We start from the raw sequence: 60,948 nt of genomic DNA, 5'->3' as shown, positions 1-60,948 counted from the left end.
CAGGAAGAAGTAATACATTGTTGGAAATAGATCTGCACAAGGAAGTCTTGAAAGCAAAGGAAAAATAGACATATATATTTGAGTTACAAAGTACATTTTAACTACCTAATCAGTGAATGAGAATCCTGAGAATAGCGTGACTTTCCTACTCCCGGGATAACCCTTCCCCACCTGCATGGCCTGGTGCTTCTTGATAGGCCATTTTTGGGGGAAGTTGAAAATCTGAGCTTTAGTTCTTTCAGTCTAACAGTCAAACAGATATATCCAGGTGCAAAACACAGCTGAGACCTCCCATATGGTTTATAAGGGTCAATAATCCCTTTTCAACTGATAACTATGGCAGATAAAATGGACATATCCCAGAGCAGATCACAGTCCACCCTGCCTTGTCCCTGAATTTAGCATGCCAAAGGCAGTGACTTGATTGTCTACTCAGTTCAAAATACACAACTCTGTGAATATGAATAGGAAGTTCCTGTGCACATTATGTCTAGAGCATTTCTAATTGTAATATAATTCTGAGTTTCAGGAAGGCTGGTCAGATGTGAAAATGTAAAGGGAACTGATCCTGATGATAACGATAAGGACAAAGGGGCGTTTGTTATTTAGCTCATGTTTTCTCAGAACAAGGCCTGTTAATAAAAGGGAACAAAAGAAATGTGATGAATGAGAGTGGGGCTCCTAAGAGGAAACAAAGCACAGTTGCAAAGAAAGATAGTGAAATATAAGGGATCCTTTAAAACAGTTGGTGCTTTCCCGCAGAACCTAAAAGACAAAAAATTCACATAGGCCAAAAAGGCTGCTTGCTAAATGTGTATGTGTTTGTAAACAAGGTGTAGTTTGGAGTCAGAAAGAGTTTGGGCAGGATGATGTGCTGACTGAATGGAGCATTAATTTGGTCAACAGAGCCTTCAGTGCTCCTAAAACTTCAAAGACTTGTTTAAATAATATAGCTATCCTGTATTTCAAATGAAAAATAACCTTGGACACGAGCATTTCCCTGTTTTCAGATTTTGCAAAATGAAGTTTGGCACTTAGCAGTAGAACACAAAATGGCAAGCATAAAAACTCATCAAGTGTATCTGCATTTTTTTGGCATCCAGTTTAGATGAAATAGAAATAATAAAAAGTATTGAGGCAAGTAATCAGGTCAAGGCCTGATGTCTTCCAGTGGAATCAAATGCAGGTGCTTTGGTTTCCTTTTACAGAAATACTGACAATATATAAACCCCTTCAGCTTTCTTTGTCTCCATTTTAGTCAAAGACACAAGAAACAACAACAGAAATCACATTACCATATGTGCACTGCTGAGTTTAAACATGGATTAATTCAAAAGCAAAAAATTCTTGCATTTCTGATGCATCACTGGGCCAGTGTGCAATACAGTCATCTCCACAGTGCTCCAAAGATGCCTGGCCTAAAATCCCTCAGTAAGAACCTCAGACACTCCAGCAGACCCCCAGGACCTCAGCTGTGCTGCCACTGGTCAGGCAACACTTTACCACATTGTATTTCCCAAATACTCTTCTCATGGATGAGTTCATGGCTGTGATGCTTTCCTCTCTGAGTTCAGCCTGAGCAGAGCCATTCTTCCCCAGGAGCTCCAAACATGTGAGATCATGGGGCACTTCCACAGTATGAGGATGGATAATTCCTGTACAGCTGCTCTGCACCCCCACTTCAAACACCAGTCAGCAGATAAAAGAACAACACAAATGAAGGGAATTCTGGAGGGAGGAGTGTTACACTGCCCCTCAGATGGAGAGGAAGGTCTGCTGGGGCAGACCGAGCAAGTGGCTGGTCTGGCACAGGGATGCAGTCAGTGCTCATGTGCCAGTGTTGGCCCCTATTGACCAATGAACAAACTCACATATAACCATGCACATCTGCATACGTGTGCCTTTTACTTCTCTGTGCAAGATGTAGATTGGGCTGATGCACACTTGGACAAAAGTAACTTTAGCCCCTCCAGACTGTGGTGATGGAGCTGTGAAAATCTGACCTTCTTCTTGAAGTGGGGAATAACTGCAGATATAATTCTAGTAATTTGAGGGTTTGGGATTTGTTGGTTTTTTGCAGGTTTTCTGTGTGTGGTTTTTTTGTTTGTTTGTTTGTTTTTTTTTTTTTTTTTTTTTTTAAGCTATGGGAGGACTACCTGGATTCTTAGCACAGATCCTCCCCTCCTGATCCCAAAGAAATAGTTTCACTTATTGACACAAAAGATTCTGCTCATAAGATACAGAATAACTTCTCCTAAGTGATAAGTGTGATCAACACATGCTTGAAAACATTTCAGGACCATTTGTAGAAATAGCTGTAGATGTGTTGTTTGCATTAGCACTCTGAACTATTCCCAAGCTGAGAGCAGATCTTTGTGTTTGCTCAGGCATAAGGGGAAGTGTTAATGTTTACTGAGACAGAATGCTGTTGCTTAAGGAGCTTAATTAAATTTATCTTTCTTAGCCCGTGGTGTCTCACACACAGAGCACTGGAGAAAGGCAGACAAGGACAATCCTATTTTCTGTGTTTTTCAAGTAACTGTGACAAGTGGAAACATCAGTCTGAAAATGATTCTATTAACAGTTTTTCTTACCAAATCCTCATTATGAAAGAAGAATGTGGAAGTGGAAATAAGCAAATTATGCATTGAAAGAGATATATTTCATATGAATTAAAGATACTTATCTTCATTTAAAAAACCTGACAGAGAGCTGCTGTGCTTCATTCGATTAGAAAGACTTGGAATTCATGTTTATTTTTCATTTACAAATGAGAACCCCTGGGATATGATAACTTAGCTGGAGCTGTTCATCTTGAAATTTTTATTTGGAATCCAGCCTGGTTTGCAAAAATCAAAGGTTATTATCTGATGGGTAGAAGCGGGGAAAATAATATCCGAGGGTTTTTTCCTTGGAATTTTTAAATTACTTTGGTTAGAATGTGAGAACAGCAAACATCAGATAGGCAGGGTGCTGGTCCAGCTCAGCCTCTGACACCAGATGCTGAGAAGGATGTGATGGATCTGCCTTATCTATGTCTGGTAGTTTTTTAAACTTCTCCGTGCTTTTGGTCTCTGTGACACCCTCTAGCAATGAGTTTGTAGATTTAATCACACGTTATAGAAAAAAGCATCTTCTGATAATTTTAAGACTACAATGCCCCACAGCTATGCAAAAATAACTATTTACATTCTATATCATTAATGATTTACAGATATCCAATAAAATTCTTTCAGCCACCTTTTTTTTCTATGCTGAAGAGTAACATAAGAGAAAATAGTCCGTAAAATTTTCTCCCCTTGCCTAGGTGGTGTTCCCATTCTCTGAAATTGATTGCTGCCTATCTGTACCTTTTTTTAGTTATACTGTATCAGTGGAGCCAAAGTCCATGCGATACTCAAGATACAGTTCCACCAGTGGTATAATCACGGTTTCTGTTTCATTTTTATACCTGCACTTAATGAGCTTTGATAAAAAATGTTTAGTTCTTGGTGAAGAGTGACTTCAACCTTTACAACTCATGCTTACACCCTCACTTATAAAGCCATATAAACTCACATTTAACCTTTTTTTAATGACTCTTGTAATTTATTTTTTACTAATTTCACCATTTGCAAGAAGCTCCTTTCTCGAACTTGAGATGTTGGTGCCTTTTCCATTTTTTGCAGGGATACTGTCTTTGAATACCTTAGATTGCTACAGTGTTATTCTTCCATAGTCATATGCAGAAATACTTCCTTTTAATTTCTTAGGATTAACTCTAGAATGGCTTTTCTTCTAGTGGATCATCTGACTAGGTGGGCCAAGAGCTGAAACTATCTAAACCGGTTGTCTCTGAGTAATAGCATGCTCTGAGCTCTTCCTAATCCCCCTGCAGACAGCTGCAGTCCCCCCTTGCACCTATGTGACCCTTGCAGCCTTTAATCTGAGGGTGCTTTGCAGCTGTTGTCACTCTCTGTGTGAGTCACCAGAAGCACAGCCTCGATCATCAGGTGGATTTATCATGCTGAACTTTACCCACTGAACAGGTAAATATTTTGTCAGAGTTTTCCAGGCAGACTCCCACGCTTGTCATCAACAGAGAGGGACAGGCACGCACAGAGTGTTGCTGGGTCTACCAGCTTTGGGATGGAGGAGCTGTCCTCTAGATTGTCCAGGCTGATTTCCCAGTATTTAAACAGAATAATTATTTTGTTTCTGACGAAAAATCAGATAATTGTAACTGGTTTTTAACTATTGCTCCTTCCTGGATAGGAAATTCCAACCCAAATTGATTTTACAACAAACACTACTGCTCCTCTAGTGGTGTAGGTTTCTCTGTTATTCAGATGTATTTGAACTCTGCTGTAGTAGAGTATCACACTGATTATTTTCTAGCAGATTCTTACTACTATAAACATCTAAAATTAAATATTTCTGTTCAGTAACCTCCATCCCAGCAGTCACACAGAGCAATTTCATGTGGAGTACTGATCTAACCCTTGTTTATATGCCTGACTTCTTTTGAGTGTTTGCACCAATCTTTGTTGTGTGCTGTTTGGATTTTGTCATCTTCTCTCAGGCATGCAGAGTGTTTGCAGTTTTGCCCTTTCAGTAATGAGTCACTCCAACTGGCATGCTCTCCTGCATCTGCCACCTTGTCATCAATCCTCCATTTTAAAGCACTTCTACATTCTCTTTTTTTCTTTTAATCCTGAATGCTAGCAGACCCTTTCCCTTCTACACTGGGGTTTTAACACATTTTGCATTTACCTCTATTATATTTACTGGAACGATGGTTTATGTAAATAAAGACTCTTAAACACAATACTTGAGATGTTCAGGGAATAGAAATCTTTAATGATAAATATGAATTTGTGTAATGTCCTCATGGGACACTCAATCATATCAGCCTAGTTCAACAAGACAGCAGAGAGACGTGGTGAGTCTGTCGATCTTGCTGACAGAGCTCCTTGGTACATGTCAGTTTGGTTAGAAGGAACAGTAAACACAGTTTGTGCATAATTTATCAAAAATGAAGATCTGTGTTTTTAAATAAGCAAACAAAATTCAACTATTTCTCCACCTGCGCACAGTTATGCGTTAGAAATAAAGGAATGGACACATTTGCACACAGATTAATCTTTTGAAGTAAATGATTTATTAAAAATTATATCCCTGGTTCAGATGCTCACTGAGGCATGCTATTCAGTTGGGCTAATTTCTTGTGTCTGCCTTGGAAAGCCATTACCCCAACTGTCACCATGGTTTGCATGTGCAGCACAGAGGAAGACACAAAATCTGTGTCTTCCCCCTCCAGGGAGAGCTCCCAGAAAGCTTTCCAGCCTTGAGTTCCATTACAGATTTGTCCTGCTACTTGGCCTGTAGGGAATCCCACGTCTGTGTAAAGCCCATGGAAATAACACAGCCTTGTGCTGCACATGCTTCTTCTCTGCAGTCAGCCTTACATGCATACTTAAAGGGTGTGCTGGGGAGGCTGAAGCTGATGCCATTCATAAATCCAAGCCTTTGCAGAACATTCACCATGCTTCGTCTCATTCCACTGTACCAAGGGACCTTGAATACAAAGAAGGATTAAGCTTGGTCAAGCCAGTAGTTTCAGGGGCATCCCACCCCTCACACCCCCCCTCAAACACCCTCACTCCCCATAAAATGGAATTCTACAGAAAATTAAAGGTATTTTTATTTATGACTAAGAGCACTGAAAACTGAAAACTCCATGTGGAACTTCCTGTATGTGTTGTGCATGCATAAACCCTTGGGTATTTTATACAGAAATGTTGATTATAATTATAGTACTGGAACATTTTTATCTGCCAAAGCGTCTGCCTCACACCTGCTCTCCTACCATGGAAAGAGAGCAATGAGAGAGAACAGAAGCTGCATCAGGAAAGGGAAGAAAAATAGTAACCTCTTTAGAAAAGCACCATCAGTTTCTATTCAAACAAATTTTTTCCTGGCTTCAGTGTGGGGAAAAAACAAGCATGGATCTTTCACTTTTTCCCTGCTCTTGTTATAAGCAAATTGATGAAGGCATCTCAGCTCTACAGTTCTTTGAAGAATTGAAATGAAAGGATGGATCCTCAGAAGCTGGTATTTTCTCTTTGTCTGATTGAACAGTAACAGGTCTTGCAGGTCAAAACAGATTTTCTATTCTTCCCTCTGAATGTTACGTGTTTATTGGCACTGTGGCATCGCCTGAGAATTCATACAGCTCCCTTGCAGGTCAAAGCAAAGTCACTGCAGGTTTCAGAGGCAGCCAGGGCAGGATTTAAAATTTCCTTTTGAGGCATTTCCTTTTGAGGCCATTGAATCCTTTCTATATTTCCAGTGTGCTGCCAATGAAAGGTTTTTCCTGATAAAAGCAAAATGAGCACCTGGAAATGAAGCTCTCAGCTACTCTGCAGTTAAACATAGCCCTGAGTTTCATATATAATGAAAATTATATGTTAATATACACACTAATATATGTTCAAATGCAAAAAAACCCCAAAACTTTCTCTCAAGGTGCTTAAGAATGCTTATGCATAAAAGTTGTTTTAACAGAGCATTCACTTAATATTTTTTAAAATTATGCCTATCACTCCATATTCATGTCCTCTTAATCCTTTCTATGTAACTCAGTAAATAAATCAATTAATAAACCCACAATTAAATATACATATTTCAAAGTATTTATTTTAAATAAAAAGGTGCTTGGTGTGCATGTGAAACCATATTTTATTATGGAGTATATGCCAACAATATGAGAGATCTCTTGCTGAGAGAATGAATACCCAAGGAAATAATTTCCAGGATTAGCTCTGCATTTCAAGTGGAAAATGCTCTTAAAATTTTTGGTGTTTTAAATTTCCTCTAGTAGCAGCACCATTTAAAAAATACATATTCTTCAAAATTTTTATTTAGAAAGATACATCTGACAAAGTTTAGATTTCCCATTTTTCAGTTTCCAACTAGGACATTTACATTTATGTGAAAATTAATTTAATATGTACTTCATACACCTGTAAAAATTCCATATTTATTTCATGGTATATATATATATATATAAAACATAAGTATTCTTGGATGCTAAGAATATATGTATATTCTCCTATATAATGCACATTTTATATACAATATATTTTAGAGTATAAATATAGCTATAGATAAATATAAATTCTGTAAAGGTGAAAAACAGAGAAACAGCAATAATTTACAATGTTTGTTATAGCTACAAAGTAGTTCAGTAACAGAAAAATCCCCAGATTTGATATGATATGAACTGCTATTTTGAAGAAAGAACCAGTATAGGAAGATGGAAGGTAAATGTAATGGAAAAATGTCAGACTCTTTTTTTATACTCATGCTGCAGTAATGCCTGGAGGCCAGAGAGATACTTGGCTGACTAACAAAATGCTAATTATCCAGAGACTTCTGTTTCAAGACTAAAGCCACATCAGGAACTTGGAAAGTGAGATCTGTGGAATTCTTAAAGCATACTAATGAAAAAAATGCCAGGAGAAAATTTAAAATATGAGACAGTAAAAATTTTTAATAATGTGATATCACACTTATTGCTGTCCTGTATTTCTTCTTGTGAATACCAGGATGTGCAGGAATGCAATGTCTCATAATGAGACTGTGGCTGTAGCTCAAACAGGAAAGAAATCAATAAAAATGTGAGCAGAGGAAGGTGATTAAAATATTGAGGACACAGCTTTAAAAACATTGTGATAATATTCTTCAAGGTCTTAAAAAATGACAAATTTATGACTATCAGAGAAAATTTTCAATTACCTATTTTGAAACTTTTACCTATATGATACCTGTACCTGAGTATCTACATTCATGTCAAAACCAAACATTGTAGCCCATAGTTTTCTGCTTGATATGAAATATATTGAATATTTTGATAAATTTGGTAGTGAATAATACCTTCAATATTATGTTTGGGCATATAAAGACATGCACAAAGGCTTTTGAGGGAAATTCAAAAGGGAAGGATCTTAGGCAAAACTTCCAGCTGGAATACACCACAGACCTGTCTTACACTCACAGGCAATTGTGTGTCAAAACAGCATTATAAAGACTGTGAGAGTGAGCATCAGAAAGTTAAAAAATGCCAGAATTATGGTTGTATACACAATTTAAATTCAGCTTGCATGTGTATATGCATTATGGCAGTCAATGGCACCACCACCTCCTGTTTTTCACAAGTCTCTTTCCTCTCTCAGTGCTCAGAATAGGTGATGAGAAGGTATTGATTGGCTTTTCAGCAAATAATTTGTTCTCTGCTCAGCCTGCACAACCTGATGGCTTCCTTTCTTAGAAAAACAAGACAAGATTTCAAAACGCTGCTCTGATGGCCAGGGGAATTGGACCTAGATGATTTTTAAGGTCCTTTCCATCCCAAACCATTCTGTGGTATTAAGATTCTCCCAGTAACCATGGTGGCTGCAGGAATTAAACAGGCTCCACAGAGCCTTTAGGGACTACTGCTGCCATTTTATACCAAGTGGCTAAAAAGGCTCTTTAAACCTGGCTGGCCAGTTTGAGATAATGAGGACTTCATTTTTCCATAGACTTGAATTATGTAGTACTGCATTAAAGGCATGATTCTCATTAACTTCAGATGCAGTCTTGAGCCTCAGATTCATAGTGTTCAAGCTATTTAGGACACAAAAATGCAAGAGGGAATTTGTACTTGCAAACCCTGTGAGGAACGGACTTAAGCACTTCTACAAATCTTACTGCAGTCTCTTGTATCAGACAAACAAACACAGAAACTTGTCATTTGGATTCACATTACCTTGCTTGAGACCTCTAAAAGCAATTGTCTAAAAGCTATTGTCAAGCTAAACTAGGCATTTCTAAGTTAAACTGGTCATCTTTCAGAGACAGTAGAGACACAGATTGTACCAGAGAGCTTGTCATCTTTCCTGCCCTGTTCATTTTTGACATTTTAGGACATTATTAGAAGACGTCCTCTTCTTCTAGGACACAATCAGTTGTCTGAAACTTTCTATTGAACAGCAGCCTGAATCCATCATGTTAGATTTAGATGAATAACTATTAAACACTTTTTTATGTGATGAGCCAACAGTCACATGTGAACCTCACAGAATTTTTTTTTTTAGGTTTCTGGTTTTCTGGAAGACTGCAGCATTAAAATTGTTCCACATTAAAGTCTAGAAGGGAATTGCTATGTTATACAAATACAAATGGAAAAAACAGTTGGGAAAAAATCATCAGGTATGCAATAATAGGACCTGGATAGAAAAATTCAGGCCTATGATGCAGGATTTTGTTCTTTGAGGTAAAAGAGTAACTGTTAGTGGTACTAACTTGGAGCCTCTCTAGAAGGCTTTGGGACCTTTGCAGAAAGTTTCTCAGGCTTTGCTGGAATAGGGTCTCCTGAGGTCCACACAGGCTTTGGAAAGGTGTACACTAGGGCTACAACTCCTACATCTATTTTATTCCCAACTCAATTCCCCTCTCCCTTCTCCTCAATGTACTAATATTTTAGCCATGTATCTTCCCAATTTTGACTTTTCATCTAACTTTTTATTAACCAGTCCCAGGTTCTAGCTTTCAGACTCTCTTTAGATCATGTCTGGGAAGAAAACATCCAGGCAAAATGTCCTTCACTAAGACTGTTTTCCCAGTATTTTCCCATTTGTAAGTACTTGAAGGTCTTCCTGTCCTCAGTCCTTCACCTCAATCTTCTTACCCTGTTCTGACAGGACCAAGTTATTATCTTCCAGTCCAAATTGTCCTTCCCATGCTAAATGCTTTCTTTTGCCAGCTCCTATTCTAGTCACTCTTGCTTTGCTTCTGCAACCTTGCTCTTTGGTGACTGTCCTGCCTCTTCTCTCTCCCTGCTCTCTGCTGCCTGTCTGGGACTTGGATCGAGTCTCCTTGCTCAAACATTTTCTGTGCTTCCCACATCCTCAAACTGCTCTTCCCCATATCTACTAAAGCCTAGTCCTCTTCAAAAAAAGGCACCAGAACTTTTTCATATTGCAAGATGATCTCCCAGTCCCCCAGAAGTGTTCAAGGCCAGATTGGATGGGGCCCTGAGCAACCTGATCTAATGAGTGACATTGCTGCCCCTGGCAGGGGGGTTGGAACTAAGTGATATTTAAGGTCCCTTTCAACACAAAACATTCTATGGTTCTTGAAAATGGCTCAGTGATTTGAGCTGTCTTATTTTGATCGCAGTCTCCTCCACTCCCACATTCCCTCCCCCACCCCCAACGAATTCCTCTACCACAGGAAAATTTAGCTCAAATAAAATTTGGAAAATTATAAACAATGGAAATTGTGATTTTAAGGGTACTGACAAGCAGCCCAAAAAACACACGATATCAGTTTTTACATTTGGTACCTTTGGCATTTATCTGCAACTTCCTTAATAACAGACAGGCTAGCAGCCTATCCCTTGTGCTCCGTGCTACCTCTAAGGATCCCTGGGATGTGAGCATGCTCAAAGAAGTGCTGAAATTCTGACACGATGGAATTGGAAGCCTCATAGCATCAGTCACAAGAAGCCAGTGAGAAGATGCAGGCTTAGAGGGTCTCTGTCAGCACCTATCTGCAGGCACCTGAGTAAGAGCTCTGACATCCCTGCAGTGCAGTACGAGATACCGAGTGTGCGCCTCCGGCTGGCACTGCTTATCTTTAGGACTCACATTGCCTTTCTCAGGTGCTTGTTTCTCAGAGGTACAGCTCTGTTTCTTGCAATTCATTCCCTCCTGACAGAGGTTAAATGCTCCATTATATACATCATTCTACATTATATACATCCTGCTTAGTGGCATTCATCTTTATGGAGAGTTGATGCTGTGCTGATAGTTTGGAGAGATAAGGGAAATTGAAAAACAACCACTCTGCCTCCATCACTATCTTTGTAGTCAGGAAAGCAATATATCTGAAGAAACAGTTAATTGAATGGAACATTGTGAGAGAGGAGATGACATTGCTAGGGATTGTATTATCAGAGGGGTCAGATCAGGACATTTCAATGATTATCTTAATTTCTTCATCTCTTTTGTCAATAGCTGTTGACTTCATTTCATTTGGCTGCCTCTCACTTATTTCCAGAGGAAAGAGGGCGAATCCTGCCAGTGCCACACTGCAGCACTCTGTACTCCAACTGCAGCAAACACTGTGACATTATGCTGCATTATGCTGAGCCAGCCAGACACTTCTGCTGAGCCCGGGCATCAATGATGTATCAGTGTTTCACTGACTCCTATTCTATTAAAAGAGGTTAACAAGATTGGTGTTCAGCACTGATGTCTCTGTTCCTTATCTGCATGGAATTTAAAGTGCTCATAACTCAATAGCAAGTGATACTCCTATTTTTTTAAAAGATCCCTGTAACTGGTGGCTGATTCCATTACACATTCTCAGTCCCTTAATGTGCTGCTTTCCCATGTGGATACACTATCCTTCACCATTTGCCAGCCTGGGCCTGGGAGCGGAGTGCAGAGGGGGAGGGAAACGAGGAAACCCAAGGTGCTGTGTGCAGTCACACTTTGTCACTTGTACGCACGGGGGTCTCACAGAGCTGCACGTGTGCCACGAACACAACACATTGCTCATCCCCCAGCAGATTTCAACCATCGCTCCACCACAAAGTTTGTAACAGCACCAGCTCTGGGATAAACCTAAGCAATCTGGAGGGTTTCAGACTCATTGACAGAGTGAAATGTAGAGCCGTGCCCCTTCAAGTCAGGCCATTCACTCCTGAATTACCAGGAGCTGGTTCCCAATAGCAAAAAGAGGGTGAAAAGAAATCCTTTCTTGGAATTGCATCCCTCCTTTTCACAAAGTTTTCTTTCTGGTGTTTCAGTAAATAGAGGAAGGGGAAGAATAATTTTCTCCATAAAATGAAAGATGATATTTAATACTACTACGGCCTAGTCAAAATCCAGTGAAATTAGGAGAAGTGGGATGGATATGTCCATGAAAAAGGATTCCATCTTTAGACGTCCAACATACACTTCCGTAGGAATCACCTGGCACTTTGGTTTGAGTGGAATGACTCTGTTTGATTATATACTGCATTTTTGTATATAAATAGGATGGAAAAAATACAAACCAGCAATAGGACAAGCACCACCTTTATTAGCCAAGCAATCATTTTATAGCCATTGGTAACACTGGTAATGGTAATAGACTGGTCTGACGACTTAGTTCTGTTCCTTTTTTTTTTTTTTTTTTAACAAAATAGTTAATTTGTATTTATTTTACTTCTTGGAATGTAGTTTGGAACTCATTTATTGACAAAAATACATCATTTTGTGGAAATGCTGAATGAAGTGCACTTTCAGGTACATTAGGTCTTTTGAAAATACTGTATCAAATCCAAACAGTGGTAAGGTAAAGGTCGGTGAACACATCTGTGGTGGTCTTTTTGCTTTGCAAATTGATAATTTATTTTCAAACTATAGCAGAAAAAATGCCCTTCGTGTCCTATCACAGCTAAAAAATGCTGAAGGCCTCCTAAGATACCACTGCAAAATTTTCAGTAAATTGTTATTGCACACAGATGAATATCTATCAAAGTTGTTCACAAATTTCCTGTGCGAACTTTGCTTTTAGTGGGAAAAAAAAAGATCCATTTATGAGCTAACACACCAAACATGTAAATAAATGACATACGCATGTACAGTCAATACCTATATGCAAATATCAGGCATAGACTTAATTTCAAAACCTGGTCCTAAAGTGCTGTTGAAAGTGGAAGCATCAAGATGAAGCTAGGCTATAAAATATAAAGATCAAATTTTGTCTGTTAATCAGTTTTCTCAGTTTAGTCTCAATAAGCAGATCAGTTTCACGTGTTTGACCTTGCTTTTGTCAGTAACACAAATTCCTGACAAGATCAAGCCAATTCTCTCCCTATATCAACTCATGCAATAATTTTAATGCAACGTCCCTGCTTTACTTATAAGTGAGTGGTATCTCTGCCTTAAGGGAGCTGAATATGAAGCCAGCTGACTGTCCTCTGTCCAGATATTCCCATGTCCCAGTGTGATTAGCACTGTCTTGTCAAATTTAGCTCTAAGCCATTTGTGAACACCTTTTTGTTTATAGTAGCACACTGAAATCTGCACAGATCTCTGTGTTTGCTTTTCTGTGCATCCTATTAACAGTGTACTACATTTCAAGATGTCACACTGCGGAAAGCCACAAAAGCATTTTTAATCAATTAGAACCAAATTTTTAAAAATTACTTTCATTCTGGAAAAATACTACTTGGTATAATTCTGATAAAATAAAATCAGAGTTTTGTTCCACTGTTGTAAAATCGGAGTAGAAGAATCACTGTACAAGAATTTTTGTACTGCATTTGTAATTCTTCAATTGCAATTCTGTACAGAAATTCCTATAAAAATCAACTTATGGCTAAGCAGGATTGAACCCTGTAAATGACTGGCTATGATCTGCTTGGAAAGTGGTATAAGGAAATTTTTCAAATCTATGACCTTGAGAGAAATTTTCAAAAAGCCCAGGTATTTTTTTTTATTGCACAAGAGTAAATAAAACCATAAACCACAATTTTTCATTCCAGTATAATAAAGCACAGTGTTTTTGATCCTGACCAGCAGCCTTCCTTTCCTAGAGGCAGTCTAGTTATACATGTACAAATGTACAACCAAGAACAACATTCAACACAGGACTAGTTTTTAAGAAGTAAAAATATAAAAAAGCAGGAACTAAGACACAGAATGGGGAATATTGCTGTAGTTAGATCAGTCAAGAATGCATGAAGGAACTGCCTCTTTTGGACTTCATGTTGAATTCAGAGCTATGTATTCCACTACCGTATTAAAAGAACCAGTTTAAAGTGTGTTCCATCACTCCCATCAGACCAACTATTTGTTCAGCAGTGGTATGTAGCTCCTCCCTGAAGAGATTTTAGTACGATGGAACAATGCACTGTTACTACACAGTGCACAAATTGCAGAAGAGACAAACATGACAAAGCATCTTCTATCCCCTGATTAACCAGTTTTCAGCCTGTATTTCAAGGTCAATGGGAAGATAGAAAAATGTTAAGGTTTTCTTGTTTTGATTTGGGTTTTTGTTGTTTTTTTGGTGTGGTTTTTTTTTTGTTTATTTGATTTTTTTGGGGTTTTTTTAAATGATGTCAATGATAAAAAGTTATTATTGCAAAGACAGTCTTCTGTATTTCTCTCAACAAACAGGACTGCATCACTGAACTGTAAAGCCAAGAAGACTCATACAGTGTGAAAATATGCAGGAGAACAACAGCTGTTAGTCATTATTTTCTCCTTATCCTTTCAACACCTCTCTTTCAATTTGCTCTCTAATGGGTAAATCACACTTTCTCCCTAGGACATTTTCTCATTTCAGGCAGGTACTAAAAAGAATTCTGAGACAATTAAGAGTCATTGGTCAAAGACAGCCCATCTTTTGTGGCTTTCACTGTAGACATTAAAACTAATTTTTATGCTTTACCAAACAGATAAAGCTGATTTTGTGTTCTCCTAGCCCTTTGTCACTACTAATGTGATGGAGGATGTTTCTGCTTTTCTTCTTTAGACAATGAACCTTGTCTCTTTTTTTTCCTCTTACATAGCCAGTGTTAAACTTTTCAAAAGAGGAAATGTGAAATATAAAAATTACTGCTTTCACTTCATTTAAGCCAAAGAAGAATCTACCACCAGACAGCTTTTAAATATTTCTTTTATGCTTTACCTCACCTGACCAGCTTCACAGTAGCTATTTGGAAAAAGAGAAAAGTAGAAACAGTTTTGCTTATGATCACATTTGGTTTGTTGCACAACTTACTATATTTTGCTCTCTTCTCTATTTCTTATCTGTGAGAGGAATATGTATTGTAGTTTGAGCCTTTTGTTCACTGATTTTAATTAATCTTATTCTAGGCCAGAGTGAAAATGAGGCAGGGAAAAACACAAAGCGCTATAAACATCACATCCTACTAATCTGGACTTTTCACTGGAAAATACATTTTCCTTTATTAACTCCTAAAGTCATAATTATAAATTTTTCCAAGCGGCCAAATGGCACAAATCTCCAAAATGACAAGAGTATGTCCACTGAAAAAGCTGGAATGTATCACAGCACACACAAGCTTGAATGTATGCATTCTTCCAACTATTTCTTGTTCAACATAAGTGGTTGCTTTCCTTCAGAAAGTCAAGCCAGTCTACATCTGGTTTTGACTGTAGGATGTGAAAGATTAACCTGATTACATTTCCCACACAGCTTCTAACACGTAACATTTTTTACAACTGGTACTGCTGGTACTATTTAGTGAAATGGATTGTGCTGAAGATGATGTGGAGACAGCACAAGTCTGTAGCTACTCTTTTTAGAGTAGCAACTAGCAGCTACTCTTGGGCAATGCTAAGATAGACACACTCCTTATACCTCAGACAAACTCAAGAATGCAAAATATTATTCCAAACAGTGCCTCAGTCATGTGGGTCTTTAACAGGACAATAAATTACCTGGGGTTTAAGCCCTCCTTCAGCATCTAGGGCAGCTCCATCCCACCAACCCTCCCAGTCCTTAAGGCTGATATTATTACTGTTTTCCAGCTCTTATGTACTTGTTTCTGCCCCTCTCCCATGCATCACTGATTGCAACCTGAGAAAGAAAAGGGGAAACAAGAATAATAAATAAAAATAGAAACAAAAGTAAACTCCCTTGGTACAGGGGAACATGGAAACGTCGGGAGCTCCATGTAAAACCTTGCACGTATAGTGACAGCATCCAGTGCTGGCAGCGGAACGAACTATTGGGACCACAATAAAGAAGAATTAAGGCAGGCACGGTAAAAATACCTTATTAAAAGAAGGTGTGTGTGTGTGCATATATATAGATATAAATATATATAAAAAGAACCACCGCCGTTGCCTGAGGGGGAACACGTCAGGGAGCGCACTGGGGCTGACGCGTTATTGAGTAAGGACCCCTCCAAAGGGCGTCCTGTCCTCCGCCACCCCGGGATGGGGTCCCTGTGGCTGTGCCTGCTCCCGCGGGAAGCTGCCATCCGCGGGCGGGTGGCGGTGCCCACACGCCGTGACTCGCCGCTCCGGGGCATAAACAAACATGGCTGGAACAACAAAAGGCCGCGGTCGCGGCGGTCGGACCCCGCCGCCGGGGCGCAGAGCGCCGGGCACATCCCCGGTGCCGCCGCCCCCCCGCTCCGTTCCCACAGGGCTGTCCCCGCCCGCCCCCCGGCAGCTGCCATGTGTCTGCTCGAGTGCGATTAACACCGACTCGCCAAATCCCCCCCACGCCCGCTTCCCCTCCCCGGGCCATTTGGGGCATGCACGCGCCCGCGCCCCATGTTTACACGGCGGCGCCTCCGCGCGGAGCCTTTCCGTGGATGGCGCTGGCAGATGAGCCGGGGGAGGTGGGGGCTCCGCGCCGCGCAGCGCCCGCCGCCGGCTATAAAAGCCTCCGGGCCCGCGGGCGGCAGCGATAAGCGAGCGGCCGCGGACCGACGGAGGATGGAAGGCGGCTGCCCCGGCCCGCTCTCGGCAGCGCTGCCCCCGCAGGGCTATTCGCCCCTCTCCTCCTCCCGGTGCGGGGGGCGGCCCGGTCCTGCACTGACGGGCCTGCCCTCGTCCCGCGGCCCTGCGCCCTTCTGGAGACCGTGGGTGCCCGCGCCGGGTGAGGCGGCCCGGCGGAGTCCCGGCCCCGCCGCGGTGAGTGGGGAGCGGCGTGGCGGAGCATCTGTCGCCGGCATCGCCGCGCACTCGGCGGGGCGGGGATGCTCGGGAAGGGCCCTGTGCCGTGCCGGCGGGCTGACCTCTGCTCTCTCCTCCGCAGCCTCACAGCCCCGGCGGGCTGGCGGAAGCCTCCCGAAAGCTGGCGCAGTACACGCACCCCGTCAGGTAAGTGGCAGTCCTCGGCCGCCGCCCGTTCCCGCGGGGGACCTCGGGGCACCGGGGGCCCGTGGCATTGCGCGGCCAGGAGGGAGTCTCTCCCTCGCTAGTGTAGTGTCTTAGCATTAGCTCTCCCGCCCCTTTTGTTTCCACCCATATATTTATGTAGATATTAAAGTGCCTTGGGAATGGATTGGCCGTCTACGTGCTTTTTTTAACTGACAGATCCTTGGGCAAATTATTTCCAGGACTTGTGTATTAAATATGTTTGAGTTGCTGATGTGCCTCTGTGGTGTGAGACTTAAGACCTATTACACAGTTATGTGGGTGTTTTTTGGTGGTAGTGGTGTTGGCTGAAGCACCCTGTTACTCATTCCCGTGCCCACGGGAATGAGCCTAGTCCCTAGGCTGTGTAGCTGCGCAAACATCCAGCGCCCTCCCACAGCAAAAAAGCAGGTGGAGGCGTGGGAGAGAGTGGCAGGAAGAGAAGGTATGCACTGGCTAAGCCACCATTGCCGAGGAAAATACTCGCTGCTTTAATGATAAAGGCAATGATAGTATCTGCACTGTCAGTAGTGAAAAGGAAATAAAGAAAATAACAGTTGAATCTGTTGGAGAGTCTGTATTCAGAAAAGCTGCTAGATGTTGCAAGATGCTTAAAATAATTGCACAGGTAGTTTTTCCAGACAAGAAGAGCCTTTCTTTCAAATCTACGCTCTCATCCTTCAAATAGTGATGCACTAACTAAGCAACTGCACAAGCAGACTTCACTGTGACTGCTCCAATGCTTTAGGATTGAGTGAATGCTGTTGCAGGGAACATTGGGAATGGAGACCTGTTACAAGCTGATGCCAGTGACTTTATGCTGCCAAGGAAGCAGTGTTCTGTTACACAGTAGCCTAAAAAGTATTTCTTGTAATTGCTAGAAAGCCGTCTACTTCTGTTCCTTCGTGCATTTCTATTTTATACAATCTGTAGTCAGCATTTCATTATGTTGTAGTGTGCTAGTCTCTTGGCTCTTGGGACTTCTGTAGCCTATCCCTTCTAGCTATTTCCAAACTGTAAGCAAAAGAGCAAAGTAGTTGAAAAGGAACAGGAACTTGGAGTACATTAATTACAATATATTGTAATATATTAACCACGCTAACTGTGGTCTTATCTGCATATTTTGTTATTTCTGGATACAACACAGACTGCTTTAAAATCTGCATCCATGGGACATCTTCCTTATGGAGTCTGTTGATTGATTGTTTTTGGAAAGACAGAAGAAATATCAAGGTCTGATCACCCCTAGACCTTTATCATTCCTCTGAATTTTACAATGGTGTGAAACAAGTATCAACAAGGCTGGGGACCTCCAGTAAGAAAACTACTAATTTGATTCAAATATGTTTTTGATCCTGTTTGATGCCCATTATAGATATTCCTTAGGAATGCTGCCCCAGTAGGGGCAGTACTACTTGGATCACATCCCCAGGTAGTACAGCTAATGAGGTACTGGAGTGGGAAGTTCCAGATGTAGAGTCTTGAGCTTTCGTAGCTTTGCTGCAAAACTCGCACTCTAGATCATTTTTATCTCTTCAGATGAAAATAGGAATCCAGAGAATTTTTCTTCTTAATTGAATGTAGAAAGCAACTTAGCATGTAAGGAAAAGCTCTGTAGGATGCTTGTTTTAATAGAATTTCACTTTGTTTTTTTGCATGTCCCTCTATGTAAAATACATAATAACAATAAGCAAATCTATTTTTTCAGACTATTTTGGCCCAAATCAAGGTGCTATGATTACTTGTATCAGGAAGCTGAAGCACTTCTGAAAAACTTCCCAGTTCAGGCTACAATTTCCTTTTATGAAGACTCGGATAGTGAAGATGATGAAGATCAACTGGAACAAGATTCAAGAACAGAATCAGATTGCTGACTGCAGGGAAGACTAATGCTACTTCTAAGACTTAATTTAAACTTAATATAAATATGTATTATAGTATTTTTAAAGATAATTTATTTCTATGTAAGTTATTCTTAATAAAACTGAGATGCCTTGTAATTTTATCCTTTTTCCTTTGTTCTTTTCCTGTCCTGGTTTAAGTGGGGAAGGTATTAATAAATATTTTTCTATCTGTGGTCCTATAGTTTGTAGATCATAAGTTGAACACCAATTTTTGAAGAAGAGAACGGATGCCTTACTTTGAAGGGCTCTATGGTTGTGATTTTCTCAAAGTCTGAGGACACAAGGAAAGCTTGCCATTGTGATTTAGCAGGCTCCATATGGAAGCGTGTCAAGGAATCATTGGATTAAGTGTTCCAATTGTATTGTGCCTGCTGTTACAACAGTTTCAAACGTGGAGAAGAGAAACAATATAGCTGTTTTTGAAACGGAGAAAAGAGTCCACATTGTAATCTAATTCTCGTTGTGCAGAAGAGTTTGCCTCACATCACTCGTGTTCTTATACATAAAAGTGATAGTTTCATACTCCATTTGTTTGTAAAATGGGCATCAAGAAATGAGAAAAAGGTCTGAGTTGTTATAGCAGCGAGCTTGGTTTTAATAATTGAAACAAAGTTGGGCATCAATCATCGTGAAGGCCAAAGCCCGTAGAAGAACAAAACAAATCCAAGGCTTTCAATTAAAGGCTGTGCCTCTGTCAGGCAGCGGCTGTCTACTTACCTGGATCTGCCCTTGCCTTGTGCGTGCTGCTGCAGGCCGCGCCGGCTCAGTGTGCCAGCGCCATCCAGGGCGTGCTTGCCCTGTGCCCCCAGGGCCCTGCAGCGGGATCGGAGCGGGCCCTCACCCAGAGCCTTCCCACACCTAATCTTCGGAGCCTGGGGTGCCCCAGCTGTGTCTGTCACAGCCTTCCGGCCTAAGCACCCGGCGCTGGGACAGCTGGACGGAAAACCAATCCTAGTGCAGGGGCATACACCCCCCTCGCCCCCGGGGGAGACAAGGCGGCGGGCGGGCTACGCGCTGCTCCGGGCCCACAGGGATGTCCGGTTCCGGCCGGTCTCCCCCGCGCCGCCCCCGAGCCGAAGCTGCCCGCCCCGCTCCCGGCCGGGCCGCGGCCCCGCCCGCCGCGGCGGAGCCTGCGCGCTGTGCCCCAGCGCTCCGCCCGCCCGCCCGCCCGGGCCCGGCTGCGGCCCGGCCCGGCACGATGCTGAACGTGACGCCGTCGGCCTTCCCCGCGCCGGGCTCCCAGCAGCGAGCGGCAGCGGGTGCCCGCAGCAAGGTACGGGCGGCTCTGCCGCTGTTGGTCGCTCGGGGGGAGGTGAAGGGGCCCGTGTTTTTCCCGCTGCGGCGGCTGCCTGGCCTAGCCCCGCCCGGCCGAGCTGCGGTGGTTGCCGGCCGGTTCCCGTCTGGTTTCCGGCTGCAGCTGGGGCAGGGCTGCCGCCGGCCGCCCCCTCCAGCGGCCGCGGCAGGGTCTCGGGCGAGGGCCCGGCCCGGCTGCGCCGCTGGGAAGCACTTGGTACTTGTCGTTCGAGAGGGTGGCGGTGATAACGCTTCCGGCGGTTCCTGCCCCGGCTGTGCCTCCTGTGCAGAGGTGGGGGCTTTCACCTTGGAATTACTGCGTGCAGTTCATGCGTTATGTGTTGGATCTTCATCTTTGGAGGGGTTTTGAGAAGACTTGTTATCTAGAGACCTTTCTTGGAAAGCAGACTTGGACTAAAGTAGCATTAAGAAATGTTAGGTAATGTACGCTTTAGTGTTTTTGCTTCTGTTTTTCCTGCGGTTTTGTAAGACCGCAGTTTTTTAACCCTGTTTCCTGTTGTTAAAGCTTGGATCAAAAGGGTTCCCAAACTGTGGTCTTACTCTTTTACTATTTCTTTAAATGCTTTGAAAATGCTCAGAAAATAAAGGTTCTGCAGCATGGGTCTGCTTTCTGCAAGCAATTGCAAACGTGTAAAATGTGATTCCCTGAGTTGGTATTTTTTAGAAACAGACATTCTGTGGGTTTCCATCACTCACTAGGTGCTATTGAAAAGGAAGGTCTTAAGTACCTTGAAGATCTTGTTCTGCCTTTCAGGACAGGCAGGACATGGCAATACTTCTCTGGAAAGCTACTAGACTTCTGTCCCAGACTTCTGTCCCAGCTTTCTCTGTGTCAGGTTTCCAGTTGCTGTAGGACTTGTGAAAAGTCTTAATGAATGCTGTGATGGCGAAACTTGTCTTACCTGACCATGATTTTTAAATTTCCTTTCTTTATTCCTCGTAGTTTTCCAGACCGTATCTCAAATGATTTGTCACCACAGGCAGACTTGGTGTCTTCAGCTTGCTTTGGGAAGAGTCACCTGAGTGTTTGTTGCTGTTCAGTAATTTCTGTGTCACTACCCAGAACACTCGCTTAAGCATCCTTACTACTGAGTAGGGTTCCCAAATATCAGTGAATAATATGAGTTGGGTTATTTCTCTTTTGTTTTTGTCTGAGCCTTCCTATGGAGCTTAGAATAGTGTATTCTTAGAATGGCTTTTTCTTCCTTTAGAGGTTGAAGTTGTTTGTATATTTGTTATTTTTCAGGTACCTTTAAAACCAGGAAGGAGTCTTATGGATTGGATTCGGCTAACTAAAAGTGGGAAGGATTTGACTGGTTTGAAAGGGAGGCTGATTGAAGTTACTGAAGATGAGCTCTCTAAACACAACAAAAAGGAGGACTGCTGGATATGTATAAGAGGTTGGTTGCTGTGACGTTTCTTCTGCATTTTTTACCCAGCTTCTCTTTTATGTACTTAAAGAAAAAGCAACAAAACTCAAAAAACAAGAACAAAAGCCACACTCCAAGAGAAATTGTGCACCTCCTGTTTTTAGGCCAGGTGTAATCTTGACATATTTTGGCATAACTTCAAATAAGAGATTTTGTGTTACAAAGATTTTCTTTGCTTTCAAGCCTTTCAAAATAAATCTTCCAAATTGGCATCCTCTATACCTATTTTATAGCTGCCTCTGAAAATAACAAAATACAAGATTTTAGGTAATGTATCAAATAAAAAGGACTTAGCAAGAAAATAGGGCTTTGAAAATGCTGACATGTACACTTTTCAGTCTTGGACAGTTTATTATTTTGAGCAGTTGACTATTTTTAAGGATTGCCTTAGAGCATCCAAAACCATATAAATATTAAAAATGCTACTTAAACCTGGAGAATGGTCTTTAGGAAATAATTGTGAAAGCACACATACTATTTCATAAAACTTATAATGCAAATGACAGTTGCCACACAGAGCAAATGTAATCTCTGACTACAATGACAGATGCCTGTGGTAACTGTGCAATTCTATTTCTGTTATTATTTTAATGACATTTTAGCTCAGACGTTGAATCGTGTGTTATACATTTAGCAGTGTATGAAGGTCTGGAGCAATACCTGCGGCTAGAAGAGTATTTTCAGAGTTGCAAATGAAGTTCCTGTTGTCGTACAGAAAGAAGTAAAACATTTGCTCTGTGGTTTAATCATTTAGAAGCTAAAATATGCTAATATCACTGTAAATTTGTTAGGAGATAACACCAATTTCTGTGAAGATAGAACCACTCTTTCTACAGAAATGTCGCATTAGCTTCTCTGATCTTCTTAATCTTTTAGTGATAACATTGGTCTGGTAAGGAGCAGCATTGATATTTAATAAAATGTCATGTCTGAACTTCAGCAAAAGAAAGTTAAGAATTTCTGTGTGGGGTTGATTGTATTATTGTTGGGTATTAAAGGGGATGAGAGTGAAAGTAAAGGTAAAATGTTATTCAGTACTGGCCTTTGAGCAAAATAATAGGATTGTTAATTCCTTTTGCTGCAGCTGCATGTGCTAGTAAAACTACAGTGGGAGGAGAGCTAAAGAAACCTTTGCTATGTTCATTTTTCACTTTGAAAAAGGAACATCTACTGCAGACAGAATTGCTGCCTAAAAATGCTTCTGTTTTCCTTTTAATCTCACCTTTACTGCATCTCTGAGGCTGGTTTTTACAAGAACTCCATCAAGTTGCCTCTGTATCTTAAATTTTTCCAGGTTTGCCTTTTCTGTGTTCTCAGATGACTAGTGAAAAAAGCATCGTAACTGAAAATCATGGTAGCCCTCATATGTGGACAGGTAGTAAAAGAATATAATTATGGAAAAGCTAAATTAGGTCTCTGCATTGGTGATTAGACTGTGTCTCTAAAAGAAAGAGCAGAAACCCATGAGAGCAGTGTAAAGTAAAAGAAGAACAGGAACTAACTTGGTTCAAAACCCCAGTGTGATCAAAAAAAGCTGTCTCATAGGGCACAAATTTGTACATGAAGGGAGGTTCAGGGGAGTTAAAAAATGCATGAAGGATCTATAAATTATATATTTCGTTTGCTCCAGCAAGTTTGATGGTAAATTATAGAAATATTCAGGAGGCCATGGCTAGGCAGAACCTTTTAATTTATTGTGTGCAGTAACCACTGCTGCACACACGATGGCACAGTGAATACAGTCATCAGAAGAGCAGATTGGTAAATGTGCAGAGATCTATCCTTTGTTATTGACTGGGTCTTTACTGTTGGCTGGGGTGGTTGTTTTTGCCAGCTAGGATTGCTCCAAGTATGTCTGCCCCAGGCTCAGTGCTGAATGTCTTTCTGTCCTTCTGAAGTGATTAATGTTCACTTCCTAATGCCTTCAAAGTTTTTTCTGCAAGTGCTAGCACAGTTCTGTTTTTGGTAGCTTCCTGATTTGATAATGTTAAATATTTTCAAATATTCAGGCAGGTAGGGATGCAATCATCACGTTAACAGCAATATGTCTGTAGTAATTTTTTTTTTAATAGCTGCCTTCTTCAGGCTCCAGTAACACAGTTGCCTAGCAACAATAATTAGCCGTCATCATTTCAGACCTGTGAAGAAACATCGTTTTATGTCGCTGAAAGTGTAGAAACAATGTTGAGGCCTTTTACTGGGACAGATACAAACAGAGTTGTAAGCCTTTAATGAGCACGAGCTGTGTTAAGTTTCTTATATTGTGAATCTGTAGAATGGAAGTTTTGTTGCTGATGGTGACAGTATTTCCTTGTGTGAGACAGTTCATTCCTGTAGGCATTTCATTCCATGATGGTGATGGGTGGTACTAGAAGAACTATAACACTTCAGGGATAACTTAATTGGAAAGGAAACTGAAAACTATTTTGTGCACTACCTGGTTCAATTTTGTCTCTTTTAAAACCTGCCTGTGGTACTTTTAATTTCTAGCTAGGATACATCATATTCAATTTCTAGATTGAAGTTTTAACCCAAGGCAAGTGGTGTGGCTCTGTAGGATTGGCATCTCCATGTAATAAGATACCTCTTGTGCTCTATACAATTGTGTCAGTTATGTTTCTGTTTTTGTGAAGTCCCACTGTCTGTTCCAATTATGCCTACTGTTTGCTAGTACACTCTTTAATTTGTGCTAACCTTTCCATTATTTTTGAAGACAGGAGTGGTTGTAGAAATGCTGCTCATATGCTTTTATATTCTGTTTTCTTCAGGATTTGTATATAATGTCACACCATACATGGAATACCATCCAGGTGGTGAGGATGAACTAATGAAAGCAGCAGGAACTGATGGTACAGATCTCTTTGACCAGGTGAGAACAACTCGCAGCAAATGACACTTGCTCACCATACTTGAAAAATGCATGTTTTGCGATTATTTTTAGGGCATTTCAGTTGAAATGGTGATTTGAACTTTTTCAGTCCTAAGGAAAAGCAGCAGGTCACTGCTCAGAGTGACACTTACATGTGCTGGAAGAGACATGTAGCTTAAACTTTGTATCAAAAGACAGTAGTGAAAAGGTCACTTTATGTTGCTAGGATTATACTTCAATTAGACTTCTTTTTATTTTAAGAGAAATAGCAATAAAGCTAGCAACAATTTGAGATACCACCTTCCTCATAAATTGCTTCAATGACTACTGTTGTTGGAGAGACCTATTTTTCTAAGAGCTTTCACTCTTTGAAAAAAGCTTGTAGAATTCTTTGTCTATTTACTTGGCAGCTGCATTATTAGAAAAAATGCTATAGCTTCTATTAAATTTAACTGGTGAACAACTCACAAGATGACAGTTGGTCTCTTATTTGTTTACTATTTCTTTAAATGCTTTGAAAATACTCAGGAAATAAAGGTTCTGCAGCATGGGTGTGCTTTCTGGAAGGAATTGCAAACATGGTGTTGTAAAATGTGATTCACTGAGTTGGTATTTTTTAGAAACAGACATTCTGTGGGTCTCCATTACTCACTAGGTTTATCTGTGAAACTGCGAAAGAGCAGAAAAGAAATATCCTCTGTTTTGGAAAGGAAGTATGTTACCTCTTTACGTGTCATGCATCAGAGTATGTTATGCCTTCATTTGCACATATTTTTAACATTGTAAATAAAGATGGATAATGTTTTAGCTTTGTTGAGTTTATCCTTGGTTAGTCCTTTCACAAATGAAGTGTTGGTTTTGGGCATAATTCTTTGATTTCAAGAAATCTGTAGTATCGAGTATCCAGTATCAAGCTGGGGCTTGGAATTATGTTGCTGGGTCATTATATGATGTCCTTGAAAACAGAAATCTTGACATCAGGAGTATTTGGAGAAGCCCCTGTAGTTGAGTTCAGATATATGCTTGCAACTTTTTAATTTTTTGTCATGGGAATGGAAACAGGATCCTGAAAATATGCTTTTCACTTTTATTGTTTCTGGCTGACAACTTTTCTGTTACTGGAGGCGTTTGTTTTCCCCTCTGCTTTAGCATTCTGTGTCTGTCATATAGTGGTTTTTTTTTAAGAGCTTGGTAGATTGCTAGTGTTCCCCAAATTTCTGGAAAAATTAAATGTCATTCATAATCCTTCATTTCTTTCTGTTACCTGTATATGAGGAAACTACAACTTATTGATGGGACTCTTTATCTCATCTCCTTAGCTAGTCCAGTTGAAAGTTTTTATTTTTAAATCTAGATACCATTCAAATTTGTCATGCAACACTTTGTTTCCTTTTCTCTTCTTGTGATGTTATCCTGGATGCCCTATCAGAATTCGCTTTTCTGCCATCCATTTCCTCTACAAGTTCTCCAGTTCTGGTCTGTAAAGCTACTGCTTTTTCTTCACTTTATTTTACTTTCTTAAATAGGGAATTTCCAAATGATTCAGTGATAGTAAGACAGAAGCAAACAGAAATACACCAGCTTGGTAGGAGGTGTTTGTTTGTCTTAACTATTATTCTTTATGTTTGTTTCCTTCATCCCTTTTCCCTTTACCTGTCTAAACAAGACTAATAAACATTGTGGCAATGACAGGGTCTTTGTTCTGTTAGTTGTGTAGCATGCATCATAAAAAATTGCTGTTCTGAAATATATTCTGTAGCTCAAGATTATGATGTGCAGATATTGCAAAGCATAAATGAGTAAATTAAACTATTGTTACTTTTTTCATAATCCTATTGTTTCACTTAATGCCATGATATCTGTAATAAAAGTAAAAATAAGTACTGACTGATGTAATAGTGAGTTCTAACGTGTTTAAAAAATAATCTGCTAAATTAGTCATTGTACAAAAATGAACTTTTCTATTTCAGTGCATAGAACAGCATAGTAAGAATTTCAAATTTTATGAAAAAAAAATTTTGTTAATGTAGGTTCATCGTTGGGTCAATTACGAATCAATGCTGAAGGAATGTCTTGTTGGGAGAATGGCTGTCAAGCCCGTTGCTGCTCCGAAAGGTGAGTTGTGACAATGAAATATAATATAATAATTCCAAAATTATCTGGAAATTATGAGAAATCCTAAATCACCTCATATTTATGAGGAGAATCTCTATTCTTGCTTAGAGTTGAAGGCTTTTGCATACATTATTTTTTTTTACACCAGATAGCTGAAGATGAAATTGTTGTATAGTTGAAGACTTTTAGGAATGTACTGCTATGTTTCTTCTTTTGTTTTTAGTCATTAGAAAACATCTGTGCGTTTGTGTTTATAGAAAAGACCTTTTACTGTCCTGCCATCTCTCTTTTTTCTTCTGATCCCAGAGGGCAAACTATCATTTTGGCAGCTATTGTATTGAAATAAAAGTCAATATTTTCAATCTGGTGATTTCAGCCCCTTACATACATCTGGCAAGTTGCGTATGTGTTGTTTGAATACACTTCGTGGGCAGTTATTTTTTCCAGGGGTCCTTTAGTTTGAATTTACCTTGAGAAAATTTTGCTGATACAATAGACTCCTCTGAGCCAGGAGAGCAAGAAATGTAGCATAGTCTTAGAATGCAGGTGATGGTTTCCAGAAACTTTAATCCTCAATCTGTTTTTCGGTTTGTAGGCCACAGCCAAAATTTCCTATACCTGGGAAGCAGACACTCTTACTCAGTATTGACCCTTTGCAAAACTGCAGTGAAAACATGAAAGGATTAATGATTACAACTATTTTTCTCCAATTCTGTGGCATACTTACTTCATGATTTCAGCTATCTTGTTGCTCTTCAGCTCCTGAAGAAGTGCACTGCATGCTTGCTTAATGCTTAGATAACATTGAGTTAACAGTTAGGTTGAGTTTAGTCTTTGTGTGAAGTGGAATAATATTTTACATGTCCATGACGCTAGGTAGTAATTCCAGTGTGGAACTTTTAAGTAAGTGCTGCAAAGTATGGAGAGACCTCAACAGCATAGCTGCCTCACTGAGTTGAGGCATTACAGAGACATTACTGCTACCCTGTCGACTGAATTAGAAATTTAAAAGTAAACATTTTGTTTACTTAAAAGTAAGCATTTTGTTGATTTTATTTATCAAACTTTTCTGCAACTGGAAGGAATTCTTGTCACAGCCAGTCAGTAAAACTTACACATCTTCACCCCTGGTGGCTCTGGCAGTCCATTTGTGGCATTGTGTGTTTTTAGAATCAGTTATTCCTTTTGTAACTCAATAATGGTTTGGTCCTTGGTTCCCCCCATGTACTTCCCTTACAATGGTTTCTCCCTATTTCTTCCTTTTTGGAGCTACCCCCCCCCCCCCCCCCGCCTGTCATGGTAAACCACCCCCCCTTATCTCTAGAATTCTCTGTGTCAGTCATCCCTTATTCGATGTATGATTTGCCCCTGTGGTTTTTCCCCTCCTCTGTGTGATCCTCAGTGGCTTAGCTGTAACCCACGCTCCTCCCTGGGTCCTCGCTATTGGTTAGCTTTGTGTCTCCTCCCATCACACCCACTTCCTTTATGAGCCCCCCCCCCAAGACCCCCTCTCGGTCTCCCGTCCCTGACCCCACCGGGGAAGATTAAAAGATCCTTGGTATTTATACAGGAGTCCACTCCTCCTTCCTTTGCTTCAGTATCTCGTGGCCGAGATCTCGCCTGCGCCATCCAGGCTGCAGACGGTAACCACTACCCGGGGTTCCGGAGGGAATCCGGGAGTGGCACTTTGTGTGGCCATCTTCGGCCAGGCCAGGGGCACCCAGCTGGGCTCCTGTACAGCTCCCATGGCCACAGGAGAGAGGCTACATCCATTTTCTGCTGTTCCCTTTTTCTGCTTTGTTTGTTAATAGGACTGTCTATTTTGCTGTAGTAAAATTTGCAGAATAAAGGTGGTCAACTTTATAAAACCAGTTCTATTGCCTGTGTTGCTTTTAGCCGTTTCAGCCTTGTAAAAACTTAATTTTGTTAATAAAGAAAGAATCAAACTGATAACAGAGCTACAGAGTCATTTAGGTTGGAGAAGACCTCCAAGATCGAGTCCATTTTTTGAACAGCCACCACTTTGTTAACTAGACCATGGCTAAGTGCCGTGTCCAGTTATTTCTTGAACACTTTGAGGGATGGTGACTCTACCACCTCCCTGGGCAGCCTGATACAATACTTGACAGCTCTTTGAGGGAAGTTCTTCCTGATCTCCAACCAGAACCTCTGCACGTGCAGCCAGGAGGTCAACCCCCACCTGGCTACACGTTCCTTTCAGGGAGCTGTAGAGAGCAGTAAGGTCCCCCCTCAACATCATCTTCTCCAAGCTAAACAACCCCAGCTCCCTCAGCCACTCCTTACAGGATTTACCCTCTTGACTGCTCACCAGCTTTCTGGCCCTTCTCTGGAACATTCCAGCACTGGACTTGCTGAAATCCTTTACTGTAAGATTCTCAAGGTTTACTTTGATTCCTGGGAGGTTATATATCCTCATCCTTTGAATTATCAAAAAGTGATTGACTTACTTCACTATTAGCTGGCAATAATTCTAGTCTTTTATCTTCCTAGAAGGCCATATTCTGCAAAGTATGTATTTCAAATAGAAGAATAAATTAGTTAAGGTGCATGTTTTTGAATCCAGGATTAAATGGGCCCCATAAATATAGAGGGAAGACAAGACTTCAAATTACGAATTACATTGCTTTCTTTTTGTGACAGAGAATGAGTGTTCAGCAGTAGGACGAGCATTGGTATTTGCTGTTTGGTGCAATCTCAGTACAGAGCAAGGAAGGCAGATGTAGGTTTGTTAGGGCATTGCTGGAAGATTTGTGGTTGTTTACCTTAGGGTATTTTTCCTGTGGTGTGGTGGTTTCTTGGGAGATGGTACAATGATTTGCTTACTGAACTGCTTAAGGAAGCTGAAGTTTGTCCTTGCACACTCTAGGCTGGGGATTTTTGAGGAAGAAGAGTCTTTTGAAAATGCTGGTAATAGTTAATGTTTTGTCAACTTGTATTTTAAGAATGCTGCTTCATGCTTTGGTAGTGACTAGAAGGAAATTCTGAAGTGTCCCTTCTGTAGTGGTACAGTGGATCTTTGCGCTGAAACGTGTAGTGTTTGTATTTGCTGAGAAGGCCAGTGCCATGCCTAAGTATGTAAAAGATGATTTCAGAATCTCCTTCGGCAAACCTGTACAGCATGAAACTGCTTGCTGTCCCTTTAAGGTGCTCAGATGTAAACATTAGCACAGTCTGAAATATTTTAATACTGCTGATGTTTCCAGAGACACTGATTAGTCTGTAGTAACATAATCCCTATGTTCTTTAGTGGTTACTTGGGGGTCAGGATGCGTGTTGTATTATTAATTCAACAAAACTAAACTGAGAACTGTGATGTCATCCAAGGAAGAGAGGTAGGGCTCTACCTTCGATGTATCTCATGTCATCCTTAAAATTGCAGTGCTGATTTTTGTGCAGTGTGTTAAAATGCAGTGAAATGAGAATAGGTTTCTAAATACAAAAAATTACCTTTCGTTAGAAAAGTTTTTTTGAACAACTTGCCCATCCTGGCAGAAACCAGGATGTATAGCAGAATATGCTGACAAATGTTACCTCAACCAAAAATTTATGGAGTATTTTCCTTTTACCTCAGCTAAAAATGTGTGGAGTGTTTTCTTTTTACATTAGAATGGAACAACATGAAAGCCTCTGATGAAGCTTTTTCTTGAAGAGCTCTCAAGTAATTTTGAAATACCATATGGTTGGTGGTTTGCTCTATGAGCCTCTCTTAACTTCTCTCTTGCATTTTTTTTGTCTAACACTAGCTGGTGTGATGCAGAGCACAGGGAAGGGTATGGAAGAACAGGGAAAAACCAGTCCCATTTTTGTTTTCATAAAAGGGAGCAGGAAGAAGAGATTTGTTTCTCCTACTTCCCAAACTTGGCTCCTGTAAGAGAGAATATAAATTGGGCCTCTCATATAAGGACATTCTGGGATGTGCAATGTAGAGAAGGGCAGAAAGGGGCCCAGGTATATCCAGAGGTCTAGTATCCCCACAGATTTACTGTGAATGGAAGGACATGTCGCTGAGAGGTGCAGTGCCTTTCCCATCAAGCTGAGCACCCTATAAATGGATGCTGTGTAATTCACCTGCTTGGTCTTTCCTTTTTTTATATTCTGCTAGAGTCGGTTGGTTTGGAATAGTTGTAGCATACTGTAGAATAAATGAAAAACTCAGATAATAACTTGAGAATAAAATAATTTGGCAGAAGAAGCTTATAGAAAAATTTCCTTTTTCCTATGTTCCTGCTAAGGATTGGGTTCATATTTCTAAGGATTGGATTGGTCAGATTTGCAGTCTACTATGTGATGTTGTGAGAGAGGTATCATTGGAATTCTTAACAGATTCAGTGAGCTCCTTATATATGAAGTTTATAATTGCACAAGATAATCTGTGATTTTTTTTGTTGAAGCATCAGAATTCCTGCATTTCCTATCCTTTAGAGCTGTGCAACTTTTGGTGCTTATAATGTAGCAAATTTTTAATTAGACATACTGTTTTGGAATGGTAATCAGTGCTGCATTTATTTGTTGCTTCTTGATGTCTGAAGCATCCTGGTCGTTCTGTTAAGAATTTTGGAAGGTTTACTTGGAGAGCCTTACTTTGGCTAATTTAGCATGATGTGGGGAAGTATTGTAGCTTCTTAACTGTTGTGTTTGTTTTTTATTAATGCTTGCAGAGATTTCTTCTGCTGTGTCTGAAGACAAGAAACAGCTTAATGGTAAGTTCTCACCTGGAGCAAAGTTGGGAGTGAGTCTCAAACTTAAGTGAATATCAATGAATGAGCAGTATTTATCCACACTTCTCTCTCTTTGCATTTGAATCCAGTAGTCAGGCTGTAGTGATCTGTGGAAATTTCAAAATGTAAAATCCTACCCCAAGTATTGTGAATGCAGTGTTTGAAAGTGTTATCGAAATGCAGTAGAATAGTGTAGATAAGGGAGGTATGAGATGGACAAGCTAGGTCATCTTGTCTGTGAAATGCCAGGAAGATTTTCTGCCCAAGTCTTTTCTATCCAATCAGGTCTTCCACTTGTTTTGCCAGATCTTTTTTTTTTTTCTTTCAAAGTGCAAATTTTTGCATTTCCTTCTGAGCTTCATGAAGTTTTCGTCAGCCCATTTCTCCAGACTCTCTGCATCCCTTAATAACCTAAACCTTCCATGTTTTACCTGTTTGCATGATTTGTTTTTGTTCTGACTGGGAGAATGTGTGCCCTGTAGGTTACTAGTGACTATGTGAATATCAGCATTCCCTGCTCCCTAGGGTGTGATAACAGTAACTAGGCTCCAGCTGGATTTGGTCTGCTGATCACACCTTTTGTGACTGGCAGTTCTACTCACTTTCTGTCTGTGATGCAATCCACGGACCAAACCCAGCTCTTTCCCATGTGTCTGTGAAGACGATGTGAGAACCTTTAGCACTAGTCTTGATATCCCATAGGATTGTGCAAAGCAGTCCTGTGATGTGCAGGGTTGTAATTCTGCTGTTTATCTGGTCTCTTCATTTCATGCCTGCCATCAGCCTTTGGCTTCATCCACAGCTTTCTTATTTGTGATCACCATGACTAATAGAAGACTTTGCTTAATTGGTTCACTGATCACCTGAATCATTGTCTTTTTATTGCAGCATGAATCACTGCTTTCATGTAGCATCTTACAGTATTTCAAAATAATTCATAAATAACTTGGTTTACCAGAATGTTCTTTTTTATTGTGGCTGTTCATATATTTCTCTGGACCTGCAAAAGCAAATAAGAGCATGTATGACCATGGATTCCTGTATCCCTGGAGACCAAGCAATTCATATGTGTGTCCTCAAGAAAGGCTTAGCTTTTGAGAAGGCTTTTATCATTAGGTGATTGGTTTTCTTTTGCAGTGATCTGACTGCTCTGACATTTAGCTTCCTTGGCAGCTGCAGATGTTGTGTACTTAGGAGTAATTAGGGTCAAAGAATGAGTAATTCGACTGAGTTTTAATTGCTTTGGGTTAATTCTGGATGATCAAATAGTTTTGACAGATTGGGTTAGACCATAGTGGCTCTTTGTGTTTTTATCTACTTCCCACATGTTGGAGACACTCAATTAGATGTTTAAGCTTTCAGTCATACTAGAAAACTTACTGGCATTTAGAAGATAGTAATCTGGGTAACTGAGAATTCATGTGCTAATTATTTTATGCATAGCCATTTCAGGTTTGCAAGTTTGCCTTTAAATGGGCTTGAAACCAGCACTCACCAGCTGTTCATTCTGCAGCTTCCTCCATCATCATTCTATTTAGCTTCTTTGTGTTAAAACTGATGCAGGATTGCAGTTGCTTTAACTATATCTGTCCTCAAGTTTTTGCTAAATATGTTCAATTTCTATTCTACCAGAGATTAGTACAACTGACATTTTGAAAGACTGACCAACTGTTGCTTCTCAGCAAAGGCTGTTTCAGACTGTTTCATGCAGTTGAATAGTTAAAAGTGAATGTCTGAATTCTGTGAAAGTTCCTAGCAAAGTGCTGTGTAGAAAGATTTGGGCTGCTCTCTTTGCTTAATTGACTGACATGAAATTTTACTTGCGAATTAGGTTAGATCAGATATCTCAAATTGAATTTATTCTTCTGAGTTGTATAAACAAATAGTTCTGTTAAAGAAAAGTCATTCAGATAACCTTTTTGTCTTTTTGTGCTTCACTATCACAAAGGGTAAAAACACAAGCTAATAACAGATGAAACCGAGTACAGCACAGGTACTGTGGTGTATGGAACTCTTGAGTTCTGAAGTAACCCTCCATGTTCTAGAACCCTGCTCTCCAAGAGAAAGTGCTGAATAAAAACTAAATACAAAATGTATATAGTCTAGCTACCTGTGGAAATAAAGCCACCAAATATTGTTGGAGAACACTTAGAACATTCAGTGAAAAAAACTGAAACCACAAACCCCAAACATACCTGAGTATTATTTATATTAAACAAGCATCGCAGCAAATATTTTAATGACTCTCTGCTCTTTTCAGGTGTGCTTCCTGAGAAGAAAGTACTGGCTTCTTCTGCTAAAGATTTAAGTCCCAGGTAAGCCTTTGTCTGCCATTGTCTGTTGAACATTTTATTTAAGAATTCTGTGCAATTCTTAGTAAATACAAGGCAAGTTCTTCCATGTGTAGCTCTTGAAATTTCAGTTAAATGAATATAATCATCATATATACATCCTTGTATAAGTAGGAAAGTTGAAGTTCAGGTTTTAAACAACTTGCCAGAGGTCATATGGGCAGATCATGGTTCTTTGCTTGTTTTGTTGATTCCTAAATCTTGTGCTGCCTTGATTGTATACAAATGTATGGCTTATATTTGCAGGCTCCTGACCTTTGTTTCTTAGGAAAACTCATGGAAAGTGATTCCAATTGAACTGATTATTTTCTTGACTTTAATGAATTTGTCCATAAACAATTGCTGTGCCTTGAAAAATGGCATCATTTCAAGCTGGAATATATTGAGATTGATAGCTGCATTCAGGTTTCTACAGTATGTAAAGCAAAGCAGGCCCAGAAAGCTCACTGTGTTATGCTTGCTGATGTCACTGATGCATCATTTTACTCCATGATACCTTTGGTCCTCAAGGTCCACTTTCTCACTTGGCATCAAAATCCCCTGGGAGTGTGTGTTCTCAGGGCTATTTACATGCAGTCATAAAATTCTGGGGCTTGTAAACAATTGGAATGAGGTTTATTTTCTGAAGTGCTCTCCAAACCTTGTTGCCTTTCTTCCTTGTGTGTCTGGCATATTCTGGCATGTGACTGAAAGGTGTGCAGCCTAAGATGTGTTGGCTGTCAGGAGTGTTTTCTCCTCCCTTTGTCCCTGTTTTTCTGGTCCAGGAGTAGATGGAAGTTACTTCCTGGCAAGTATAAGGCCATGCAAATAATTAGCCATTGAAGGCTTTCTTTTCTTTTTTTACTTTACACTGGATTTATTGCAAGGTTTGGACTTGGGAACATAGGAATGAATGCAAAAACTTCATTTGTGGAGGTGAAGGGAATTGTGGTTTTGTGGTATGTGCATCAAATCTTAAACTCTTGTAAGCCACCCTGCCTATTTAATGCTTTTGTCTGGACTTAAGATTTTAATCATCCATAAGCAAGGTACATATACTACAAAGAGAATACATGTGCTTTTAAAGTAAAACTAATGCCATACAATTCTTCCTACAGTGTACTGACTATAAGAATACGTAATTAGATAGTTATTTAGTAGTTTTGTCAGAATTACTGACTTTGAATTTAGTCTTCAAAAGTAGTAAGTAATATGTTTGGCTTGTAAATTTGTTAAACAAGCTCTGTTTGAAGGCTTGGGGTTAAATATGTTTTGATATGCTCAGAGAAAGTAAATATTTTTATTGTATTCTTTATTATGTTTTTTGTTTTATAGTTATGACTGGTTCCAAACAGATAGTTTGATCACAGTTGTCATATACACTAAGCAGAAGGTAAGTATATTTCATGAAGGGAGAATTCTAAGATCCATTTCTGATCTAGCTTGAATTCTGAGAGAATTTTATAAAAACTTTTGTTTTTTTTTTTCCCTTGGCTACAAAAGGACATGAATGCAGACTTGGTGATAGTTGACTGTCAAGACAAACAATTAAGGGGAGAAATCATCATGGATGACCACTCATATCTTGTAAACATTGGTAGGTACTGTAATTTTGCAGTTGAAAGTATTGAATTTTCATTCTACTGTATTAAAACCTTCTCATCACACCATTAGCATTTTGCATACACCAATTAATATTGTATTCTTTTTTCATTAGAAATGGTTAAAGTGCCTTCATGTAAAGGAATTACATTGTTTATCAGCTCACTTCTTCATTTTTTTAGTATGTACTAAATTTCTTACTGCATTTTAGTCCATATGTAAGAAATTGATTTTAAAGTTGTGTAAAATTTTTCTTCAAGTGAGTTTTTTATGATTATTAAAAAGCGCTCATTTACAAGGGCAAGTGCAGTAATTGCAGATTGTAGCTTTACATGAGCCATTGCTAAAAGTAATGGGAAAAATAATGCCTTTGTGCATGAGGCATGTAGAAGTCATGAGTAAAATTTCAAGGCCAAATAAACATGCATAACTTTTTAGTATTATTAATTCACTCAGTATTCCTAGACTTACTTATACTTTGTATATATATGATGGCTGGAATAGAATTTTCTTATTGCTTAACAGAGTTTGTTTGTGTTTATTTCAGACTTGGATCGTGCAGTATCAGAAGATGTGGCTGGTAATTTCTGTCTCCTTCAGCACTTCTGTATCTTCTAGGATAGTTCAGTCAGGAGCTGAATTTCCATGATCCTTGTGGGTCTCTTCCAACTCATGATATTCTATGATTCTGCTATCAGAATTTATTTTTCTGACTCATCAGATACTTCACAGTTTTACTTGCCACCAGGTCCTGACAGAGTCAGTCAAACCAAGCCATAATATTAAATATTTTTTCTTAATTGTGGCATTTGGGCCTGTGAAAGTAATAAGCTGATAGTGCTCTGATCCCTCTGAGTATGACTGAAGGCTAAAAGAGCTAGAAGTTAGTTCTGTTGTGTATTTGTAAACTGTTATTTGCTTAGACTGAGACTTCTCTTCGATTCAATTGTTAATTCAAATGGCCTTGAAAAGAAAGTAGTAAGTAGTGGTAACTAACAATTTCCAATACGTGAGGACTCTGGGTTCATGAGCACTTTTCATGACCAGATGGTCTGTGAAGCTGTCCTGGTTCCATGATCTGTTAAGCAAATTATGTGTATTAATTATGCATATCCAGTTAGTGCTTGTTTTAACTGCACTCTAAAACATTATAGAGAGATAACTGGAAGTACCTTTAATTTGATATTCTAATTTAAAGAATTACATGTGTCTTGAGAAATGAGTAGTTGTTCTGATTTTATTATAGTTTACGTGTGAAATATTTTTTTGTACAAAGTGTAACTAAAAGTAACAATATGAAATCTTTTCTCTTTTAGTAAATATTGCTGAAAAAGTAGGGAAAGTAGAGATTATCTTAAATAAAAAGGATAACGTTCATTGGAAAATGCTGGGACAGCCCTGTGAGGGTCATAATACTTTTATCAAACGCACAGACAGAGGTAAGAAATTTTATGGTCAGCTACCACCTGTTTTACAACTTCTTGGAGCTTGTCAGTTATGTTTGTTTTTTCCAGGTTTTTCTTTTACTGTTGTTGTACCTTTACTTCTTTCACAATTTGTCTGATCTTGAAAGCTATTCAGGAATTTTCCTAGAAAGGGTTTGACTTGGAGGAGGGTTTTTTGTTTTGCTTTAGTTTGTTTGTTTTATCCCACAGTGGAGTTGAAGGTGAACCTAATATTGGAAGGGGAATACTGCCGGAGTGTTGTTCCATCTCATGGTTACTTGTGTGCTTAGAGACCTCTCTGTCCATAGGAAAACCTCAGTAGACCCTGAGGAGAGCGTGCATGGACATGTCAATCATGGGAGTAACTGGAGTGAAGTATCAAAAACTTTTGCTTGCAGTTGTTACTGTAGATACAGTAACATCTGTCAGTGCTGCAAGGTTGTTCTAGCTCACTGCATCTTTGTAACTTGAGCTCAGATTAAATAAGAAATTAAAGTAATGTGTAGGTACTAAAGCCAGCTCTGAATAAACTGTTTGCAAGAAGAAGTAAATGTTACATATGGATTCATTTTGTGGTAACAGAATAGTATGAACTTGCTGCAGCACCAAAGTATGTTACAGTGATCAGTGTGGGTTTGGGTTTTTTTCAGCTAGATTAAAAATTTCTGCACAATTTCATTGTGTAATATAACCACATTCCTGATGTTATTGCGGTCACCTAGTTTCTCAAAAGCCCTCTTGGTCTTCTATCTAATAATGCTCAAAAATTGACTGTTGGATTATAGTCTGCCTTATTCTGTGTGAAAGCAAAGCTGTGCATTTTTAAGAGCTAATGAAATGTTGCTCACCATGTTGTACACCTCTTACTGGCCCTCAGTTACGCTACGTGGGCCTTTAGAGTTCAGAGATTACTGTGGTACAAAAAGGAAGACTGCATAAAAGCTCATCTCTCTAGCTACCTTTAGCTGATGTGGAATGTAATTCTCCTTTAGAGAGTTTTAGAAACTGTTGAGTCATTCACTTTAAAATTAGATTTTTCAATATAATCCTCTGTATCTAAGGGGTTACATCCTGATCTAATGTGTTGTCCACTGTCTTGGTCATTTTCTCCCTCATCACTTTTTGTGATTATAGAAAACAGAAAGAAGATAATCTAAAAGAATAAGAGATATAGGATATAGTGGCTTTGTAGATCCTTCACAAATGAGGAATGTTAGATGCAATTGATAAAATACATATTGAGCATTAGTAAACAATGCTTTCTAGATAATGTTATCTTGTTACACTTTTTTTTTTGTAGTTTATTTTATTCAATTTTTGTGTATTACTAGTTCTTTTGGTAACTTGTGCTTTCTAATACAAATAATCATTTTACCTGAAATGATTGCAGTTTGGTGGCAAGGCTGTGAATAGTGAGTGCTTATGGGAGCAATGGTGTTTAATTAATTAGGATTTTCTTGTCTTTGAGTTTTTTAGTATTTCTGTGTGTATTGACCAGTTAAAACACTTCCATTGTATTCAGAGCACAGGAAGAAGGACTGAAAACCAGTCAAAATTGACACTTGAAAAGTTTACGTGATTTTTTTGTCTTTATTACTTTGTCTTTATTACTTGTTGATATGACATCATTCACGAATGAGTTTGTAAAGGATAGGTGTGTGACCACTACATGTGCAGAAGCATCTATACTTTATAAATTTATATAATATTTATTTTTGAAGCAGACATGTCTAAATTCTACAAAAAAGTGATAAAGGTCTTCTTCAGGAAAAACAATATCATGCTGAGATGGTACTGGAAGCCTATGATAGCTTTATTATATGAAGAAACAATTAACATAAGACCCTACTTTTTTCTCAATAGGCTGAGAAAGGTATATTCCCAGATAAGTTTCCTATGTACTTTCAAATTCCTGCTGAGTTTATGCTAACATTTTGGCCAGTGTATTTTAGTTAATTGGAAGGAATGAACAGAATTGTTAAAGTTCCTTAAAGTTGTAGGGGATTTTTTTTTTTTCCCCCAAAATTACTTCAATTTCAGTTAATTGCACTGTGCTTTAGGATGGTGCGGAGACACGGAAGAATATTCAATACTGTTTCTACTCTTTAAGAAGGATTAAATGCTCAGTTTTCTGGAGAAATAGTTATTTATAACCCACAGTATTGCACAGAAAACACAGTTCAGTATAATTAGATTGCCAGTGTAGGGGAGTTGGTGACATTATTTTTGGGTAGCTATTATGAAACTGGTCATTAAAAGTGTAAACAAAAGCTTGTGGTCATAGGGCTGGCATCCTGTGAAATTTAAATGCAGTATAAAAAGTAAGATAGAGCTTTCTCATTAAAACAAACAAAAAAAGCAAACCCCTAAAACCTGACCCCTTCCAACCAACCAAAATATCATACAGCACAGTGATAGAGTGCAGGTTTTCCTGTAGGTATTAAGATGTGATTTTCTTGTTGGTGCTTTTTCTGGGAAGTAAGATGTGATTTTCTTGTTGGTGCTTTTTCTGGGAAGTAAGATGTGGAAGCCCACTCATGAAGGAGCATGCACATAAATGCAGTAGCCACATGCAATTAAAAAATGACATGTTACTAGGGATGATTTGGGTGTGTGTATGTTTTTTCCTGTGAAGAATAAACTGCTTTTTCCTTCTGAAAATGATTCTGAACTTTTACTCAGACTCCTGTTTTGGAAAGTTATCTAATTACTAAGTTCTGCTGTTTTAAAGACTGTGCAGCTATTGGCAGATGTTCAGTAAAGAAACAAGCCTCTGAGGGCTGAAGTGGGATGCAATTTCCTTGTTTTGTGCAGTGGTTTTCATACAGATCAAGTGGAAGATTATAGAGGTTTTTTGGTTGGAAGTACCAGAAGGGAGCAGAGTGCTGCTGCAGCACTTACTGTGTATCACCGAGACTGATGCTGTGACCGGGTGCTGCATAACCAGGGAAAGTTTAGAAGGTGTTAATTCAGTGGGAACTTTATTTTGGGAGAGGAGAGAGGCCATCTAGGATGAGCATGGCTGGCCTTCTTGGAAAATATGAGATAGCTTGTGAAATATAGTAATTAACTGAAGCATTTGAAGGTACTGATGATTTGATGGTCAGCAGTGAGGGTTCGTGGTTGTCCTAACTCCTAAGACTGGTCTGCTGCAGGAAGTGGTAGGAAGCCACCTTCCTTTAGCTGTGGGGTCTAATCTCTATTATGTTGGCAGTACTAGTAGTACTTGAGGCTTCGTAACCAAGAAACCTGAACAAAATGAGGATTAACATTCAGCTGGTTGGTGGGCATGTTTGGGTGGTAAAGGCTTGCTGGGTGTAGGGTGGAATTCCTCTACCTGAGATGGAAAGGTAGTGGAGCTATTAATTTTTTTCCCCAAGCCAACAGGCTAATGTTGTCACTTGGATTATGACTAGTAACTAAGAAATAAGAATTGTCACTGAAGTTTTATCATTGAAGAAAAGTAAAAAACATCATTAAAGAAAAAAAATCTCAAACTCCCTTTCATGACAAGGAAGAACATGCAGTATGCAGAAGGATGATACTCTCCAAAAGCTCTTGTTATCTGTACAGCAGCTCTGTTACTAAAATGAATTTGTATGCCTATAAATCAAGGTACTGTAGTTCTCGATTCCAGTAAAGGTGGAAGCTGAGTTTAGAGAGTGATGTCTCTAGCCCATGATTGTATTGTTTTTTTGTGGCAAGCTTTTGGTAGTGAGGGGCTGCAGGGCTGCTTCTCCTAGATCAGGAGCTGCAGTTCTGCCACTTGATGTCTGCAACATGTTTAATCCAGCCTAACCTACTGACTAACTACTTTGGTCACTCTGAAAAATTAGGATTTGCTGCTAGACACTCTCATCATGATGAGAGACCAGTACCTTTTGCTTCCGTATCATTTTATCTTTGGCATCTGACAGTAACATGGCTTTGTGGGTTGACAAAACCAACTGTTTGGCTTCAGCTTGCTACTAAGGGTTAGCTCCTTTTTTTGAAAGGCTTTTCTTCTTTGAAAGTTGCTTTTGCTTGTGGCCTCAGATTTTATAGGAATGACTGATAATGAACTAATTTTAGTTAATGTAGTAAAGACTACAGTCTAAACTAGAAGTTTACTTAGAAAGTTTTCAAAAGTTATATTGAATGAATCATGATGGAAGATCTGTGTGGCAATATGGAGATAAAGGTTATTTATGAGGAAAAGGCTGGAATTAGTCTGGTTGGAAAGGTGAAAAAATTGTCAGGGAACAGTGAATCAGTTGATGAATCAGTTTTTTAACTTCTTTCTCCATGCCCAAATATGTGTAAGAGTATGAGCTGATGAGTGTTAAGGCTTACATTACCAACCTCACACATCCTTTTAAGCAATTCTTAAGTCTGCAGAATTGACAGCAATCTTGACATATCTGTTTGGCTACTGTACTTTGCAATCTTATTGTGTATTGTTTTTCAAAAGAAGGATAGAAAACAAATTTCCACAAACTTTTCATAATATTTATGTAGCTGGAGAGATGCGGATGTTTTGTTTTACTTCAAGATTGGTATGAAGTAGAATTACTGACTTCCATTTTTTCAGGGCTTCTGGCATTCTTTTGATTCATCTGAAATGCTTGTTCATTCAAAATACGGGATTTGTAGGATGTTAGATGAAAGATGTGAGAAGATCTTAATAAAGAAATATTTATTCCATGTCAGAAGCTTTACGTCATGTTTCTGAAGGCATTTGTAGGGGATAACTCACTGGTAGGTGTTTGAATAATTTAAGAAAACCAGTGTATGCAGAAAAATGCAGTTGTGGACTGACTTAGTTGAAGAGGAGTTGTGGAAATCATCTGATCTAACCTGCTCAAAGCTGTTCAGTCAAGGTTTGAATATTTCCAAGGTATTCAAAGTCTGTTCTCCAAGGACAGACTCCCTCTGGGCAGCTGCCCTAGTGCTAGACCAGACCATCCTCATGGTGATGGCTGGTTGGAATTTCCTTTGCATTTTATCCTGTTTCATGAGTAGCTCAGCTACTCATGTGAGCAACATGAGTATTTTTCAATACCATGGAAAAAAAGGGGAAAAAACCCGTTGCTTCATGAAATTGGTCCAATGTAGAAAGTGTTGTTAGAAGGGTGTCATGTTCAAGTATTCTCATGCATGAACCTGCCAAATTTTGAGAGGCTTTACATAAAAATATCCACTGGGACTAGTCACAAATTCTACATTGAAAATGGCAAATGACATGGTGGGATTATTGTAGGAAAGTGGCTTCTTCTCTCTGCCTTTTTTTTTTTTTTTTAATTATTTGGCTTGTTTTGGATGCATGATGTTCAGATAATGCTTCTCATGGGATTTTGTTGCTTGTTAGCTCTCTTTCCTTCTTTTTTTTTTTTTTTTTTTAATTTCTTTGCAGAGCTTCCTTATATAGTACCTAATAGCCCATGAAAGTTCCCTTGAGTTACAAACCTGTTTAGGCAGTGTGGTGCTGTGATCACACTGATATTGCAGGTTTGAGCTAAAATACTTCAGTGCTGAAACAGAGGCCTGGCTGAAAAATGCTCTCCTAAAGGTAAAGGAGAAAAAAATTACTCATGATCATCTTTTTTACTGGAGGCTCCTATAAGCTCCCTGGAGCTCTCCAGGTTGAGCAACCCCAACTCTCTCAGTGTGTCTTCACAGGAGAGATGCTCCAGCCCTCTGTTTATCTTTGTGACCCTTTTCTGGGCTTGCTCCAGCAGGTCCACATCCTTCTTATGTTGGGGACCCCAGAGCTGAACATGGTACCCCAGGTGAGGTCTCACAAAGGCAGAACAGAGGTGCAGAATCACCTCCCTCAGCCTGCTGGGTGGCTGTGGGCAGTCTGTTGCTGAGGGGTGTGGTGCTGTGCTGGATTCTGTTTCATTTGCATCCCACCAGCTGCTTTTGGTCTGCTTAGGTGTGTACCCATGCTGTACTTCTGTGGGGAATTCAGTGCAGGTGCAATGTGGTACAAATAGTTTTGATAGTTTTTGGTGCTTTTCTGCTTATTCCCAGTCAGTCACTCAGAGGCTCATATAATAATGTTATAAATGAGTCCTTAATTATAAAAATTATTAGTCCAAAATTATAAAAATTATTAGTCCAAAATTATAAAAATTATTAGTCCAAAATTATAAAAATTATTATAAGTAATCATAAAAGAAGCATCTATTTATTGTCTTTTTGTTAATGTGTAGTGAAATTCACACATTTGTCTCTCTTATTGAAAGATATATAATAACAGAATGACAGATTTAGATTTAACTAACAAATAAAATGTTTTTAGGACTGTTCTACAGAAAATGCAAGTTGGTTTCTAAGACAGAAGTTACCCATGACACCAAACTCTTCTGCCTAATGTTGCCTAAGGGAACACATCTCCGTGTTCCCACTGGACAACATGTTTACCTCAAACACATTATTGCAGGTAAGAAAAATTGAGAATGTAGTAATGGATATATTTGCATAAATCCTTTTCATAGTGTTGGGAAAATGCCAAGTCCATGGCCACTAACTCCCTGATTGTTGTTAGCAAGTCTCTGCTTCCAGGATCACAATCAGTACTTAATAATGAACTGACTGGATTAATATTAATGGAAAGCTAATTATTGAGATGACTGGCATTTACTGGTGACCTTATTGTCTCTACTGCCAACTCCCTTTAAAAAAAGCCAAAGCAGTGCTGTTCAATGCTATTCATAAATGTGGGAAGGTTATTGTATATGTATGTAGTGTATGTGTATGTATCATTAGTCATTTCCTTTTAGTTTGCAGCTTTTTTGAAATGGGGAGGGTACTGTTGCAATTTTTTTTTTTCTCCTGAGGTATTTATAGTAGTCATGGTAACACTGCTTTACACTCCAGTTGTGCAATATTAACAATAACGTGAGGTTATGAGAGGAATGTGTCTTGAAAATCACATGCTTTTCTTCAGTGTACAATTCTACAAAATTTTGCAAAAGCTTAGAAAACAAAAGGTCAAAGAAATAGAAAATTTACTATTTTAAAGGGTACTTCTAAAATTTGCATATTACCAGTTATACTGGTCACTGCACATAGATTGCAGTATACATGGTAGAGACTTCTCAGAAGAATTTTTAAACATCCATTAATTGAGAACTGTTTTGACCTTCTCTTTCTCCTCCCTTCCTAATTCTTTAGTAGTGTCCAGCTCTTGAGATATTACTGTCATTATACAACCGCTTTTTGAAATGATACTGCAAGAAAATATACTTGTGCAGTATTAAAAATCTGCTGTTTAACTTTAAAATAAATCAAGCTGTGGTACTTGAAAATTATTGAAAATGTTTAGATTTTTATATTCTTTGGGGATGACTCAAGATCTTTTCATCCTGTGTCCTGAATTGCTAAGTAGCATGGAAATAACATACTCAAGTTTTTAACTGTAAGTAGAAGGCTTCCAATTCTGTAATAAAAACTGGTGCAGTGGAAAGTAATAACTTGTATAAAAGCTTGGGATATTTTTATATTTTTATGGTATATGCAGGTTATTTATTTACTTTTCACTTATTTTGGTATTTGTTTGTAGTATCTGTATGTAGAGTACTCTTCATATTATTTGAGCTGTATTTCTCTCTGCTCTCTAGGGACAGAAGTAGTAAAACCATACACACCTGTGTTGCCTTTTTTGCCACTGGATTTCCAAGAACCACCTTGCCATGATGGTGTGCACATATACTTAATGATTAAAATTTATTCCCATGGACTGTTCACACAGGCACTTGACCACCTACAAATTGGTAAATATATGCTGGGGGGTTGTGTTTGGTTTTGCAACAATTGCATTATTTTTAAAGATTCACTTTCTGAGTATTGTGGTGTTCTGATTATTTACCTGCTTAATCAGGACTTAAAACTTTTAAATCTTACTCTCCATTCCCTGAGTGTAAAGGCTTGTCCTCACTGCAAACAGGAGTTGTCCGTTACAGAAAGCTCTCTCCTAAGTGATGTATGTGAGCTGTATCACACATCGTAGATGATGGCTTTGATGTCATATGATCTGAGAACATCTTCTTGTACTTTTGCATAAAGCGAGGAGATCTGTTTTAAGGGACTTAGGATGCACTTCCTTTTCCATTTCAGATACAGAGGTAGATTTTTAATACTGACTTTGCAAATGTTTGGGTTCTCATTGTGTAAAATTCATCAAGACAAAACATTTTATTTGTACATCTCTTCTTTTAACAAGAATGATCCTTATGTGAAATGTATAATACCTTTCTGAAAGAAACCCTAATATTACAAAGATGAAGGCAATATGAAATGGCCTTTAAAAAATCACAATGCTAATTAGCCTTTCATCAAATTAATGTTTACTTTTAAATTTTTTAAATAAAGGAGACTATATTTCTGTCAGCAATCCTGAAGGCAACTTCAAGAAGTCACAAGTTCAAACTTCAGAAGATCTCCTTTTATTGGCAGGAGGCACAGGTTTCACACCAATGGTTAAGCTGCTAAATTTTGCTCTGACTGAAGTTAGCTGTCTGAGGTATGTGGACTTCTTGACACACAAACTTCAGTGTTAATAAAACAGTTAACAAAATAAAATGGTATGAAAGCATTTTTCTTCAACTTTCACCAAAAACTGGCATGCTTTAGGGAAGAGTCTGTCAGAGGCTGAGGCAACTTCCACTTATTTGCTCATTGGCTACCATCAATGTAATGGACTGATTTGCATTTGCAATTTTAGTTATGGTACAAATGAGCTCACTGAGTAGAAACTTTGAGGAGTTTTTTTTTAATTAGCTTCACATTTGAGTGTCTTTTTTTAGTATGGAACTATTGCAATGTAGATACTGGTTTTTGGACTGAGGAGGGCTGCGACTGTTTACTTACGGCTTCTCTCTGATACAGTAGAATAGTTAGCTAATGGTTTTCACCTGCTAAGCAGCAGTAACACATTGTTCCCAGATGAGTTCCAATTTTCAAAGAAGATTTATATGTCACTTATGTAAGTACAGCATTAAGTATGTTGGAATTCATGAAAAGATGTGTATTGCATATGCATTCTGTACTCTGTAAAATCTACAGAAGAAAACATTACTTGTTCTTGGTCAAGGGAACAGGTTGTTTTATCTTGTAGATCTAGTGCTTCTGCTTTTGAAACACAGAGAGATTAATTGTACATTAATCTTCATACTAAAGCTACAAAGGATGACATAGACTGCAAAAGTTTGTTTCTAAAAAACAAACCCTAAATCCAGACACTATTCTTAGATTGTTATATTTCAGTAGTTACATATAATCCTGTTTTGTGAGCAGAGAGACTGTACTGTTTGGTTCTTCCAAAATGTCCTGTATTGTCAGGAGCAGATAAAAAGTGGCTGACTGGCTTTGTGAAGCCAAAGGATGAGTCCATCATCTGACAAAGTGCTTGGGAACACATTTTTAGCTCTTTTCAGCACGGTTTCATATGGAAACTCAGTTTAGGATGCAGCAGCATGTTTCCTTACTAGTCAAAGTAAATGGTTTTTTCATTCTTGCTGTGGAGGCTGGTTAGGTGCTGGAGTGACTTGAACTGAGACAGGTTCTATTTATACGTAGGCTCTTTAAGGCTTTGGTTTTCTGACTGTTCTAGGCAATTTGGTTCCTTGGCCTTATATTTACTTTGTAACCCTCAATTCATTTTTTGGGAAAGTACTACCAGACTGTCTTTAAAATATATATGTTTATCTGTATGAGATACATATGTATATGTGTGTATATATATATATATATATATATATATATATATGAGCAGTATAAATATGATTTCCATAGAATGATCTTACTTTGCAAAGTAACTAGCCATAAGCTTGGATTGTATATGCTAGGACACAAATTGCAGAAATCTGAGAAATAATCTGTACAGTGACAGACTTGTCTTCTGAGGGTGCCAAAGCAATCTCTGTCTGGAGTGTTAGGTTAGTGCTGCTGAACTTCTGGGGCTGCACTGTGAATGCTGGAGAATCTTCAGCTTTCCTGGGAAGCATTTGCTGTAATGGGCTTAGATAATTTTCATTCTTATTGTCTAGACAAAGTCTGCCTATTATCTTGTAAGTCTATTTCTTGCCTACTGTAAAAGGGCAAAACAATTTGTTCCCTTCATAGCTGCACTATCCTTTTGTGCATCAAGTCGTGATGCTTTTTCTGCAGCCTTGTTTCCTCTCTTACAGGCCAAATTATATTTGGCCAAAGTATGAACGATAAAAGAATATTAGTCCTCTACACCTCCTTTTTCAGACAAGGATGTTTTGCTCCTTTTACTGGTTGTGTATAACTGCAGTTACGTGGGTACATTTCTTAAAGAAGACTGAAGTGCAAAGGCACTAAACACTAGGTAGGGGGCTAATGCTCTTCCCAAGTATAGGATGCTGGTAATCTATTCTTGATTCTCCTTGATCATGGTATCTGTCTCCCCCTTTTCATTCCTAAATTACCCCTCTGTTCTCATATTAATTTTTAATATAGTGTCCCACTTTCATCATCAGTCTTGTTCAGTAGGTAATTTTTTAACTTTCTGTCTCTTCCATGTTAAAATCCTTTAAGGGTCTCCAACTCCTCTTTCTGAGCAGTTTTCCATATGACCTTTCATACCAGTGTTTTTAGTTCATTAAAATGTACTAAAATCATTTGACGTAATTTCCAGTATGTTAGATTGACTCTCTTTCCTTACAAAGGGCTGATGAAGTTTCTTATTTGTTATCTAAATTTTTGTCATCATTCTGTCAACCAGCTTATTTTACTGGTGGGCATCTTATCTAAATTTCCAGTTCTTCATTTTAGTTGTGTTCTCCCTTATTTCCAGCAAGACTGTGACCAGTTTATACCAAGTTTGTAACTTTCTGTTCTTTATAGTACTGAGTACTGGGCAGAACTGCAGCAGATAGCTTTGTCTACCCTGGGGAGTAGGGTGTCTCAAAACATCATTCTCCAAATAATCAGTTTCTACTTTTGTGCCCATAAATAAAACGCATGGCTTTCCTATGCACTTTTTATTGACTTTCCCCCCACCTGAGTTACACTCAATGCTGTGGTGCACCAGGCCACATTTAGAGCACTACTTTAGTGTAGTGGGCTTTATTTTCCATGTTTTCAGAAAAGTGGGCCCTGGGAAGCATGTAAAGGTTCTGGCGCTTTCTAGTTCTGAATAAGATGATTTTAGTGTTTAAAGATGGAGCATAGGTGATTTGTGGCTGTTTGAAAAACCAGGCAAGTTTTTCAAAGCTTGTTCAGTGTGCCTCATTTTGACTTACAATGCCTCTGGAGAAAACAAAAAAATTAAGTAAAAGGTTTCTGTATGATGCATTAAGTTCTGATTCTTTAAAAGAAACAATCTGCAGTTAATTTTAATTTCGGTTTTGTTTTTTTAAGGACAGTAAAGCTGATCTTCTTCAACAAAACTGAGAATGACATACTCTGGAGAAACCAGCTAGAGCAATTAGCTCTTAAAGATGAAAGGTAATTAAAAGTCTTGTGGAGAACGGCTTGTAACATCTCTGTGTACAGAACAAGTCCTGGTCTTAGACTGACTGTGCAGCTTTGGCACAAGGACAGATTCTGATTCTGTCAGCTGTTAGCTAAGAATATGATGAGACCTAGGGAATGGAAGGAGATCCATCGCTCACAGCTGCCTAGCAGAGGCAATGTTATGTTCTGTAGGTCCCATGGGAAGCCAGGGATTTGATTTACAGTGTTTAATAGATGGTTATTGGAGATGATATGTTAGATTAGATGATTTTTAAAACTGAGAAACTTTTTGATGCAGAAAAAAATTTGCTTTAGCCTTAACAATAGAAAACAGAGTTATACAAAAAAGAGCACAGAAGAGAGAACAAGAATGTACCCCAGGAGAAACATTCTGAATTTAGAAAAATCTTCTAAAAATCTTTTTGGTGTCACTGGTTATGAAAATGTTTATGTAGAAATTCAAAGTTTAAATAGGCTCATTACTTTAATTTTTTCTTAATAATTGTTACATTTTGCCCTCAATTACTATGTAATTGCAGATTAAAATGCAAGTAGTGCACATGTAATGTTAAATTAATTCAGCACACTATAGTTCTGTCAGGAGACGCAGGATTATCAAGTTATCCTTTAATTGCAGTTCTCTTGCTTTACCATAAGATAAATTGTCACTGCTTAGATTTTATGTGATAAAAATATATTTTGTTTATGGTTAATTCTTAGTTGAATTCTTCCTCAGTAGAAACCACTTGTTCCTTCACAACATTGAAGTGAAAAATCAATACTACTTCATACCCTAGTGATGTCTGGCACATTCAAAGCTTTGTAGTCTAAACACTGTGCAAATTTGCAGTAAAAGCCTGCTCTCCCTTTCCATAGAAGCCTTAAATACAGAAGTGCTTGGTTTTCACTCGGTTACTGTTGTGTTAGTGAGTTTTTGGAACCAATGTTCAGTAATGAGTATTTTCTCATTATTGAAATTGTACTGACATTTTCGTGAGTTTGGCCAAGCATTCTTATCTCAGTGCTTGTGTATTGAGCTACACTAACATTTGTGTAAAAGTGCTAATGGAGCAGTTAAATTTGTGCTTAAGTATCTTAATTGGTGCCCAGCTTCATAGTGGGGATTTTTTGTAAGGTGAAATAGAAAGCTGGACTTTTTAACATTGAAAGATTTGGTTAAATAAATACGCAATATTGGAGGTGATTTGACTGACTTGATCAGTAGGAATGACTAAATATCTATGAGATCTGATACTGCAGTGGGGAGCTGAGCAGAACAGGAAGATAATCATGGGAAACATCAGTGTCTTGGTCACTAGCATTTTGTGTAGCAGATTTCTAATCAGAGGTAATATTTATGAAATATTCTTCTGCTTACCAGGTTTGAGGTTCAGTTCATTCTTTCACAACCATCAAAAGACTGGGTAGGTAAACAGGGGAAGATTTCTTCATCTCTTCTCTCTGAGTTTGTGAAAAGAAGCAGAAGAGATTCCAAAGTGCTTATCTGCATCTGTGGTCCAGCACCTTTTACAGAACAAGGAGTACAGTGAGTATTTTAAATAATGAACTGGAAAATGACAAATTTTTTAGAATTTGATCACCTAATCCCCTGTAGTGTTTCTGATTTGGTAGTCTTTAAAAAATGGCCTTATCTTGTCTGCTTTGTAAGAAAATTTTCAAAATTAAAACAAACAAAAAAAAGGAATTAAAAAAACCACCTTTCACCATACTTGAGGAGTAAATTTATATTTATGTGTAGCTAAGTATCAGCAATATTTAAGTTTCATGAGTTTACTTAGTACATTGTCCAGAACTTTCTAAAAGCAACTCTTCAACAGTGACCTTTTTTCCCCAAGATTTTCAATGCTGCTTTTAATTTGACATTCATAGAAAAGTTGTAATAATAGGAAATAAGTTTTCTTTCTTGGTGTTAGCTTGATAAATTAAGTTACAGAAATTCAAGGCAGTTGTTCTATCAGAAGCATTTTTCTCAATTACTTTTAAATTAATGCATTTATTTGTATCTGTACCTAATATTTTCTTATTTTTATGCATGTTTTAAGATAAAAGGCCCTCTAAATTTCTCTTGAAATTTATTGAAGCCCAGCTACAAAATATTGAACCAATATGGTGTCATTTGCATTTCTGCAGTCCTACTGAAGTCAACATGCATTGGCCAATAATTATGCTGCATCTTGAGAAATCTGAGATCATTCAGATGATATCTGTATTTATTTTTAGAAATTGTTTTCATTGCCCAAAAAGTTTACGTAGTATATCTGAGCTCCTGGGCATTGATTGTTTCCTAAATGTATTTGCAGAGATGAAGTTGAATGTGCATGTCTGAATAAAAAACAAGGAAGTGGTGTTGAAGGTGTGCTTCATCTGTGTCTGTGGTGGGTTTTGAGTTCCAGATATTAATATTGCCAACTTGATTTCTGACTTTCAGATATCTGAAGGACCTTGGATACTCCCAAGAAGAGATACATGCTTTTACTGCATAAACCCATAGGAGGATATCAATGTTTGTTTGTATAATTCAATGTTATTTATTTATCTTCATGAATTTAAAAAAGTGAGAAACAATTTTGTAAGACTTGAAATTTCACTCTTGGTACCAAACTGTTTCTTGGAAGAAACATATCTTGGAAAAGAAGTTTTATACTGTGTTTTATCTTCTTTTTGTAAATATTTTTGCTAATATTTAAGTCATCCAGGGTATTAATTTATTGTAGAGGCAAGCAAAAAAGTGTAGTATACATAATGTCAGGTGTTTCATGTTGTTGGTCCATGAGAATTCTGAAATTTGCGACAAGCTCTGATTAAGGTTTTGACTTGATAAAGCTTATTATTTCTTACTGTAAAAGTCCAAAGAGCAATACTGTCTGAGATTAAATATTGCACTGTAACTCAGGTAATTGATCATTGAAAAATTTTCCTTTTCATCTGATGTCTCTTATTTGACTTGCAAGTGATCCAGATACATTTCTGGCTTTGTAAACAAAGAAGAAAAGTACCTTTGGTAAAATATAAAATTTACATCAAATAATAAAAAAATAATAATTTTACATTACTTCATGCATTTCTGCAAAATTTTTTGTTATTTTCATTTAAGTGCTATAAAGAAAGGTTTTCACAAGCTTAGTACTCCAGCTGATAACTCAAAACAGAGCCATGGAGTCTTGGTTTCCCACACAACTTCCCGTGTGACCATTTGACTGATGCCAGGCATCCTTATGTGACACAATCTGAAGATAAAAACATGACAGCACAGATACCAGGGTTGGGACCACAGAAATATCTAAAAGTACAGGTTGCGCTAGTATTAAGTGAGGTTATTTCCATCACTGTGGTTTTTTGCACTCCATTCTTAAAAATGAGTTATCATGAGGCAGTAATCTGCAGCCTAATAGTATTTGGGAGAAAAAAGCAGTAGAGCAGCTACTCCCCTCCTAGATGTTGTCATTAGTATATGTAGGTGTTGTTTTGTGTGACATCTAGTTCTGTTTTTGTCTTCCTGTTGTGTTGAATGGATATTTCTTCCTCCTAGGAAGCAAGGCTTGTAGTTGTGGCATTAATACATTTGAGAAAAATATCTTAATTATACCCTTTAAAAAGGCTAAAATTGCTATCTGATAGTGACTGGCTATGCTTAACTGAACTGTCATCTCTTCAGTGCCCCTCGTCAGTTTATTGGACTTGAAGTTAGAAAAGGATCTGGTTGTCAGTTGTTGCCCATAGGTCGCAGGTTATTTCAGAAGACTGTAGTTGAGAGCAGTCATAATTTGGTATCTATAGTGCAGTTAAGTGAAGGGACACTTCTCAAAGTTCTGCTGAGATAAGCAGAGTTGCGTGTTTTCCCCACGACTGGCTCTCAAAACCTTAGGCACTTTGAAGATTGTTCAGGTGTAATTTAGGATTCATTGTCCTACTTCTAAAAGCCTCAGGTATTCTTTGGAGTTTTGAATAGATCTGTTATTACTGATAACAGATCTTTGTGTGAGTAGCTCAGCAACAAATAGTCATTTGCCATTACTTCAACTTGCTAATCTAGATATGATACAATTTTTTAAAAATGTCTGAACTGCATCTTTTAAGTTTTACTTATATTGTTCTACTACTTGAAAGACTTGTTGCAGGTCATAAATTTTATAATACATTCCTAAAGTGATGGCCACCAGGCTAAGCATCTAAAATAAAGTGGAAATGTTTTTTTGGAGGCAGCAATGCTCATGGTCTGGCTGCTTGCATTAGGAATTATCCCAGCCTTAATGCTGATGTTAAAATGGAGCTGCTGACAGTCAGGTTTTTTTCTTGTAATTAAGCTTTTTGGCTGGTGATGTGATCAAACTGGCACAAAATGTTTTGACTGGAAAATAGCTCAGTGCAAAAGGATGTGGGGGTGCTGGTTGACAACAGCTGAACAGGAACCAGCTGTGCTCAGGTGGTCAGGAAGGCCAGTGGCACCTGGCCTGGATAAGCAATAGTGTGGCCAGCAGGAGCAGGGCAGGGATTGTCCCCTTGTACTCTGCAGAGGTGAGCCTGCATCTTGAGTGCTGGGTCCAGTTCTGGGCCCCTTTACTACAAGGATGACATTGAGGTGCTGGAGCAAGTCTAAAAGAGGTTACCAAGGCTGGTGAAGGGTCTGGAGAGTGCCTTACTCATATGAAGAACAGCTGAGGAAGGAGCTGGGGTTGTTTGCTTGGAGAGGAGGCTCAGACATTCTCAGTCTACAACTGCATGAAAGGAGGGTGCCGCCAAATGGGGGTTGGCCTCTTCTCCCAGGCAACTAGTGACAGTACAAGAGGGCATAATGTCAAGCTGCACCAGGGAAGGCTCTGGTTGGACATCATGAAGAATTTCTTCAAGGGCTGTCAGGCATTGGAATGGACTACCCAGGGAGTGGTGGAGTCACCATGCAATAGAATGTTCAAGAAACAACTGGACATGGCACTTACTGCCATGGTCTAGTTGACAAGGTGGTGATTGTTCAAAGGTTGGACTTGATGATCTTAGAGGTCTCTTCCAACCTAAATGATTCTGTGATTGCTGAAAGTTTTCTGTGAGTGTTAAAATTGTGTGACTTGAAAAACAAGCAAGAGAAACAAAGTACTTAAAAATATTCAGTTGAGTGCTTCCAGTACTCAATACAGTATTCTGTGGTTAGGTGAATATCAAAATGTTTTACACACAAAACAATTATCTCTGCTCAAATAAGCACTACCTTTATAGCTTTTTTTTATTCCTTTATTGGATGATATTGAAAGTACCATGACTGCTTTTGTCAAGATGAGATACTTTCCCACTCTTTCATTCTTTGCATTACGTGTTTGAAAGGGGCAAGGAGTGAAATGACAGGGAAAAAAAATAATAAAAAAGTTTTAAACACCTTACAGTTCAATGCTTTTTTCTATTTGATCTCCCCAGAGCAGGATTTAGGTTGAAAACAAGATGTCTAAAATGAGCTGCCTGCGGCAGAGCTACGTTTCTGAGCTCTCTTTGTAATCCCTAGAATTCAAATCAGCACAGCCTGTGCAGGTCTTGAGAGTTGATTCAGCTGTGCTGGATGTGGGATTAGAGGGTGCCCAGGGCCATTTGAAATGTTCAGTGACGAGCCAGATCAACAGCATGTTTTTTGTTTGTCTCTTTGTTTTTCCTTCCATTTATGCCTTTCAATGCCTTCTATACATCTGAAGCCCAGTTTGATACCTAAATCTGTCTCAATATCTGTTTCTTTGATCACTAGTAATGTAAAGAAATAGTACTGTGAAAGTAGTTGTAGGTTTTTTGGTGGTTTTGTTTTTTAACTGTCTTTAGGGTTTTCCTGTATATGTTTATTTTAAAAATATATCTGCACTCCTAAAGAGTTAATACTTTGATGATTTTTCCTGATCTTAGTTTAAATGGTCCTGTTAAAATAGCTGTTTTCACACAAACAGCAGCAAGAATAAGTTTACTTAATTTTGTATTCTACAAATATTTAAATCTACTTGGAGAAGGGGTTATGTAATTTTCCTAGAAATTTGGATTGACAAAACCCAAAACTCTCTGTACCACAGCCCTTTCAACTTCTTAACCAGACACTATAAATATTAAAGCTGCCAATCACTGAGGGGAAAAAAAAAATTTACTGAGCTGTCCTAGAGTGTGTGATCAGTGGCTTAATACACTAGTCAGAGTGCAAATTGACTTAGTTCTTGGCCAGAGTAAATATTCTGTGGTTGTCTCTTGATACAGTCCTATGAGTATGCAGTACAGATTCTCTTAGTTGGCTACCTGCCTTTCATTCTTTGATTTTCTTGTTATTGGATAAATTTCATGTTTTCCCAGCTGAAATTTTAGGGCAGGCCTGCATTCTTAGTTCCCATGGAAACATATTACTGTCTTCACACAAACTGGACATGCTGAGTTGCTGTGGCAACACAGGTAAAAAATTCTAGTAGGTGTAGAAAATTGTCAAGTCCATGCTGGCTGCCAAGCCTGAGCATCTGGCATCTGCCAGGAGCTGCTGCTGGGTGCCCCAGCAGGGAGTGATAAGCTCCCTAGGGTGCTGATGGTGGTGTTAAACCTTAAAATGGCAGAATGTTCCTCCCAACTTGCATATATTTCTGCATTTAACCATGAGAAATGCACTTGCCGTGTGTGTTTTGTAACTTCTCAAGGGATGTATTGATTCTGCTGTTGATGATTGGGCATGTAGAGGTCAAAGAGGAATGTCTGGATTTTGTCACCAACTTGCACGTTTCTAACTGAAATGTACCTGCTGGCAGTCCTGAGTGTATTTGCATCTTCCCATAGAAAACGTGATCCTGTTGGAACTATTTTCCCCTATTTGAATTAAGAAATCATTTTAAAATGCAGTGAGATGAGGTAAGGAAGATCCACTTACTGTGGATTTAAAAGCAAGTAAAACAAGAAGTTTGAATCAACTTGCAAAAGATAAAAAAATATTTAACTGGGAGAAAATGGAGGGGTGGGAAAGCACTTGAGATTATATGATAGAGGAGTAAGTGACTTCATGCTAGTCAAATTGTAGTCATACAAGAGCAGCTTTTGCCAAAGTCTGTAAAGACAGGTATGTTAGTGAAAGCACAGTGTGGTATCACCTTTCTGCTCACTAAGTCAGGAGTGGTGCCTGGCTCATTCCCCAGTAAAGTGGAAGAAAGTTGCTAAACCAATTGACCAGCTCAGGATTTGGAGAAGGGGCTCATGTTTCCCTTTTGGTCTTGTTGATCTGTGCTTTGAACTGTGTCCCTCTTGATCAAATGAAGGTCAGTGCAGAGCACAAAGTAAAATGTTGAGTATCAGCTCTATAGAAGATGAAGAGGAGACAAACCATTTTAGGGAAGAGTCATCTGCTTCAGTTAAAGTAAGGCCTTATGATGTATTTTATTCATATTAAAATAAATAAATAAATAAATCAGTTGTTTTAAATGTGAACCTATAAGGCTTTGGTTACCATTTGAACTCATCTCCTAGACTCTTTATTTATATTTGAGACATAACCTCTCAAAAACTCCACTCAGGAGACCTTTGATCAGGCCTTTGCAATGGTGTTCTGCAGAGCCACAAATGGTCAGTGAACAAGGGCAAAGGAGGGAATTCTGTATTGATAATATACCTGATGTTTGGTGTATTATTTTTCACACTTGTTGTTTGTACATCATATGTCCAGTGACACTAATCTCTAGCTTAGCTTGCCTTATCAGTGCTGTTGTCTCAAAATGTCTCTCTACCCTATTCCCTCCAACCTAAGGTCTCAAACCACTCATATGCATGAGCCTATATACTTTATATACTCCACAGGACTCATGACTGGTGTGTGTGTGTGTGTCTGTCCCTGTGCCTAGCACTGTGCTCACTGTTCTCCTCAGGAGCACTCTCCTCTGCTCCATGCTACTCTCTTTCCTTTCCCCTTACACTGAGAAACTAAGGAGCAGAATCAAGTTAAATTCAGATCAACCGTCTCAGATTTCAGCTGTAAATCTCTTCTTTCTGTTTCAGACACAAAGGTGGTGTGCCCTCTTTTTTTTTCTTACTTCAGTTTATCTAAGACAAGAAATAGCATCTCCCAGCAAAACACATCTTGTTAAGATTATAAAACCTCAACACAGACCTTTAGCATATGTTGAGGATGTATGAACATGGTGTCTTGCATATGTAAGGGAGACGTTTGCCAATCTCTCTTGATAAGGCCTTGAGCTAAGGTATAACTTATCTTGGTTAGCAGAAGAATAATATAGTAATAAAATATGCCAGTGTATCTATAACTACGAAAATAGCTTCTCTCAGCCCAGCACATAATTGCCTTGGCAAATAATTTCTAAAACATTCATAGCAAATACAGATCTGGCAACAAAACTTGCAAGTAAGGGCCAAACGTTTATGTAGTCTCTTTCTGATTATTAGTATGACTACTTCAAAATGACTGCAAAGAAAAATTGAGTGCAGCTCCTTTCCTTTTTCATCCTTTGCCAGAAGTCAAGAAAATGCATGAATCCTGTGTATAACTGCTTACTTTCTTCAACTAGAATTATAATTTTGTGTATTCTTCAACGTAGCAGAAAAAAATAATTAAATTTCTATACTGCAAGCTAAGGATGATTAAAAATAACTGCTTGAAATACATTTTCATCCATTATTAACCTTTTATTGACTACTAGTAGTACAGACACTGGTTTAATCTCCCTCAGCCCATCAGTTGCCATTGAGAGAACTTACAGTGAGCTCTGCTTTGATATCCCAATATGTTCTCCAGCAAAATTGTGTGGCAGTTTTAATGCTCCTAGTTTTGCCTGTAATGCATCATAGAGGTTGGTTTGGTACCTTTGAACCATGGTTGTTATACCAGAAGCCATAAACTGAGACCAATGGATGGCTTAGACTGTGGTAGTAGTTTAATCTATGAAAAAGCCAAACAATGTCTTAGAGCAAAGCACTGAGGTGTCCTGATTGGACACTCAAGCTAAAAGCACCAAAACATTTTTCTTTCAGGTGCCTGGCTTTGATTCTCTGTATTAGTTTCTCTAGTCCAACTCTGAAAAATATCCTATGCCATCAATGTGAAAAATGCATGTTACAGGTTACATGTAACCTTGCCTCTCTGCATGTGGCTGAGATTCCTTTGACAGTGTGAAGTGTGGGCTTCTTGACAGTGGCAGGCATGTTCTTTTTCCATTTGCAGATGTGGCTATAAAGAGGTTCAGTCATCAGTGAATATCCCTGCTCCCCAAAACATAAGTAGATATAGCAGAATAAGCAGGAGTTCCCTTGGATCTGAGGAATTGAGAAATAAAGACCTAAGCTGATTTCCTACCCCAGTCCTGTAACAGCTGTATAGTTGCCATAGCAATGAAAATGTTGTTCAGCATAAGAGAGGAATTAGCTGGACTGATGGACCATGCCATGGGTGGTTTGGAACAGCACTTACTTCAGATTCCATTCACTGGGAATAATGCCAACAGAACAATGTCACATTTAATAAAACAGGAAAATAACAAGACCACAGTGTGTCTCAGGTGAATAAATTTAAATTCTACAGAAAAGGACACAGGATACAATTTTTGTTTGTATTCCATGCACAGTTGTATTTATAATGGCATGCAGCAGTTTTGGCAGCCCAGACAGCTTCCTAAGTGAAAGTGTGTTTGCTTTTATTTCCCCTTTCAAATAGACTGCTATCATGGCACTGTTTGCAAATAAATTTTATGTACGCAAGGGAGCATGAGTGTGAGGCAAATTCAGAATTTGTATCTTGTTAGGCTGTGTACAGTGAGACCCAAAGACAATGGAATTTTACTCAGTAAGTAATAATTGTATGGGGTTTTATTTTAAATAATAAATAATTATTATACACATATTTTAATGCAGTGGAATCTCCTCCTGGTAAAGCTCTTAATCAAATTCTAAGCATGGCAGCAATGTTTGTGAGTTGTGTATTGGGATGCTCACACAGCCTGAACACTTGAAAAAGGAGCTGACAGATCAAGACCCTGAGAAGCGGGGTTATCTGGAGGTGTCTCTTAATGTGTGCTGCTTGACAGGAGAGCAGGATGAATCCATCACTCAGGCACAGGGGTTACTTCTTTACTGTTAGACTTTGGAGGTGACCCTGCAACTGCAGAAAGACCCCTTGTGTAGGCTGGGGCTCTGCACATTCAGCCTAATGCACGTTGGGTCTAGGAAGCAGGGTTCTTAGGGGGTTTTCTGACCTTGCTGCTCTTCTGTGAGGGCACAGCATCAGTGGGACATTCCTCTTTCATCCTCTGTCCTAACCTTCTGCTCTCATCTCAGATTTAAATCTAGGTTGAAAATTTGGTATAGTGAAGATTCTTCAGTCTTGGCATATTTCTTTCATCAAATTTGCTACTTGTTCCCACAAAATGGAAAACTGCTGGCCATCCCTTGCCCAGTAATGGCTGGGGAGCTTTGCCAGGAAGCCAAGAATGTAAGAGCATGCAGGGTATCACTGGTTTAGCCTACTTCTATGTCCCTCTAGCATGCAGGGTGGACCTGCATCCTGCCAGTGAAGTGGCACAAGCACCTTGGGAACCAAGTGCAAGTCAAAGGTTGTAGTAGAAAGAAGATGGGTGGTCTCTTGGCAAGAGCATCCTCAAAGACAGCCCTGTTATAGAGAAGGTCTTTCTCTGGGGCCTGTAAAAGAGTGCTCCCATTAGCCCAAAGGAGACAGACAGTGCTTAGCAAAGCTGCCTGTTCCTGTTTCTGCTGATAACAAACATTTTTCAGTATTTTTGCAGAGCAGCTGTTACTCATTGCTCTGTATGGTGGAAGGTAGGTCCAGCCCACACTTCTTTGGCACTGTTTTCAGCAAGGGATGGGCCTGGCCAAACATGGCTGCAATCTATGAGTCGTGTGCCTCAGCAGATGCTTTGGTATCACACCCATGGAAAAGCAAATTGAGGTACAATTGGCTAAGCCTACTTCTATGTCCACTACTCATCCATCCCTGTGGAACTTAAAAGATGCTCCTGATCATAAGGTTTAGTGAGTGAGCTCTGCTTTCCAGCCTAGGTTTGTGTGTTGCAAAGTGCTGAAAATAGTTTTAGCAGTAGTTTTGTCACTGGCAACAAGAGTGTGAACTCCTAGGCACTGACAAAAGCCCACTTCTGGCTGATCCTGTGATAGTGCCTATTTTAGTACACAATTGACTGTATAGATGTCTGTGCTGGGACTGAATGTACTACCTAGCCTGGGTGGTTGTTAAAACTGGAATGAAACAACAATGAGAACTGCAGTTCTTTTTCTGAAGTTGACTTGGGCTCTTCAGTATCTGTCACTTACAAAAATGTCTACTTGAAAATAGTGCCTGCTGTCTTTTTATTAACTTGGGATGATGTCGTGTGTTGGTGGAAGTGAAGGGCAGCAAACACTTTATTCCTTCTCTCTTCCTCACCTCAGCCCTTACTGAAGAGAAAAAATGACAGCATAATAGAGAAACACAGGTGTTGAGGAGGACATGAACCTGACACAACCAGCAATTTCAGAATGCCTCAGAGCATGCCTTGAAAAAATGCCAAGATAAAGAACCAGGGAAAACAGAGGAGCTAAATGTAAATGTTTTGACCTGTGAGTGTTATTCTACTAACATGTTCACAAGGGTGTTTAGAGATGGGAACATGATGGCTAAAGAAGTGTTTGAAAAAGAAAATGAAACCAGCATGAAATTCTGTAATGCACCTGCAGAAATCCAGGGGTGATGCCAAAGTGCAAAGTGTTACCTTTTTCCCCCTTTTGGTTTCAGTGAGCCCCGTGTCAAGCCCTGAATGCACATTCTCCTGCTATCATCTGGGCTTGCAGGGGATGAACATTAGCAGTAAATATCTTCTCCTTCTTCACTTCGTATTGGGGAAAAATGTTTGGCACAGACAGAATTTAATCAAAGTGCTAATTTGTTTCAGGTCTCCCCTGCTTCTCCTGTAAACATGGTCATTTTTTCAAGTCTACATTGCTGTTGAAAACAAATCCTGAAACTGTTTTTTAATAAAATCTGTGTCATCTGTGAAAACAATCTGTTATGCATTGAAGAGGTATAATTACCACAGTCACTGTCAGAATTGCATAATTTAAATCCTTTATCCCCTTCTTCTGTGAAAGAAAATAAACTAGTTATTGCAGGGATTCCCATTATTTAGGAAGAGCAAGATTCTTGGTGACAAGTGACTTGTCTCATCCCAATGAGCACTGCAAGCTTGTCTGTGTGACTCCTAGGGAGATGTGGGTGTGAGGCCTTTGTTTAGCTTTTGTGTTAGCTAAGTGCAGGCATCTGAGTGTATATACTTAATTTGCAGAAAAAGTCTCTGTGCACATCATTTTCTAAAGCAGAGTCTCTGCTAGTACTCTGAGATGAGAGTAAACCACGTCCTCCTGGATCATTGGCTGCCAGTGCTGCTGGTGATGCATGTTTAGGCTGACAGATGGAAGATTTATTTACAAAATATGTCCCATCTTCCCTTCAGACATGTTCATGGGTATATTATTTTATTGTCATTGCCAAGAAATTCTGATCTATTCTAAGGACCTGGAAGTCTGTGGTGAGCATCTTGTGTGTCCTGCCTGCCTGATCATTGGCCTCTTTGTCTCTGCAAGGATCTAAAACATCTTTATTTTGCCTAACAGCTAAATTTCCTGGCAAAAGATGTCTTATATTTATTCCAATTACTGTCTCTGTCTTATATGCTTCTCACTCTTGGTAAGGTACTTTACATAACACAGCAAATGTGTCAAGACTTGTTTACTCTGTCCTTTGCTTCTACAGACTACCATCAAAGAATTATCCTGGCACTATGGACCTA

General features: G+C 39.0%; 2 protein-coding genes and 1 long non-coding RNA gene across 4 annotated transcripts; 2 read left to right on the top strand and 1 right to left on the bottom strand.

Annotated features, from left to right (window-relative positions):
• Positions 1-5,117: 5,117 nt before the first annotated feature.
• On the bottom strand, positions 5,118-19,922 carry LOC132325326 (uncharacterized). Its single transcript, XR_009485879.1, has 2 exons — positions 19,544-19,922; positions 5,118-5,556 (listed from the first exon to the last, which is right to left on the bottom strand). It is a non-coding gene; the product is annotated as an uncharacterized LOC132325326 (long non-coding RNA).
• On the top strand, positions 16,251-18,911 carry RIPPLY2 (ripply transcriptional repressor 2). The gene is made up of 3 exons (XM_059842525.1): positions 16,251-16,697; positions 16,822-16,886; positions 18,631-18,911. Exons 1-3 carry the CDS (start codon positions 16,335-16,337, stop codon positions 18,794-18,796), a joined length of 594 nt encoding a protein of 197 aa, XP_059698508.1. The 5' UTR covers positions 16,251-16,334; the 3' UTR covers positions 18,797-18,911.
• Positions 19,923-19,976: 54 nt separating the features above from the next.
• Positions 19,977-51,209, top strand: LOC132325324 (cytochrome b5 reductase 4). Of its 2 annotated transcripts, XM_059842522.1 has the most exons (16): positions 19,977-20,099; positions 21,387-21,540; positions 24,339-24,439; positions 26,470-26,554; positions 31,234-31,275; positions 33,554-33,608; positions 34,959-35,016; positions 35,127-35,220; positions 35,773-35,805; positions 36,542-36,664; positions 42,954-43,094; positions 44,275-44,427; positions 45,026-45,176; positions 48,041-48,127; positions 49,518-49,682; positions 50,586-51,209. In XM_059842522.1, exons 1-16 carry the CDS (start codon positions 20,025-20,027, stop codon positions 50,638-50,640), a joined length of 1,572 nt encoding a protein of 523 aa, XP_059698505.1. In that variant the 5' UTR covers positions 19,977-20,024; the 3' UTR covers positions 50,641-51,209. The 2 variants fall into 2 exon arrangements, with proteins under 2 accessions (XP_059698505.1, XP_059698506.1); XM_059842523.1 differs by lacking the exon at positions 31,234-31,275.
• Positions 51,210-60,948: the final 9,739 nt, after the last annotated feature.

Source organism: Haemorhous mexicanus, chromosome 3 (assembly GCF_027477595.1).
Source record: "Haemorhous mexicanus isolate bHaeMex1 chromosome 3, bHaeMex1.pri, whole genome shotgun sequence".
Classification (NCBI taxonomy): Eukaryota; Metazoa; Chordata; class Aves; order Passeriformes; family Fringillidae; genus Haemorhous; species Haemorhous mexicanus.
Note: the sequence above shows the minus strand (reverse complement) of the source record. Positions and strands in the feature narration are given on the sequence as shown.

What these genes read in the sequence shown, in the direction of transcription:
- RIPPLY2 (XM_059842525.1), top strand. Translation starts at nt 16,335, where the DNA reads ATGTTTACACGGCGGCGCCTCCGCGCGGAGCCTTTCCGTGGATGGCGC. An exon ending in GGAGTCCCGGCCCCGCCGCG is followed by an intron (nt 16,698 to 16,821) that starts GTGAGTGGGGAG and finishes TCTCCTCCGCAG; the next exon opens with CCTCACAGCCCCGGCGGGCT. An exon ending in CAGTACACGCACCCCGTCAG is followed by an intron (nt 16,887 to 18,630) that starts GTAAGTGGCAGT and finishes CTATTTTTTCAG; the next exon opens with ACTATTTTGGCCCAAATCAA.
- LOC132325324 (XM_059842522.1), top strand. Translation starts at nt 20,025, where the DNA reads ATGCTGAACGTGACGCCGTCGGCCTTCCCCGCGCCGGGCTCCCAGCAG. An exon ending in CTGCTGGATATGTATAAGAG is followed by an intron (nt 21,541 to 24,338) that starts GTTGGTTGCTGT and finishes TGTTTTCTTCAG; the next exon opens with GATTTGTATATAATGTCACA. An exon ending in CCTCAAACACATTATTGCAG is followed by an intron (nt 43,095 to 44,274) that starts GTAAGAAAAATT and finishes TCTGCTCTCTAG; the next exon opens with GGACAGAAGTAGTAAAACCA.